The sequence below is a fragment of the Mchenga conophoros genome, linkage group LG11 (genome assembly GCF_057382185.1).
Source record: "Mchenga conophoros isolate Kocher_MC1m ecotype Shallow Benthic linkage group LG11, M_conophoros_male_GT1.1, whole genome shotgun sequence".
NCBI lineage: Eukaryota > Metazoa > Chordata > Actinopteri > Cichliformes > Cichlidae > Mchenga > Mchenga conophoros.
Window position 1 is genome coordinate 32,490,447 of NC_140536.1, and position 60,948 is coordinate 32,551,394.

The 60,948-nt window shown below is 41.4% G+C and overlaps 3 protein-coding genes across 3 annotated transcripts; all 3 read left to right on the forward strand.

Moving 5' to 3' along the window:
• The first annotated feature begins 25,273 nt into the window (after nucleotides 1-25,273).
• On the forward strand, nucleotides 25,274-31,071 carry LOC146564627 (lymphocyte antigen 75-like). The gene is made up of 5 exons (XM_085290399.1): nucleotides 25,274-25,315; nucleotides 28,864-29,235; nucleotides 30,084-30,428; nucleotides 30,588-30,685; nucleotides 30,844-31,071. Exons 1-5 carry the CDS (start codon nucleotides 25,282-25,284, stop codon nucleotides 30,937-30,939), a joined length of 945 nt encoding a protein of 314 aa, XP_085146525.1. The 5' UTR covers nucleotides 25,274-25,281; the 3' UTR covers nucleotides 30,940-31,071.
• A 7,093-nt stretch (nucleotides 31,072-38,164) lies between these two features.
• LOC146564628 (uncharacterized) lies at nucleotides 38,165-45,326 on the forward strand. The gene is made up of 6 exons (XM_085290221.1): nucleotides 38,165-38,326; nucleotides 40,331-40,724; nucleotides 41,902-42,273; nucleotides 44,234-44,578; nucleotides 44,739-44,836; nucleotides 44,999-45,326. The coding sequence occupies exons 1-6, from the start codon at nucleotides 38,165-38,167 to the stop codon at nucleotides 45,092-45,094; spliced, it is 1,467 nt and encodes a 488-aa protein (XP_085146347.1). The 3' UTR covers nucleotides 45,095-45,326.
• Nucleotides 45,327-51,802: 6,476 nt separating this feature from the next.
• LOC146564629 (uncharacterized) lies at nucleotides 51,803-57,590 on the forward strand. The gene is made up of 5 exons (XM_085290400.1): nucleotides 51,803-51,996; nucleotides 53,475-53,543; nucleotides 53,659-53,707; nucleotides 55,833-55,925; nucleotides 56,197-57,590. The coding sequence occupies exons 1-5, from the start codon at nucleotides 51,857-51,859 to the stop codon at nucleotides 56,506-56,508; spliced, it is 663 nt and encodes a 220-aa protein (XP_085146526.1). The 5' UTR covers nucleotides 51,803-51,856; the 3' UTR covers nucleotides 56,509-57,590.
• Nucleotides 57,591-60,948: the final 3,358 nt, after the last annotated feature.

Sequence of the window (60,948 nt, forward strand, 5' to 3'; positions counted from 1 at the left end):
GTTTTACATATGAGCACTGGGAAATGGCTCTACAGCGCCACCTATGCCTTGTTAAATGCAGCCCTACGACCACATCGTTTCAGCTACATGTATGAAATTTGGCACACATGTGTATCATGCCAAGACGAACAAAAAAGTCTGGGGGCCCATTGACGCAAACCCAACAGGAAGTCCGCCATTTGGAAGAGAAGGTGACATTTTGGCTCTAATTTTGCCATTTCCATGCCTCGAACTTTAACGAACTCCTCCTTGGGATTTGGTCCTATAAGCTTCAAATTTGGACAGTGTCAACTACCCCCTTGTGCCATGTTAAATTGCGGAGCTTTTGAGTTTTCACAATAGTATGAGGCCGTGGCGCCATGGCGAATTTTGATGACTCGCCATGAAAATCTTATTGCCTCTCATTCTGTCATACATGTTCCGATCTGGACCAAAGAGCACACATATGATAAGGCTCCACCCCTGAACATATTTCAACTGCCATATTTGACATCAAGGACAGCGCCACCTAGTGGGAACAGGAAATGTCATGTTTTACACTTTGGGGTACAGTATTGTGATGGGTGACATCTGCAGCCTCAAATTTCTCCAGGAAAGCCTTAAGGAGTTGGTCTTGGGTTACAGTGAAAACTGTGACTTTTCACGAAAGGGTGTGACCCCAGCAGCATGGCGAACTTTGATGTCACGCCATGAAGAAACAAATTAGTATAACTCAATGAAATCCAGTCTGATCAGTACCAGACTTTACAGGCATGATGTCAGACCCGCCCTGAACAGATTGATATGCCCATTGTCGGAAATACGGACAGCGCCACCTAGTGGCAACAGGAAATGTCATGGCTTTAACTTTGTTGTACTGATTTTCACAGGTTCATCGTGGCCACCTCAAAAGCGGTGAATATCACCATCAGTCCCTCGTGATGCTTCAGTGCAAAAATGGTGACTTTAAACTGAACGGCGCACCCTGGTGGCAACGCTGTTCATCATGAAAGATGAAGTGGCTTTTGAGGGGCTTGAAAAGTTTATAGAGGCTTGAAATTTGGCACACACCTCCAAATGGATGAAGGCATTGTTGTTATGTAACCATTTTCCTTGAATAGCGCAAAATGGCTCCACAGCGCCCCCTACAATATTTCAAAACATCAGCCCCTGCTCTGTGTTTCATCTATGAGTCTGACACTTGGTAAGCTTGTGTAAGATATCAAGATGTACAAAAAAGTCTCTTGGAGCAATATCCCAAATCCAACAGGAAGTCAGCCATTTTAAAATTAATGTGTAATTTTGATGACATTTTCCCCCCTTTTCAGGCCTCATACTTTGACGAACTCCTCCAAGGGATTTCATCATATTGAAGCATTCTTCAGTGTGTAGAATCTAAAGACCTTTGTGATGTTAAATTGCGAAGCTTTTTCCGTTCAGGGAAACGGGGTGGTCATGGCGGCACGTAGAGTTTCAATCACTCGCAAAAAGCAGTAATCTGCTGTCACTAAAAAACACAATGTCCAATCTCTCCCAAAGGTCGCAGGTGTGATGAGACTCGAGCTTGGAAATGTTTGTTATGCTATTTGTCAATAATGGTTAGAGCGCCACCTAGTGGCATGACTATAATCCTGGTTGAATAAGATGAAATGTTAGCTGGTGATTAAAAGCATGAAATCCATCAATGTGACATCACATCGGACGTGCCGGTTTGAGGTGTTGGCAGTAGCTCGACGTGCCGGGGGTGCGAGGGCCCTCATAACGCTGCTTGCAGCTTTAATTATTATTATTATTATTATTCACCCCAAACAAGGGCCTTTTTGAGGGCCTAAACATGCTCAAAAACTCATGAAATTTTGCACACATGCCAGGTCTGGTGAAAAATTTTGTATTTTAATGGTTTTACATATGAGCACTGGGAAATGGCTCTAGAGCGCCACCTATGCCTTGTTAAATGCAGCCCTACGACCACATGGTTTGAGCTACATGTATGAAATTTGGCACACATGTGTATCATGCCAAGACGAACAAAAAAGTCTGTGGGCCCATTGACGCAAACCCAACAGGAAGTCCGCCATTTGGAAGAGAAGGTGACATTTTGGCTCTAATTTTGCCATTTCCATGCCTCGAACTTTTGCGAACTCCTCCTTGGTGTTTCATTTCATAACCTTCAAATTTGGACAGTGTCAACTACACCCTTGTGCCATGTTAAATTGCGGAGCTTTTGAGTTTTCACAATACTATGAGGCCGTGGCGCCATGGCGAATTTCGATGACTCGCCATGAAAATCTTATTGCCTCTCATTTTGTCATACATTTTCTGACCTTGACCAAAGTGAACACATATGATAAGGCTCCACCCCTGAACATATTTCAACTGCCATATTTGACATCAAGGACAGCGCCACCTAGTGGGAACAGGAAATGTCATGTTTTACACTTTGGGGTACAGTATAGTGATGGGTGACATCTGCAGCCTCAAATTTCTCCAGGAAAGCCTTAAGGAGTTGGTCTTGGGTTACAGTGAAAACTGTGAGTTTTCGCGAAAGGGTGTGACCCCAGCAGCATGGCGAACTTTGATGTCACGCCATGAAGAAACAAATTAGTATAACTCAATGAAATCCAGTCTGATCAGTACCAGACTTTACAGGCATGATGTCAGACCCGCCCTGAACAGATTGAACTACCCATTGTCGGGAATACGGACAGCGCCACCTAGTGGGAACAGGAAATGTCATGGCTTTAATTTTGTTGTACTGATTTTCACAGGTTCATCTTGGCCACCTCAAAAGCGGTGAATATCACCATCAGTCCCTCGTGATGCTTCAGTGCAAAAATTGTGACTTTAAACTGAACGGCGCACCCTGGTGGCAACGCTGTTCACCATGAAAAATGAAGTGGCTTTTGAGGGGCTTGGAAAGTTTATAGAGGCTTGAAATTTGGCGCCCACCTCCATTGTGCTTAAGGCTTTGTTGTTATGTAATCATTTTCATTGAATAGCGCAAAATGGCTCCACAGCGCCCCCTACAAAATTTCAAAACATCAGCCCCAGCTCTGTGTTTTATGTATGAGTCTGAAACCTGGTAAGCTTATAGGAGATATCAAGATGTACAAAAACGTCTCTTGGAGCAATATCCCAAATCTAACAGGAAGTCAGCCATTTTAAAATTAATGTGTAATTTTTGTGACATTTTCCCCTCTTTCCAGGCACCGTTCTTTGACGAACTCCTCCAAGGGATTTCATCATATTGAACCAATCTCCAGTGTGTGGAATCTAAAGACCTTTGTGATGTTAAATTGCGAAGCTTTTTACGTCCAGGGAAACGGGGTGGTTATGGCGGCACTTAGAGTTTGAATCACTTGCCAAAAAGCAGTAATCTGCTGTCACTCAAAAACACCATGTCCAATCTCTCCCAAACGTCTCAGGTGTGATGAGACTCGAGCTTGGAAGTGTTTGTTATGCCATTTGTACATAATGGTTAGAGCGCCACCTAGTGGAACGACTAACTAATCATGAATGAATGAGTTGAAATGTTAGCTGGTGGTTAAATGCATGAATTCCATCAATGTGACATCAGATCGGACGTGCTGGTTTTAGGTGTTGGGCGTGGCTCGACGCGCCGGGGGTGCGAGGGCCCTCATAACGCTGCTTGCAGCTTTAATTAGGGCCCGAGCACTGAGAGTGCGAAGGCCCTATTGTATCTGCTCCGTTTCTTATTATTATTATTATTATTATTAGGGCCCGAGCACCGAGAGTGCGAAGGCCCTATTGTATCTGCTCCGTTTCTTATTATTATTATTATTATTATTATTATTATTATTCAGGCGAAACAAGGGCCTTTTTGAGGGCCTAAACATGCTCAAAAACTCATGAAATTTTGCACACCTGCCAGGTCTGGTGAAAAATTTTGTATTTTAATGGTTTTACATATGAGCACTGGGAAATGGCTCTACAGCGCCACCTATGCCTTGTTAAATGCAGCCCTACGACCACATCGTTTGAGCTACATGTATGAAATTTGGCACACATGTGTATCATGCCAAGACGAACAAAAAAGTCTGTGGGCCCATTGACGCAAACCCAACAGGAAGTCCGCCATTTGGAAGAGAAGGTGACATTTTGGCTCTAATTTTGCCATTTCCATGTCTCGAACTTTTGCGAACTCCTCCTTGGGGTTTCATTTCATAACCTTCAAATTTGGACAGTGTCAACTACACCCTTGTGCCATGTTAAATTGCGGAGCTTTTGAGTTTTCACAATACTATGAGGCCGTGGCGCCATGGCGAATTTCGATGACTCGCCATGAAAATCTTATTGCCTCTCATTTTGTCATACATTTTCTGACCTTGACCAAAGTGAACACATATGATAAGGCTCCACCCCTAAACATATTTCAACTGCCATATTTGACATCAAGGACAGCGCCACCTAGTGGGAACAGGAAATGTCATGTTTTACACTTTGGGGTACAGTATAGTGATGGGTGACATCTGCAGCCTCAAATTTCTCCAGAAAACCCTTAAGGAGTTGGTCTTGGGTTACAGTGAAAACTGTGACTTTTCGCAAAAGGGTGTGACCCCAGCAGCATGGCGAACTTTGATGTCACGCCATGAAGAAACAAATTAGTATAACTCAATGAAATCCAGTCTGATCAGTACCAGACTTTACAGGCATGAAGTCAGACCCGCCCTGAACAGATTGATGTGCCCATTGTCGGGAATACGGACAGCGCCACCTAGTGGGAACAGGAAATGTCATGGCTTTAATTTTGTTGTACTGATTTTCACAGGTTCATCGTGGCCACCTCAAAAGCGGTGAATATCACCATCAGTCCCTCGTGATGCTTCAGTGCAAAAATTGTGACTTTAAACTGAACGCCGCACCCTGGTGGCAACGCGGTTCACCATGAAAGATGAAGTGGCTTTTGAGGGGCTTGGAAAGTTTAAAAAGTCTTGAAATTTGGCGCACACCTCCAATGTGGTTAAGGCTTTGTTGTTATGTGATCATTTTCATTGAATATCCCAAAATGGCTCCACAGCGCCCCCTACAAAATTTCAAAACCACAGCCCCTGCTCTGTGTTTTATGTATGAGTCTGAAACCTGGTAAGCTTATAGGAGATATCAAGATGTACAAAAAAGTCTCTTGGAGCAATATCCCAAATCCAACAGGAAGTCAGCCATTTTAAAATTAATGTGCAATTTTGGCAACATTTTCCCCTCTTTTCAGGCATCGTTCTTTGCCGAACTCCTCCAAGGGATTTCATCAGATTGCACTATTCTTCAGTGTGTGGAATCCAAAGACCTTTGTGTTGTTAAATTGCGAAGCTTTTTACGTTCAGGGAAACGGGGTGGTTATGGCGGCACGTAGACTCTCAATCACTCGCCAAAACGCAGTAATCTGCTGTTACTCAAAAACACAATGTCCAATCTCACCCAAAGGTCGCAGGCATAATGAGACTCGAGTTCGGAAATGTTTGTTATGCCATTTGTACATAATGGTTAGAGTGCCACCTAGTGGAACGTCTAGCTAATCATGAATGAATGAGTTGAAATGTTAGCTGGTGGTTAAATGCATGAATTCCATCAATGTGACATCGATCGGAAGTGCTGGTTTTAGGTGTTGGGCGTGGCTCGACGCGCCGGGGGTGCGAGGGCCCTCATAACGCTGCTTGCAGCTTTAATTATTATTATTATTATTATTCACCCCAAACAAGGGCCTTTTTGAGGGCCTAAACATGCTCAAAAACTCATGAAATTTTGCACACATGCCAGGTCTGGTGAAAAATTTTGTATTTTAATGGTTTTACATATGAGCACTGGGAAATGGCTCTACAGCGCCACCTATGCCTTGTAAAATGCAGCCCTACGACCACATCGTTTGGGCTACATGTATGAAATTTGGCGCACATGTGTATCATGCCAAGACGAACAAAAAAGTCAGTGGGCCCATTGACGCAAACCCAACAGGAAGTCCGCCATTTGGAAGAGAAGGTGACATTTTGGCTCTAATTTTGCCGTTTCCATGCCTCGAACTTTTTCGAACTCCTCCTTGGGATTTGGTCGTATAAGCTTCATCTTTGGTCAGTGTCAACTACACACCTGGGCCATGTTAAATTGCGGAGCTTTTGAGTTTTCACAATACCATGAGGCCGTGGCGCCACGGCGAATTTCGATGACTCGCCATGAAAATCTTATTGCCTCTCATTTTGTCATACATTTTCTGACCTTGACCAAAGTGAACACATATGATAAGGCTCCACCCCTGAACATATTTCAACTGCCATATTTGACACCAGGGACAGCGCCACCTAGTGGGAACAGGAAATGTCATGTTTTACACTTTGGGGTACAGTATTGTGATGGGTGACATCTGCAGCCTCAAATTTCTCCAGGAAAGCCTTAAGGAGTTGGTCTTGGGTTACAGTGAAAACTGTGACTTTTCGCAAAAGGGTGTGACCCCAGCGGCATGGCGAACTTTGATGTCACGCCATGAAGAAACAAATTAGTATAACTCAATGAAATCCAGTCTGATCAGTACCAGACTTTACAGGCATGATGTCAGACCCACCCTGAACAGATTGATGTGCCCATTGTCAGGAATATGAAGAGCGCCACCTAGTGGCAACAGGAAATGTTATGTCTTACACTTTGTTGTACTGATTTTCACAGGTTCATTGTGGCCACCTCAAAAGCGATGAATATCACCATCAGTCCTTCTTGATGCTGCAGTGCGAAAATTGTGACTTTAAACTGAACGGCGCACCCTGGTGGCAACGCTGTTCACCATGAAAAATGAAGTGGCTTTTAAGGGGCTTGGAAAGTTTAAAAAGTCTTGAAATTTGGCGCACACCTCCAATGTGCATAAGGCTTTGTTGTTATGTGATCATTTTCATTGAATAGCGCAAAATGGCTCCACAGCGCCCCCTACAAAATTTCAAAACATCAGCCCCTTCTCTGTGTTTTATGTATGAGTCTGAAACCTGGTAAGCTTATAGGAGATATCAAGATGTACAAAAAAGTCTCCTGGAGCAATATCCCAAATCCAACAGGAAGTCAGCCATTTTAAAATTAATGTGTAATTTTGGCGACATTTTCCCCTCTTTCCAGGCATTGTTCTTTGACGAACTCCTCCAAGGGATTTCATCATATTGAACCAATCTCCAGTGTGTGGAATCTAAAGACCTTTGTGATGTTAAATTGCGAAGGTTTTTACGTTCAGGGAAACGGTCTGGTCATGGCGGCACGTGGAGTTTGAATCACTCTCCAAAAAGCAGTAATCTGCTGTCACTGAAAAACACAATGTCCAATCTCTCCCAAACGTCTCAGGTGTGATGAGACTCGAGCTCGGAAATGTTTGGTATGCCATTTGTCGGTAATAGTTAGAGCGCCACCTATTGGGACGACTATAATCATGGTTCAATGAGATGAAATGTTAGCTGGTGGTTAAATGCATGAATTCCATCAATGTGACATCACATCGGACGTGCTGGTTTTAGGTGTTGGGCGTGGCTCGACGCGCCGGGGGTGCGAGGGCCCTCATAACGCTGCTTGCAGCTTTAATTATTATTATTATTATTAGGGCCCGAGCACTGACAGTGCGAAGGCCCTATTGTAATTGCTCCGTTTATTAGGGCCCGAGCACCGAGAGTGCGAAGGCCCTATTGTATCTGCTCCGTTTCTTATTATTATTATTATTATTATTATTATTATTCAGGCGAAACAAGGGCCTTTTTGAGGGCCTAAACATGCTCAAAAACTCATGAAATTTTGCACACATGCCAGGTCTGGTGAAAAATTTTGTATTTTAATGGTTTTACATATGAGCACTGGGAAATGGCTCTAGAGCGCCACCTATGCCTTGTTAAATGCAGCCCTACGACCACATCGTTTGAGCTACATGTATGAAATTTGGCACACATGTGTATCATGCCAAGACGAACAAAAAAGTCTGTGGGCCCATTGACGCAAACCCAACAGGAAGTCCGCCATTTTGAAGAGAAGGTGACATTTTGGCTCTAATTTTGCCATTTCCATGCCTCGAACTTTTGCAAACTCCTCCTTGGGGTTTCATTTCATAACCTTCAAATTTGGACAGTGTCAACTACACCCTTGTGCCATGTTAAATTGCGGAGCTTTTGAGTTTTCACAATACTATGAGGCCGTGGCGCCATGGCGAATTTCGATGACTCGCCATGAAAATCTTATTGCCTCTCATTTTGTCATACATTTTCTGACCTTGACCAAAGTGAACACATATGATAAGGCTCCACCCCTGAACATATTTCAACTGCCATATTTGACACCAGGGACAGCGCCACCTAGTGGGAACAGGAAATGTCATGTTTTACACTTTGGGGTACAGTATAGTGATGGGTGACATCTGCAGCCTCAAATTTCTCCAGGAAAGCCTTAAGGAGTTGGTCTTGGGTTACAGTGAAAACTGTGACTTTTTGCAAAAGGGTGTGACCCCAGCAGCATGGCGAACTTTGATGTCACGCCATGAAGAAACAAATTAGTATAACTCAATGAAATCCAGTCTGATCAGTACCAGACTTTACAGGCATGATGTCAGACCCGCCCTGAACAGATTGACGTGCCCATTATCGGAAATACGGACAGCGCCACCTAGTGGCCACAGGAAATGTCATGGCTTTAATTTTGTTGTACTGATTTTCACAGGTTCATCGTGGCCACCTCAAAAGCGGTGAATATCACCATCAGTCCCTCGTGATGCTTCAGTGCAAAAATTGTGACTTTACACTGAACGGCGCACCCTGGTGGCAACGCGGTTCAACATGAAAGATGAAGTGGCTTTTGAGGGGCTTGGAAAGTTTATAGAGGCTTTAAATTTGGCACACACCCCCAAATGGATGAAGGCTTTGTTGTCATATGATCATTTTCATTGAATAGCGCGAAATTGCTCCACAGCGCCCCCTACAAAGTTTCAAAATATCAGCCCCTGCTCTGTGTTTTATCTATGAGTCTGAAACTTGGTAAGCTCATGGAAGATATTAAGATGTACAAAAAAGTCTCTTGGAGCAATATCCCAAATCCAACAGGAAGTCAGCCATTTTAAAATTCATGTGTAATTTTGGCGACATTTTCCCCTCTTTTCAGGCTTCATACTTTGACGAACTCCTCCAAGGGATTTCATCAGATTGGACCGATCTGAAGTTTGTGGAATCTAAAGACCTTTGTGATGTTAAATTGCGAAGCTTTTTACGTTCAGGGAAACGGGGTGGTCATGGCGGCACTTAGAGTTTCAATCACTCGCCAAAACGCAGTAATCTGCTGTCACTCAAAAACACAATATCCAATCTCTCCCAAACGTCGCAGGTGTGATGAGACTCGAGTTCGGAAATGTTTGTTATGCCATTTGTCAGTAATAGTTAGAGCGCCACCTAGTGGGACGACTATAATCATGGTTCAATGAGATGAAATGTTAGCTGGTGGTTAAATGCATGAATTCCATCAATGTGACATCACATTGGATGTGCTGGTTTTAGGTGTTGGGCGTGGCTCGACACGCCAGGGTGCGAGGGCCCTCATAACGCTGCTTGCAGCTTTAATTATTATTATTATTATTATTATTATTATTATTCCGGCAAATGAATCGGCCTTTTGAGGGCCTAAACATGCTCGAAAACTCATGAAATTTTGCACACGCGTCAGGTCTGGTGAAAATTTACGTATTTTAATGTTCCCAGACATGGCCAGGGAAAATTAGCTCAGTAGCGCCACCTAGAAAAATGAAAAACGCGAGCCCCCGGTATGGGTATCACCTACATGTTTGAAAGTCGGTACACCTATATAACGTTCAGAGTCGAACAAAAAAGTCTATTATGGCAATGTCCTAAACCCAACAGGAAGTCCGCCATTTTGGATTGAAGGTGACATTTTGGGTCTGATTTTACCGTTTCCATGCCTTGTACTTTAACGAACTCCTCCTTGGGATTTGGTCCTATAAACTTCAAATTTGGACAGTGTCAACTACACCCTTGTGCCATGTTAAATTGCGGAGCTTTTGAGTTTTCACAATAGTATGAGGCCGTGGCGCCATGGCGAATTATGATGACTCGCCATCAAAATCTTATTGCCTCTCATTCTGTCATACATGTTCCGATCTGGACCAAAGAGCACACATATGATAAGGCTCCACCCCTGAACATATTTCAACTGCCATATTTGACATCAAGGACAGCGCCACCTAGTGGGAACAGGAAATGTCATGTTTTACACTTTGGGGTACAGTATAGTGATGGGTGACATCTGCAGCCTCAAATTTCTCCAGGAAAGCCTTAAGGAGTTGGTCTTGGGTTACAGTGAAAACTGTGACTTTTCGCAAAAGGGTGTGACCCCAGCGGCGTGGCGAACTTTGATGTCACGCCATGAAGAAACAAATTAGTATAACTCAATGAAATCCAGTCTGATCAGTACCAGACTTTACAGGCATGATGTCAGACCCGCCCTGAACAGATGATGTGCCCATTGTCGGAAATACGGACAGCGCCACCTAGTGGCAACAGGAAATGTCATGGCTTTAATTTTGTTGTACTGATTTTCACAGGTTCATCTTGGCCACCTCAAAAGCGGTGAATATCACCATCAGTCCCTCGTGATGCTTCAGTGCAAAAATTGTGACTTTAAACTGAACGGCGCACCCTGGTGGCAACGCTGTTCAACATGAAAGATGAAGTGGCTTTTGAGGGTCTTGGCAAGTTTATAGAGGCTTGAAATTTGGCACACACCTCCAAATGGATGAAGGCTTTGTGGGCATGTGATCATTTTCATTGAATAGCGCGAAATTGCTCCACAGCGCCCCCTACAAAATTTCAAAACCACAGCCCCTGCTCTGTGTTCTATGTGTGATTCTGAAACCTGGTAAGCTTATAGGAGATATCAAGATGTACAAAAAAGTCTCTTGGTGCAATATCCCAAATCCAACAGGAAGTCAGCCATTTTAAAATTAATGTGTAATTTTGGCAACATTTTCCCCTCTTTCCAGGCACCGTTCTTTGACGAACTCCTCCAAGGGATTTCATCATATTGAACCAACCTCCAGTGTGTGGAATCTAAAGACCTTTGTGATGTTAAATTGCGAAGCTTTTTACGTTCAGTGAAACGGGGTGGTTATGGCGGCACTTAGAGTTTGAATCACTCGCCAAAAAGCAGTAATCTGCTGTCACTCAAAAACACAATGTCCAATCTCTCCCAAACGTCTCAGGTGTGATGAGACTCGAGCTTGGAAGTGTTTGTTATGCCATTTGTACATAATGGTTAGAGCGCCACCTAGTGGAACGACTTACTAATCATGAATGAATGAGTTGAAATGTTAGCTGGTGGTTAAATGCATGAATTCCATCAATGTGACATCAGATCGGACGTGCTGGTTTTAGGTGTTGGGCGTGGCTCGACGCGCCGGGGGTGCGAGGGCCCTCATAACGCTGCTTGCAGCTTTAATTATTATTATTATTATTATTCACCCCAAACAAGGGCCTTTTTGAGGGCCTAAACATGCTCAAAAACTCATGAAATTTTGCACACATGCCAGGTCTGGTGAAAAATTTTGTATTTTAATGGTTTTACATATGAGCACTGGGAAATGGCTCTACAGCGCCACCTATGCCTTGTTAAATGCAGCCCTACGACCACATCGTTTGAGCTACATGTATGAAATTTGGCACACATGTGTATCATGCCAAGACGAACAAAAAAGTCTGTGGGCCCATTGACGCAAACCCAACAGGAAGTCCGCCATTTGGAAGTGAAGCTGACATTTTGGCTCTAATTTTGCCATTTCCATGCCTCGAACTTTAACGAACTCCTCCTTGGGATTTGGTCGTATAAGCTTCATATTTGGTCAGTGCCAACTACACCCTTGTGCCATGTTAAATTGCGGAGCTTTTGAGTTTTCACAATACTATGAGGCCGTGGCGCCATGGCGAATTTCGATGACTCGCCATGAAAATCTTATTGCCTCTCATTTTGTCATACAATTTCTGACCTTGACCAAAGTGAACACATATGATAAGGCTCCAGCCCTGAACATATTTCAACTGCCATATTTGACATCAAGGACAGCGCCACCTAGTGGGAACAGGAAATGTCATGTTTTACACTTTGGGGTACAGTATAGTGATGGGTGACATCTGCAGCCTCAAATTTCTCCAGGAAAGCCTTAAGGAGTTGGTCTTGGGTTACAGTGAAAACTGTGAGTTTTCGCGAAAGGGTGTGACCCCAGCAGCATGGCGAACTTTGATGTCACGCCATGAAGAAACAAATTAGTATAACTCAATGAAATCCAGTCTGATCAGTACCAGACTTTACAGGCATGATGTCAGACGCGCCCTGAACAGATTGATGTGCCCATTGTCGGGAATACGGACAGCGCCACCTAGTGGCAACAGGAAATGTCATGGCTTTAATTTTGTTGTACTGATTTTCACAGGTTCATCGTGGCCACCTCAAAAGCGGAGAATATCACCATCAGTCCCTCATGATGCTTCAGTGCAAAAATTGTGACTTTAAACTGAACGGCGCACCCTGGTGGCAACGCGGTCCACCATGAAAGATGAAGTGGCTTTTGAGGGGCTTGGAAAGTTTATAGAGGCTTGAAATTTGGCACACACCTCCAATGTGATGAAGGCTTTGTTGTTATGTGATCATTTTCATTGAATAGCGCGAAATGGCTCCACAGCGCCCCCTACAATATTTCAAAATATCAGCCCCTGCTCTGTGTTTTATGTATGACTCTGAAACCTGGTAAGCTTATAGGAGATATCAAGATGTACAAAAAAGTCTCTTGGAGCAATATCCCAAATCCAACAGGAAGTCAGCCATTTTAAAATTAATGTGCAATTTTGGCAACATTTTCCCCTCTTTCCAGGCACCCTTCTTTGACGAACTCCTCCAAGGGATTTCATCAGATTGATCCGATCTCCTGTGTGTGGAATCTAAAGACCTTTGTGATGTTAAATTGCGAAGCTTTTTCCGTTCAGGGAAACGGGGTGGTCATGGCGGCACTTAGAGTTTGAATCACTCGCCAAAAAGCAGTAATCTGCTGTCACTCAAAGACACAATGTCCAATCTCTCCCAAAGCTCATAGGCGTGATGAGACTCGAGCTCGGAAATGTTTGTTATGCCATTTGTACATGATGGTTAGAGCGCCACCTAGTGGAACGACTAACTAATCATGAATGAATGAGTTGAAATGTTAGCTGGTGGTTAAATGCATGAATCCCATCAATGTGACATCAGATCGGACGTGCTGGTTTTAGGTGTTGGGCGTGGCTCGACGCGCCGGGGGTGCGAGGGCCCTCATAACGCTGCTTGCAGCTTTAATTAGGGCCCGAGCACTGATAGTGCGAAGGCCCTATTGTAATTGCTCTGTTTATTATTATTATTATTATTATTATTTCGGCAAATGAATTGGCCGTTTGAGGGCCTAAACATGCTCGAAAACTCATGAAATTTTGCACACGCGTCAGGTCTGGTGAAAATTTACGTATTTTAATGTTCTCAGACATGGCCAGGGAAAATTAGCTCAGTAGCGCCACCTAGAAAAATGAAAAACGCGAGCCCCCGGTATGGGTATGGCCTACAAGTTTGAAAGTCGGTACACCTATATAACGTTCAGAGTCGAACAAAAAAGTCTATTATGGCAATGTCCTAAACCCAACAGGAAGTCCGCCATTTTGGATTGAAGGTGACATTTTGGCTCTGATTTTACCGTTTCCATGCCTTGTACTTTAACGAACTCCTCCTTGGGATTTGGTCCTATGAACTTCAAATTTGGACAGTGTCAACTACACCCTTGTGCCATGTTAAATTGCGGAGCTTTTGAGTTTTCACAATACTATGAGGCCGTGGCGCCATGGCGAATTTCGATGACTCGCCATCAAAATCTTATTGCCTCTCATTTTTTCATACATTTTCTGACCTTGACCAAAGTGAACACATATGATAAGGCTCCACCCCTGAACATATTACAACTGCCATATTTTACATCAAGGACAGCGCCACCTAGTGGGAACAGGAAATGTCATGTTTTACACTTTGGGGTACAGTATAGTGATGGGTGACATCTGCAGCCTCAAATTTCTCCAGAAAAGCCTTAAGGAGTTGGTCTTGGGTTACAGTGAAAACTGTGACTTTTCGCAAAAGGGTGTGACCCCAGCAGCATGGTGAACTTTGATGTCACGCCATGAAGAAACAAATTAGTATAACTCAATGAAATCCAGTCTGATCAGTACCAGACTTTACAGGCATGATGTCAGACCCGCCCTGAACAGATTGATGTGCCCATTGTCGGAAATACGGACAGCGCCACCTAGTGGCAACAGGAAATGTCATGGCTTTAATTTTGTTGTACTGATTTTCACAGGTTCATCGTGGCCACCTCAAAAGCGGTGAATATCAACATCAGTCCCTCGTGATGCTTCAGTGCAAAAATTGTGACTTTAAACTGAACGGCGCACCCTGGTGGCAACGCGGTTCACCATGAAATATGAAGTGGCTTTTGAGGGGCTTGGAAAGTTTATAGAGGCTTGAAATTTGGCACACACCTCCAAATGGATGTAGGCTTTGTTGTCATGTGATCATTTTCATTGAATAGCGCGAAATTGCTCCACAGCGCCCCCTACAAAATTTCAAAACATCAGCCCCAGCTCTGTGTTTCATCTATGAGTCTGAAACCTGGTAAGCTTATGGAAAATATCAAGATGTACAAAAAAGTCTCTTGGAGCAATATCCCAAATCCAACAGGAAGTCAGCCATTTTAAAATTAATGTGTAATTTTGGCGGCATTTTCCCCTCTTTTCAGGCTTCATACTTTGACGAACTCCTCCAAGGGATTTTATCATATTGAACCATTCTCCAGTGTGTGGAATCTAAAGACCTTTGTGATGTTAAATTGCGAAGCTTTTTACGTTCAAGGAAACGGGGTGGTCATGGCGGCACGTGGAGTTTCAATCACTCGCCAAAAAGCAGTAATATGCTGTCACTCAAAGACACAAAGTCCAATCTCTCCCAAAGGTCGCAGGCGTGATGAGACTCGAGCTCGGAAATGTTTGTTATGCCATTTGTCTATAATGGTTAGAGCGCCACCTAGTGGGACGACTATACTCATGGTTGAACCAAATGAAATGTTAACTGGTGGTTAAATGCATGAATTCCATCAATGTGACATCAGATCGGACGTGCTGGTTTTAGGTGTTGGGCGTGGCTCGACGCGCCGGGGGTGCGAGGGCCCTCATAACGCTGCTTGCAGCTTTAATTAGGGCCCGAGCACTGACAGTGCGAAGGCCCTATTGTAATTGCTCTGTTTATTATTATTATTATTATTATTATTATTATTATTATTATTATTATTCCGGCAAATGAATTGGCCTTTTGAGGGCCTAAACATGCTCGAAAACTCATGAAATTTTGCACACGCGTCAGGTCTGGTGAAAATTTACGTATTTTAATGTTCTCAGACATGGCCAGGGAAAATTAGCTCAGTAGCGCCACCTAGAAAAATGAAAAATGCGAGCCCCCGGTATGGGTATGACCTACATATTTGAAAGTCGGTACACCTATATAACGTTGAGAGTCGAACAAAAAAGTCTATTATGGCAATGTCCTAAACCCAACAGGAAGTCCGCCATTTTGGATTGAAGGTGACATTTTGGGTCTGATTTTACCGTTTCCATGCCTTGTACTTTAACGAACTCCTCCTTGGGATTTGGTCCTATAAACTTCAAATTTGGACAGTGTCAACTACACCCTTGTGCCATGTTAAATTGCGGAGCTTTTGAGTTTTCACAATAGTATGAGGCCGTGGCGCCATGGCGAATTTTGATGACTCGCCATGAAAATCTTATTGCCTCTCATTCTGTCATACATGTTCCGATCTGGACCAAAGAGCACACATATGATAAGGCTCCACCCCTGAACATATTTCAACTGCCATATTTGACATCAAGGACAGCGCCACCTAGTGGGAACAGGAAATGTCATGTTTTACACTTTGGGGTACAGTATAGTGATGGGTGACATCTGCAGCCTCAAATTTCTCCAGGAAAGCCTTAAGGAGTTGGTCTTGGGTTACAGTGAAAACTGTGACTTTTCGCAAAAGGGTGTGACCCCAGCGGCGTGGCGAACTTTGATGTCACGCCATGAAGAAACAAATTAGTATAACTCAATGAAATCCAGTCTGATCAGTACCAGACTTTACAGGCATGATGTCAGACCCGCCCTGAACAGATTGATGTGCCCATTGTCGGAAATACGGACAGCGCCACCTAGTGGCAACAGAAAATGTCATGGCTTTAATTTTGTTGTACTGATTTTCACAGGTTCATCTTGGCCACCTCAAAAGCGGTGAATATCACCATCAGTCCCTCGTGATGCTTCAGTGCAAAAATTGTGACTTTAAACTGAACGGCGCACCCTGGTGGCAACGCTGTTCAACATGAAAGATGAAGTGGCTTTTGAGGGTCTTGGCAAGTTTATAGAGGCTTGAAATTTGGCACACACCTCCAAATGGATGAAGGCTTTGTTGGCATGTGATCATTTTCATTGAATAGCGCGAAATTGCTCCACAGCGCCCCCTACAAAATTTCAAAACCACAGCCCCTGCTCTGTGTTCTATGTATGATTCTGAAACCTGGTAAGCTTATAGGAGATATCAAGATGTACAAAAAAGTCTCTTGGTGCAATATCCCAAATCCAACAGGAAGTCAGCCATTTTAAAATTAATGTGTAATTTTGGCAACATTTTCCCCTCTTTCCAGGCACCGTTCTTTGACGAACTCCTCCAAGGGATTTCATCATATTGAACCAATCTCCAGTGTGTGGAATCTAAAGACCTTTGTGATGTTAAATTGCGAAGCTTTTTACGTTCAGTGAAACGGGGTGGTTATGGTGGCACTTAGAGTTTGAATCACTCGCCAAAAAGCAGTAATCTGCTGTCACTCAAAAACACAATGTCCAATCTCTCCCAAACGTCTCAGGTGTGATGAGACTCGAGCTCGGAAGTGTTTGTTATGCCATTTGTACATAATGGTTAGAGCGCCACCTAGTGGAACGACTAACTAATCATGAATGAATGAGTTGAAATGTTAGCTGGTGGTTAAATGCATGAATTCCATCAATGTGACATCAGATCGGAGGTGCTGGTTTTAGGTGTTGGGCTTGGCTCGACGCGCCGGGGGTGCTCGGGCCCTCATAACGCTGCTTGCAGCTTTAATTATTATTATTATTCACCCCAAACAAGGGCCTTTTTGAGGGCCTAAACATGCTCAAAAACTCATGAAATTTTGCACACATGCCAGGTCTGGTGAAAAATTTTGTATTTTAATGGTTTTACATATGAGCACTGGGAAATGGCTCTACAGCGCCACCTATGCCTTGTTAAATGCAGCCCTACGACCACATCGTTTCAGCTACATGTATGAAATTTGGCACACATGTGTATCATGCCGAGTCGAACAAAAAAGTCTGTGGGCCCATTGATGCAAACCCAACAGGAAGTCCGCCATTTGGAAGAGAAGGTGACATTTTGGCTCTAATTTTGCCATTTCCATGCCTCGAACTTTTGCGAACTCCTCCTTGGGATTTGGTTGTATAAGCTTCATCTTTGGTCAGTGTCAACTACACACCTGGGCCATGTTAAATTGCGGAGCTTTTGAGTTTTCACAATACTATGAGGCCGTGGCGCCATGGCGAATTTCGATGACTCGCCATGAAAATCTTATTGCCTCTCATTTTGTCATACATTTTCTGACCTTGACCAAAGTGAACACATATGATAAGGCTCCACCCCTGAACATATTTCAACTGCCATATTTGACACCAGGGACAGCGCCACCTAGTGGGAACAGGAAATGTCATGTTTTACACTTTGGGGTACAGTATAGTGATGGGTGACATCTGCAGCCTCAAATTTCTCCAGGAAAGCCTTAAGGAGTTGGTCTTGGGTTACAGTGAAAACTGTGAGTTTTCGCAAAAGGGTGTGACCCCAGCAGCATGGCGAACTTTGATGTCACGCCATGAAGAAACAAATTAGTATAACTCAATGAAATCCAGTCTGTTCAGTACCAGACTTTACAGGCATGATGTCAGACCCGCCCTGAACAGATTGATGTGCCCATTGTCGGGAATACGTACAGCGCCACCTAGTGGCAACAGGAAATGTCATGGCTTTAATTTTGTTGTACTGATTTTCACAGGTTCATCGTGGCCACCTCAAAAGCGGTGAATATCAACATCAGTCCCTCGTGATGCTTCAGTGCAAAAATTGTGACTTTAAACTGAACGGCGCACCCTGGTGGCAACGCGGTCCACCATGAAAGATGAAGTGGCTTTTGAGGGGCTTGGAAAGTATATAGAGGCTTGAAATTTAGCACACCCCTCCAAATGCATGAAGGCTTTGTTGTCATGTGATCATTTTTATTGAATAGCGCGAAATGGCTCCACAGCGCCCCCTACAAAATTTCAAAACCACAGCCCCAGCTCTGTGTTTTATGTATGAGTCTGAAACCTGGTAAGCTTATAGGAGATATCAAGATGTACAAAAAAGTCTCTTGGAGCAATATCCAAAATCCAACAGGAAGTCAGCCATTTTAAAATTAATGTGCAATTTTGGCAACATTTTCCCCTCTTTCCAGGCACCGTTCTTTGACGAACTCCTCAAAGGGATTTCATCAGATTGATGCGATCTCCTGTGTGTGGAATCTAAAGACCTTTGTGATGTTAAATTGCGAAGCTTTTTACATTCAGGGAAACGGGGTGGTCATGGCGGCACGTGGAGTTTCAATCACTCGCCAAAAAGCAGTAATCTGCTGTCACTCAAAAACACAATGTCCAATCTCTCCCAAAGCTCATAGGCGTGATGAGACTCGAGCTCGGAAATGTTTGTTATGCCATTTGTGCATAAGGGTTAGAGTGCCACCTAGTGGAACGACTAACTAATCATGAATGAATGAGTTGAAATGTTAGCTGGTGGTTAAATGCATGAATTCCATCAATGTGACATCAGATCGGACGTGCTGGTTTTAGGTGTTGGGCGTGGCTCGACGCGCCGGGGGTGCGAGGGCCCTCATAACGCTGCTTGCAGCTTTAATGTTTCATTGTTACTATGTTTAATGTTATTGAAAAGAAAAGTTAAAAGGGAGAAAAGTCGCACTGGTCACATTTTGCAAAAAATGTCCTTAATATATCCTTGAAAATTATGTCCTGAGCAGAGACATGACACTGATTTGGATTTGGCTAAAGAAACAAATGTCTTTAGTTCCTGAAAGATTTGAATTAATGAGATATGAAAAGGAGAGCAAGCGAGAGCCATTAGAAAAGTAATGATCCTTGAGAGATCATTTTCAAAACACATTAGGTAAATCTGTCACAGTACTAATTCCTTCTTGTTGAAGAGCTGAAATTGTTGGGTAGGGCATCACCCCATATCATAAATATTGGGACATCGACACAATTCTAACATTTCTGGCTCCATACACCACCACAATGGATTCCAAATGAAACGAACAAGATGTGCTTTAACTGCAGACTGTTGGCTTTTATTTGAGGGCATTTACATTGGGAAGATGGCCCCAACTGACCGAGTGCTCAGTGAATACCTCAGGCAGCAGAAACCCAAGAAAGAGGAGGTAGACGAGGAACCATCATGGAAGGACAGGGCCCTGCACGGTATGTACCACCGGCAGATAGAGGAGGTGGCTGATATCCAGAAATCCTACCAGTGGCTGGACAAAGCTGGACTGAAAGACAGCACAGAGGCACTAATCATGGCAGCACAAGAACAAGCTCTGAGTACAAGATCCATAGAGGCTGGGGTCTATCACACCAGGCAAGACCCCAGGTGCAGGCTGTGTAAAGATGCCCCAGAGACAATCCAGCACATAACAGCAGGGTGCAAGATGCTAGCAGGCAAGGCATACATGGAACGCCATAACCAAGTGGCCGGCATAGTGTACAGGAACATCTGTGCCGAGTATAACCTGGAAGTCCCGAGGTCAAAATGGGAGATGCCCCCAAGGGTGGTGGAGAATGACCGAGCTAAGATCCTGTGGGACTTCCAGATACAGACGGACAAAATGGTGGTGGCTAACCAACCGGACATAGTGGTGGTAGACAAACAGAAGAAGACGGCCGTAGTGATCGATGTAGCGGTTCCGAATGACAGCAATATCAGGAAGAAGGAACACAAGAAGCTGGAGAAATACCAAGGGCTCAGAGAAGAGCTCGAGAGGATGTGGAGGGTGAAGGTAACGGTGGTCCCCGTGGTAATCAGAGCACTAGGTGCGGTGACTCCCAAGCTAGGCGAGTGGCTCCAGCAGATCCCGGGAATAACATCGGAGATCTCTGTCCAGAAGAGCGCAGTCCTGGGAACAGCTAAGATACTGCGCAGGACCCTCAAGCTCCCAGGCCTCTGGTAGAGGACCCGAACTTGAAGGATAAACCGCCCGCAGGGGCGTGCTGGGTGTTTTTGGTTTTTTTATATATATATACACACACACATATTGTATGTAGGAAGTAAGACAAAGCACAAAGCAAAAATGAAAACCAGCTCAAAGAGTTTTCAAAGTTATCTCCACTTTATAAACATGAACAGGGTTGTATTATTGTACATTAAGGGTCTTTACCTTACCATATAAAGCACTTTGAGACAGCTGTTGTTGTGATTTGGTGCTATATAAAAATATAAATAATATTACAAAAAAACAGGTAGAAACAGGGCTGCAGCCTGACTGCTCAGCCGCTTGTTACCTAATGAAGTCCAGTGGCAGCTGGCTTCACTGCAGCTCACAAATGATGGCCTAATTTGACTGCAGTTCTGGGCTGGGATCTGCATTCATTCAGCTTCAATGTCACTCTGGGTTCTTGGATAATGGAGCAGGTGATGCAAAGAACTGAAATTGTGTTAGCAGCACAACGCAGCTCTTTCTGTCATAAATGCAGTTTGCACTTCCCCATTGAACTCTTGTTTTTGTGCAATATAAATAAAAAAACTAAAATTAGCTAATTGAAGTGCAAGTGCAAGAAGCAGGATCGATAGGCAAGCAGACTAACAATTTCAAGGAATTCTCGAATTCTACACAGATGAGTGTATACCGATCTTTCTTATTGGCACATAAGCTTCATTATATATAGGCAGATGACAGTTAAACTTCAATGTCACCAGTAGAATTCACTTTTTAGTTGATTTGCCAGAGTTGAGTCACACACTTGCATTTTTTGTTTCAAATTTGTTGTAATATGCCTGGCCGGTCGACTGGATATTACAGTGAAGGGATGTAAAAATAAAAAACAATAAGTAAAACTTGATGAAATGTGAATTGTATCTGTGTATCTGACTAGATAAATACAAATAAAATATTTTTGTTTTCTGATGTCTACCCCTTAGTCAAAGCCATGCTGTATATATAAATGGCTGTTTTTAAAATAGAACTGGTGTCACGAGTTATCAAGAGTTTAACATAAGACTTGCATATCATAAGAGTTGCTTTAAAACAGACCTTCCCAAAGTGTGTGTGTGTGTGTGTGGGGGGGGGGGGGGGGCATGAAAAGGGGGAAAAAAAACAAAACAATGCTTGGACACTGCTAGCACAGGGCGCCCACACAAACGCAAAGCAGGAGATGAAGCATCTCTGTATATGTTTCCAAACCAACTTCATTCTAAGCCAAAGACTAGAAAATACGGTGAAGCATATCTTCCCTTTGGTTTCACCTGCACAAGTGCCGAGGTAGGTCTCCCCTGCTTAATTGGTTTTCCCTTTGTCGGGAGCAGCGCTGGGCTCTCCAGATCACGGACAAACAGTATCCCACATTCTTGATTTTTAGTTCACAAACTAAATATTTTTCTTGTAAAACAAAGGGGGGCCCAGCAAAAAAAGTTTGGGAACCACTGCTTTAAGCAGTCTTTATCTAGGCTAGTTTAAGTTTCACATTGTTACATATTGTTTCATTGTTACTATGTTTAATGTTATTGAAAAGAAAAGTTAAAAGGGGGAAAAGTCGCACTGGTCACATTTTGCAAAAAATGTCCTTAATATATCCTTGAAAATTATGTCCTGAGCAGAGACATGACACTGATTTGGATTTGGCTAAAGAAACAAATGTCTTTAGTTCCTGAAAGATTTGAATTAATGAGATATGAAAAGGAGAGCAAGCGAGAGCCATTAGAAAAGTAATGATCCTTGAGAGATCATTTTCAAAACACATTAGGTAAATCTGTCACAGTACTAATTCCTTCTTGTTGAAGAGCTGAAATTGTTGGGTAGGGCATCACCCCATATCTCACTTAAAAAGAAAATAGTTTAATATTTGAAGATTTCTTTCTCTTTTCCTTTCCTTTTTTTTTTTTTTTACTATTTTAATTATTTATGCTAATTTGATTATAATTGTTTAATTTGCTATTTTGTATTCATTATACATAAAATAAATATCTCAGGCCTTTTCTGGCTTTGAATTATTTGATTTACAAATAGTTCGTTTTTAATGGTATGGACTAATTCTGTCTGAAATAAATAAAGTGATAAATCTTTTTTTTAGTACATTTGTAAATAATTAAACAGTCATAATCTGCATAGTGTGATCACAACAGGCTAAAGACTGAAAAGAAGCCAGCATCACTAAGAGAACAAGCTTTTCGGCCTAAGTGCCCAGGTCCCCTGGGTGTGCAGCTGCTCTGAGCGGAGGTTTTCCCCTCATAGCGGAAAGATTTCTTTGAAAAGGACCCAAGGCAAAATAGTCAGTGACGAGTGGGATCTGGAAGTGTTATTATTAATAACACTCAATTGTAGGTGAAATCTTAAGCGTGTGGGGTGAAGGTACAGACGACACAGGAGCTCTAGCTTTTTTCTCCGACTTTATTCACCACCAGACATGAACCCAACATCGTCATTGAACACGCGTCAGTGGTCAATGCGTACTCCGCTGACGGAAATGGGTGGGCCAGCAGGGCAGCATTGGCCAGCACCTACTTCGCCACGGTCCCATTCCTCAATGAACGTAACAGTTCCGCAACAACAAGGAGAACCAAAACTCTCTCATTCCTCCTTTCATTTAACCTCACTCTCTGCTGCTCTTCAACCAAGCCAACCCATCTCATCTTGTTCCGCAACATCAAAAACATTGATATGGGCATTCTCACTATCAGATTGGATAATAGTCAGATTCCAGACTTCTATTCTCCTCCTGATGATTTAGTATTATATTATAATAATTGTCTACTCTATTTCCTAGATTCTCTGGCTCCTGTATAAACCCACTGTTTCCTTCGCTCGTTCTGCTCCATGGTGTACCTCTGATCTCCCAGCATTGAGGGCAAAAGCTTGGCAACTAGAGCGTAAATATAAATGCAGAAATCTATAAATGTCATGTTCTACAGTATAAAGATCCCATCAATTAGGCCAAACAAAACTTTTACTCAGGTATTTTCGGTTTTTATGAGGGTAACACCAGGATCCTGTTTTTGCCTCTCAACAAACTTCTTCAACCCTTTGACACTTTACCACCACACTAATCACAGTACAGAAAATTCTTTAGTGTAGGTCACAAATAATGGCTTATTATAATAATAGATTAATTATGGCCTCTGGCAGTGGACTCATCTCTTTGCTTGTTGTTTTAGACCTAGGACTTCCAGATACAGACTGGTAATGGCTACCAGACATAGTAGTGGTGGAGAAGCAGAGGAAGACGGCGATAGTGATAGAAGTGGCTATACCGAGTGATAGGAAGAAGGACCACGAGAAGCTTGAGAAGTACCAGCTTGAGAAGGATGCTGTCTCATGGTGATGATGAAAAACTAGTTCAATTTATTAAATCTAGACTGGACTACTACAATATATTCACACAATATCTCCGTTCGTTAAGTTGACAACTGAAGCCTATATTATAGCCTATATTTTGTCTGCTTTGGCTTCAAATTGCACTGTAAATAAAGTTATTTTGGCTGTATTACTAATTTGAGTTGGTTAGTTTGTATCAGCCTTAATAAACTGCTTGCTTATGTTAACTAGTTCCTGCCCTCCTGCGTCCTTTGCATTTGGGTCCTCTTTCTGCTTCAAGTTATCTGCGGTCTGCAAATGCTGACACTTTTCAAATGACTAAAGTTATTAATTGATGTCATTATGCATCCAGAAATTAAGTGTGTACCTGGTTTTATAGTATGCCATTCTGCCAGACAAACACCATCTAGGAATCATACTTTTGTACTGACAATGTAAAATTATTTACTAAATTAACATATTTCCACATAGTATGTTATTAGTATTATCATTTAATATAGTAGTATATAGTCTTCATAAAATTCTCCAGTGAGGGAAGGAAATTAGATGAATGCTAAACGATAATTTTTTGTGAACTGGTAGCATCAGTGACAAAAGCTCCGCCCTTTGTCACTGATGGGGACACTGCAATTACCTTGACATAAACAAAGAAAACAAGGTTGTTTTACATTCTGTATGAGTAACATTTACATGATCAGGATCTGGAAAGCAAAAGCGCGTAACTAATATAGTATCTAGTGCAGAGAAAATGACAGAAACCTCAGCAGAATACTTTTCAGGAGAATGGCAACTATGGCAACTCCTCCATCTAATGTACACAGTGCAATAGTTAGACCCTTCTGCACATGCTCTACAGTGCAAATAACAAAGTTTCATATTTTACAGTTTAGAGTAAAATGCACCATATATATCTCTGTAATATTCAATTATACTTTATAATTGAGTTGTTTATATATATTAGAGCAATTTCTTATATTTTGTAAACTTTGTATTATGTTGTATTATTTAATTAAACTCAGTCTGTTACTATTTCTATTGTCTTGAAGCAACTATAACCACATAATTTCCTTAGGGAAGAATAAATTATCCTTATTCTGATTTTGTAGTATGAACCTATGTACTATAAGTCCTGCTGCATTAACACCATCTGGGAATCCTAGTTATGTACTGAAAATTAAAAAGTTTAATGAATTAGCATGTTAGCATGTAATACAGTATTAGTATAGTAATGTATGGTATTTAAATAAAATCCTCCAATGAGAGAAAGAAAAATATATTCTTGGTGAACTAGGAGCATTGCCATCAGTAACAAAGTCTCCACCCTGTATAATGCTGTAATTACCTTGACATTAAATTAACCAAAGAACAGGGTTGTTTTGCATTCTAGATGAGAAACATTTACATGATCAGGATCAGAAATGCAAACCAGCACAAAGAATGTAGTATCTGGTGGAAACATATATATACATATAACAGGAACCTTCAGCAGAACTTTGTCAGAAGAATAGCAACTATGGCGGGGATCATGCATCTTCTGCTGCTGTCAGGTTAGTGTTGTAAAATAATGTTAAAAGTTTTGTCAACCTTTCAAACATCTTTAGCTTAGTGTATAGTGCATTTCAGTAAAAGTAGCTTTTTTTTTTCTTTTTTTTTTTAGCATTTTCTATTAAAGCTCAGTAATGAAGTGGTAATAGTAGGGTAACACGGCAGAAACAAGACCGTACAAACAAACGTACCACGTAATAACCTGTTAATATCCAAGAAATATCATGGTAGCAGCAGTGGTTACACTGTGAAGAGGTTGCTGTGAAACTGACAGGAGCTACTTGTAACGTAGTGCCAGTAACGTAATGTAAATACAAATTTCAGTAATCTTACTGTATATTTTATTTACAGTATTGTTTTACTTTCCTTTACAGTATCTTCACTGTTTTTCCATTTACAGCATTACTGTAGTTCCTTTTACAGTAGTTCTACTGTGATCTCATTCACTTAATTTTTACTGGAATGTCTTGCGCCGCACTTTTTCTGTATTATCCATTTACAGTATTACTGTAACATCCTTTGTGGTATTTCTACTGTTATTGTTTATGGTACTTAGATTGTAGTCTTGCTTAAAGTGCTTTTGTTGTATATTCATTTACAGTACAGTATTTTCATTAAATACTGTAAAACTGTGACACACTGTGAACAGTACTGTAAACCTACAACGTAACTGTAAAAGTGAGATACTCAATTAAGTTTGGCCTTTAAAAATGCCTTAAATTGATTGTAGAACATTAAAATGAAAACTTTTTTGGAAATTCAGTCTTCAACTTGTGGGTCTCAATAGTCTATTATATTAAAGCACTTTAAAAAGAAAACTATTACAAATTTTATAATATACCAAACTGACTCTGGAAATCACAACATCTGACATTAACCTCTGTGAAAATCTTGCCTTGTGAAAGCTAAAAAAAACCTGGGCATCAAGAAAAATAAAAATACAATTTTGGCAAAAATATAATTTAATATTTAATAAATATAATTAAATATAATTAATTCAGCCTGCTGGTCTTCCTCTGGACCCTCTTTACAGACTTTTGGCTGATCTGTGACTTTGACGGGCATTTGGTTCCATCAGTATTCGTATGATTTGTAGAAGATACAGACAGAATGATAGAATGAACCTGCTATCATCTCTCTTCTTCTCCCCCCTTCCTCTCCTGTTGCTACTTCAATCATGAAACTGATCAATGATCAGCTGATCGGCTTTTCTCTCTTGTTTGTTTATCAGCGGATGTCGCGCTAAACAACAGCAGCACGTTTAAGCTTGATCAGCTGTTGTTAGAATTTATTTAATATTAATTTCTAGTATCAGCTGATGTTTGCTGGAGCCACAGCCGTAAAAGCTGCTGGTCATGATATCGGTTTGGATATGTTGTGAGAGGGAAACATGCAGATGAAACCAGGAGATGTCCTTACTGGATCATCAGAGCTGAACAGGTGATGGAGAAACAGGTTTACCTTTTAGGTGACATGAATGAATTGAAGGGAAGTTATCAACTGTTTCTGAGAGACAAATAACACCAGGATCCTTTTCTAAGTAGCTGACAGCTGGTAACAAAGTTTTGCCAGGGGGGCAGGTAGGGCATTAACAGGGAAAGGGGGGCACAAGGAAATACCTTTCTTTCTTATTCTCATTTAAAATATTTAGCTTTTATTAAATAACTTTCTGAATCTTGCGAACAAAGTTTTTATCTGACGTAAAATGAATAGAAATCATACATATACCAAAAAGACTGTACATCACTGTCACAACAGCGTTTGTTTTCATTCAAAGGCTTTATGGCTTTAATACCTGGTGGGCTGGTCTGTAGTCAAAATGCCCAATTTTTTGTCCCAGTCCAGCCCTGCAGGTTAGTACTGGCAGTGTCACCATGCCAGCTGACTGTATTTCATCATCAGCCAGTGTTGTTCTTTATACATCAATATTACCAAAGTTTATCATAACGCAGCATAGAAAGTATTTACTTGCTTTCAGGTTTCATTCAAATGACTTTTTTCCTGTTTCAAAATTAAAAAACGGTTTGTAAGAAGATTATCTTCTTTTTTAACAGGCAGATAAAGTTTTGCATTGGCATTGGCTAATTTGCCAATTGTATGTTAAAAATGTTCGTATTTTAATATTCAAAAATGTTTTTGCCCAAAACATATGTGCACTATATGTCAGTAAAAATACTATGCAAATATTGATGTCCTCGAATGCTGAATAAACATTGACAAGCACTGATTGTATCTCTTGTACTTTATCAACACAGTATCTAAATACTTTGCACCATAGTGGTTAAAACCTCATTCTAATAAGAGTTAAAAGCGTTTTCGGTTATTAGGTTTATAGGATTATTGAATTATGGTTAACAGTTGGTAGAATTTTTTTCTTTTTAACATTATCTGCCAATTACATCTGCCACCCTTCTCCAAATCTGTGCCCCTACCTGGCCCCCCAACAAAAATTTTCTAGACCCGCCACTGCATCTGTGAGGCGTGAGCGGTGTTTGTTTTTAACATAGTTCACGGAGGAGAATAGCTGCTGACATAATGTGGATCCGAAAATCCCTAATTGGCCTACCTGGGGTTGAAAGTCTCGATAAATGCACGGCATTTCGGCGGGTACATCGGCTTCCGCGAGTGTGACGCTTATTCTGTGCAATGAAAAATAATAAAATATAATTTTATTTTTGTATTTCAATATCACAATAATCTTCCAATTTAGAACTACAAGTTAAAAATAAAAGAACTAAACACAAATAAAATACACTTCAGCTAAATACTTCTAATTTATTTTCCCAAACCACCTGGAGCTGCAGTATAAGTAAAAAGAGCCGCATGCGGCTCCGGAGCCGCAGGTTGCCGACCCCTGCCCTAGGCCATCTGACCTCAGGAAATCACATGATAGGGTGGGGCTAGGTTTCACAATGAGCTCACCCAAAACTCTTTGGGGGGAATGCTCCTACAGGGTCTTTCAGTCAGTAGTTCCCCTATTCACTCCCATTCCACTGCTGTGAAAAAAAAGAAGCACACCATTTATTTAGGTTTAATATGGATTTAGATGAAATTAAAAATAGTTAGGACAATTGTAATATGTTTTTCCTACACTTGTGGAAAACATAGTGTGCATTACTTTAAATTGTCCCCTTTAACACAAGGCACTGCTGGAAAGAGCCAACTGCCACAATTGATATTACCTGGATAATAACATAATATCTAATGATGTAAATATATTGCGACTATCTGACAAATTCTGATAATTAAGCTCATGGTTTTTCTATTGTTTTTAGGTTTAACATATTGTTTGAATCTTCTACCTTAAAGTGTTTGTTAAGCAGATCTGCAGTGTTCATAAACCCACTTTATTTTTGTTCTAGACTTAATTTTCAGTGGTACACATGTTGCTGAAATGTTGACAAATTTTACAGTAAACATCTTTAATTACATTCTAAGTAAAGTTTTGAAATATCAGTTTTTGTGTGTGATTTTTAAAGATCTGACTACTGACAGTAGTGGGTTTTATAATGGCTTGTCATTAAGTATTTCATATATTTCTGTTCCACAGGCCTGTCTTTTCAATTTTCACATGGCCTCCAGCCCCAGTTTGTCTTCTTTCAAACACCAAAGACCTGGTCTGAAGCCCAGAGCATCTGTAGGGAGCAATGTTTCGACCTGGCCACCATTAATGACATGAGAGAGATGGAAATTGTACTTGAAGCTGTCAAAGATAAATATGCTGATGCTGTGTGGACTGGCCTTTCAAAAGGCACGACCTTCAGGTGGCACTGGTCTCTGGCAGACGACGACTTCTACAAAGAGGGAGAAAGAAACTACTTGTTGTGGAGCTCAGTAACGAATAACAACTGTGCAGTTTCCAGCAACGGGAAACTGAATATTTTGTCCTGTACCAACCAAAAATATTCAGTTTGCTTTGATGGTGAGTCATTTTAAATAGTTGTTTTTGCCATACTCTCATCATGTGTGCATTATGTTCTGTTTTGCTTCCTCTGTCTCTTTGTCCTCTTGTTATCGTGTGTGTGTGTGTGTGTGTGTGTGTGCGTGCGTGCGTGTGTGTGTGTGTGTATTTAAGTCCTCAGTTTTCCCTTTTCCTTGTCACATCGTTGTTGTTTACCTGACTGTGTGTGCGCTCTTCTAGAGTCTTAGTGTTGCCTAGTGTTTCCTGGTCGCTGAGTATCAGAAATAAAGCGACTGTTTCAGTTGAGCCTCATATATGAGTCCTGCATTTGTGTCCTTCCCTTGCCTGCAACCCAGCAAATCCTGGCAAATTCATGGTTACCTGTTAGAATGTGTCTCTGATATTTAATGGAAATCCATCAAATAGGTAAATTTTCAGAGGGAGGAAGGAGACAAGACAAGACAAAAGACAGGCTGTGGAAAAGAGTTAGTGTTTAATAATAAGTAATAATTAAATGAAAAGTGGTGTATACAGTGATTGCATCAAGCTCGTGCCAAACACTCAAACTGGTTTTCACTAAATGTAATGGCACTTTTTTATTTTCAAATCTTATTTATCCTTCTTTGATTAGTACTGTAATATTTGTAAATAGGTTTAAAGTTAAATTAAAAAAAAACCTGTCTCTTTATTTTGATCAGTAGTTTGTCAGTACATAAAAACTGTCTTGCTTTGATTCTCTGGAATACTACAGAACACACTGCACACTCTCTTGGCTGAAACCTGAGGACCATTGCTACATAGTAAATGTTTTAACTGTGAATTTTGTGGAAATGAAAAGTCAGTGAAGCTCATTTTATTTTACTTTGCAGCAACAAAACAAGGTGCAGATCAATACATCCTTAACACACAAAACATGGTTTGGACTGCTGCTCGGGATTATTGCAGAACACACTACACAGACCTGACCAGTCTAAGGAATGATGCTGAGTACCAGATAGTCCAGCAAGTAGCCAATGGCAGTGAAGTGTATGTTGGCCTTTTCAGAGACCCCTGGGAGTGGTCAGACCAGACTGACTCCTCATTTAGATACTGGAACCCAGACATGCTTGTCCGGACTGATAGCACTCAAACCTGTGTTGCTATGTTGAAGGTAAACTCTGGTAAATGGGGAGACAGGGCATGCACAGAAACACATCCATTCGTTTGTAACTGCAGTGAGTAAAACTCTTTACTAACACATTTAGTTTTACTTTTTTTTTTTCAAATAGCAAAAACTATTGTTATCTTCATTTTTCTCAGTGACAGAAATGTGTAAAATGAAGGAGAGTGTTGCAAATACGATTCAGACTAACTCTGTTCACATCTGTTTATAGTAGTCAAAAAACTGAGTTTCATTAAACTGAGGATCAGCCCACAGGACTCAATGCTGGATCTAAGTAATCCTTCGGTGCAAGCAGACATCCTGGAGCAAGTAAGTGATGCAGATCTTTGTTAATGATGAGCAGTTAAATTTGAGTATATCATATATATGTTTATTTAGATTGCGACATGAAATAACTACTTCATCGCATTAGGACCTTCATGGTTTTGCTATAGTAAATGGAAACATGAATATTCTCTGTTTAATAGATGAACCAGAAGCTAAGGAGTTATAACACGACTGCTGTTTTTCATCTAACGTGGAGAAAACAATCTGATGGAAGAGTTTTTACCAAGGAGCCTTGAAGAAGTGGCTGACGAGAGAAAAATCAGGGGAAGTGATTAATATGGATGATAAATGTACTTTAACAGACTAGCACAGAGCAATGTGAACATAGAATAGACACAGTTTTACAGATTAGAATATTTTGGCGCGTAACAGCAAAGCCAGATTACAGACATTTGCCAACGAAACTATGTGTAAGAAAAAGTACACTATGATAATGAAAAGTTATACACCGTCTCTCTCTCTCTCTACATATATATATATATATATATATATATATATATATATATATATATATATATATATGAATATATATTTGTGTATCTTTTTTCTGTCCTTACGTGTGCATTTATGACTGTTTTGCATTGGAAAGTTTTTAAATTTGTTTTTGAGAAAACAACATCTAGCACTTGCTTGGATTAACTCGTTGCAATTCAAGGCAGTACGACTCGGCTCAACAATTTTTCAGTCGAGTTCCACCTAAGGCTGTTTTTATGCTCGCCACGTGGCTTGTGTCATGGGTGTCTCACGTATCACATAACATCCTGTGTTGTGCGACACAGTTTTTATTGTGTGTTGCCCAGTCATGCACCTCTTGATTTTTTTTTAACTTGTGTCAGATCATGCCTGTTTATACCTCCATCACTGAAACTCAGGGACATACAGACACACAGAGTGAGATGTTGCAACTGTTGTGGAAAGAAAGGATGCAAAAAAAAAAAGCTTCCAGTTGTGACTTCTTCTTGTTCATATCAGCGAGTATGACATGCATTTCATTGCCTTGTACATATGGCGTGTGCAGTGACAATAAAGATGAATTCTATTCTATTCTATTCTATTCTTCTATATTGTCTTAGTAGTGACACCTATTTTTTTGGTGAATACTGCAACAGCTTCTTACGTCTTAACAGCAGGTATGAATGGTTGGATCTGTGTGATGATGGCATGGCAGTGAGTAAAATATGATCACCCTATGTTTGCTGAATGATAGGTACCACAGGCCTTCAAGCTTGCAGTATTTACACCGTTATTTACAAAGCCATCACTTGACAAAGCTGTCTTAGGTGGGTCCTCTGTAGAGGAATGATTTCAGTCGGGCTTCAGAGTTAATCACATCACAAATACAGCTTTAGTGAAGGTTATAAATGATCTTCTTATGGCCTCTGACAGAGGACTAATCACTGTTCTTGTCCTGTTAGTGCAGGTACTGGTCAATACTACTGAAAATAACATTTTGTTACAGTGATTAGAGCTTGCTGTAGGTATTATAGGTACAGCACTACTGGAGTTTGAATAATATCAATCTAATAGACTCAAATGAGTTCATGTAAATGAAGAGTACTCTTTACACTAAGGTTAATTATGGAGGTCCACAGGGTTCCATAAGACCCTGTGGACCTCCATAAATGTAGACCTTATAAATGTAGAAACTTAAAATAATCTGCAAAGCTCTCTCAAAGAGACTAGAGAAAATAACCCCCCTCTTAATTCATCCTGACCAAACTGGTTTCATAAAAGGTAGGCACTCATCAACAAATACATGTAGATTACTTAATTTGATAGACTACTCATACAGTAAAAACCTTGAAACTCCAATATTTTCTTTAGATGCAGAAAAAGCATTTGACAGAGTTAACTGGAAATTTCTATTTGCAACTTTACACAAATTTGGTTTTGGATCCTCTTTCATTAACTGGGTAAAAATATTATACAATTCCCCAACAGCTTGTGTCAAACCATATGACCAAACATCCTCCAGCTTCTGTCTCTTGAGGGGCACCAGGCAGGGATGCCCACTCTCCCCTTCACTGTTTGTAATTTTTATTGAACCACTAGCAGCAGCAATTAGACAGAATTAAGTAATTAAGGGCATAAAATGCAAGAACGTGGAACATAAAATCAGCCTTTATGCGGATGATGTGTTACTTTTTCTCCAAAACTCACAAACCAATATCTCTGGGGTGATTGAATTGATAAACTCTTTTGCAAGAATATCAGATTACTCAATTAACTGGTCAAAATCTACAGTCCTCCTGATTAATGGCTCCTTCCATAATTCTTCTACACAACTGCAATCGGGAAATATAAAATATTTAGGTATTAATGTTTCTACCAAGCTTGCAGATCTAACTAAATTAAACCATATCCCACTTTTAAAGAAAGTAGAAGGTGATCTGGCTACATGGAAATGTCTACCCATATCACTCATGGGAAGGGTTGCCGCTATAAAAATGATGGTCTTACCAAAAATAAATTATTTATTCTCAATGATCCCAACTAAACCGCCACAAGATTGGTTCAGATCTCTAGATTCATGTATGTCCAAATTCCTTTGGAAAAATAAACCCCCACGTATAAGCTTAAAAACACTACAAAAGACCAAGGATAAAGGAGGACTAGAACTGCCTAACTTTCAGCACTACTTCTTAGCCAACAGGCTTCAGTTTATCTCAGGATGGCTAAAACATACCCTCTTAGATGAACCTTGGCTAGATGTAGAACAAGCACTTTGCAATAATCTATAGATTTCAGACCTACCATTTATCAGCTCAAACATCCAACGATATGAATGCTTCAAAAGCGTCCCACCATGCTGCTCTGGTGGGACGCTTGGTGGGAGTTTCTAAAATTGACGGCGTCTTCATTAATCCCATGCAAACGTACACCTATCTGGAACAACCCTGACATATTACAAAACAATAATATGATAAACTTTCCAGGTTGGAGTGGTAAAGGAATCAAATATTTAGAACATATATTAGAAGGAACAGAATTTATTTCATTTGACAGACTAGTTACACAATATGGGATCAACAAGAAAAGATTTTTAGAATATCGACAAATTAAATCCATAGTAAAAAAAAGAAATTTAAACCGGGTCAAGTTGAACTACAAACACCACCAAGTGTGGTACAATTTCTTACTCTTAAAACCCCAAAATTACTTTCCAAAATATACAGAATGCTTTCTAAAACAGATGAATCAATATCACTTCCTATTGCAAAATGGGAAGCGGACTTATCAGTTAACTTAGACCAAAACTTCTGGTCTCAGATTTGCTTAAAAACCTTTCATCTAATTAGAAATCCCAGTCTTCAATTAATTCAATACAAAATATTACATAGAGTGCACTATACCTGTCATTGGATGTTCAAGATGGGCTTTACGTCTACCAACAACTGCTCACACTGCCAAACCAATACACCGGACAATTATATCCACGCTCTTTGGTTCTGTCCACCAGTTCAGAAGTTTTGGCGCGAGATATGTGAAGACTTATCAAAGTGTCTGAAATTTAACATTCCAACTTCCCCCTTAGTGTGTTTGTTGGGCAGCTTAGATAATGTCACTACAGAAAAGAATATAGCCCATATGATTTTCACTGCCCTATGCATAGCCAAGAAAACAGTCCTCATGAACTGGAAAAATAAAAATAATCTTAATTCTAACCAATATAGAAATTATCTATATTGGTCTTAGTCTTGATACAGCCTCTGCCACCACATCAGATCAATTGCTCTGGGCTCCTTTGATCAGCTCCATCACCTAGTGGAGGAGGGGGGGGGTCATAGTTTGGTCCCACCTTCGCTGTTGTGATTGGTGTAGGGGTAGGGACAGGCTTGGGGCGTCGGGGGATTCCCCAGGAGCATCTTCCTTGGAGGGCTCCTTCTCTGGGCTGGAGCCTTGGCTGGGCCTTGGGGGCTTGGGTCCTGGTTGTTGTGTCGCTGGGGTTGCAGGCGGGTGGGTGTATGGGGGCCCAGCCCTGGCGCAGGGTACCGCCAGTGCATCGAGCCATCTGGGGGGCTCTTCAACTGGTGGGGGAGGCTGTTACATCTTGCAAGAGGTCTCCTCTCTTCAGGAACTCACTCTGCAGAAGGGAGAGATATAGGAGAGGTGGAGGAAGATCTCAGCCTGGGCGTCTATTGTCTTGTGTAGTCTGGAAGATGAGTGGATGACAGGGTGGGTGCAGTTTTCTCTGTGAGCTGTCCCAGGCTCTGTGGGGCCGGGCACGGGCACGTCACTGCAACTCCCCCTGGCTTCTGCTCCGCGGCTGCTGAGTGACCCCTCATCTGGGGCTCTCCTCAGCTCTTTCTGGAATAGTGGCGCAGCTGCCCCTCTGTTGGTCTTCCTTGGTCTCTTGTGTGCTGAGGGCCTCTGGATGTCTGGAGTCTTGATCTCCTCCATACCTGCTTCAAGCCCTGGAGGACGGGGCTGTGGCTCCCCACATCCTCTAGCAGATCATTACATGAAGGAACCTTTTAAATACAAGCGCGTTCATGCTCACAGGTGTACACACGGGTGCTCACACACACAAACTACACCCTTTTTGGCTTCTACCTCAAAGCACACTGTGCGCTGTCGATCTTACGTGCTGCACAATAATGTTTAATATTTACTGTTATATTCCCATAGATCATCGTAATGATGTTGTTTATTATATTTGCTCTTTTTTTCTGCTTGTTTTCTCTTTTTTCTTTCTCAACAGGTGATCCAGGTGACCGATATATGTATTCTCTGTCTGCTTATTTTGTTGGTTTTTGGTTTTTTGCCCTTTATCACCATTCCTCTTCCCCGCTGTTTTTCTTTCCCTCTTTCTTTCTCCCCTTTCTTTTCCCCAGTCAAGTCTGTCCCATATTTAGCAGGTTAAAATAAAATAAACAATAAAATTGGTCTTAGGTCATGTCTCTTGTTTAGTATAGGTTCAGTTTAGTGCCTGGTCTATGCCTGTTTCTTGTTTTATTGTGAAATGTTGTGCCTCATGTCAGTGTGTCTAACTTTGCTCCCCATGTCTCGTTAGCCCAAACCCTCCCCGTTGTGTCTCCCTCCTATTTTCCATTCCCTGATTACTCCCCTGTGTAAGCCCTGTGTTTTCCTCTGTTCCCTGTCGCGTCGTATCTTCAACTTGCTGTGTGTTCGTGATTTCCAGTCCTCCAGCACCTCAGTTTGCATCGAGCCCGGGAGGCAATACAAGTTCGGGACCGAGCCGGCTTCGCCGCTGCTGTATCGCAGTGGCCTCGGCTCATTCTAAGACATGTAGTGACAATATTGTCGAGGCTGAGAAATCATTAACTCAACCACAAGTTGCAACTTCACCACAAACGTTGTTGCAGCCAGCCACTCCGGCTCTTTTTCAATCACCCACTCAGCCCTTAGCTGCACCCCTTTTAGCTGCCCAGCCAGAGGCCCGTTTAGCTGCTCATTCACTCAATCATCAACTCCACCTTCACCACAACTGCCACTACAAACTGCAGCTCAGGCATCAGCTCTCCCACCAGTTCATACTTCAGTACAACATCCAGTAGCTCAGCTCCCAGTGTCCCCTGTAGCTCAGCTCCCGGTGTCACCTGTAGCGATTTAGTCCCCTAGTCAGCTGGTACTCTACACACTCACTCACCTGGTCATCTACACATTCAGCCAGGGGTCCCTATACCCTCTGGCTCTACATCAGCTCCTGCTGGAAGCTCGGATGAGTCCATCCAGCCCTCCGCGGCTCCCACCCCGCCACCTGCCTCATCCGCTGGGGTTTCTGGAGAGCCCGGCCAGCACATCCTCATCTCCGCTGGAGGGTCCGAGGGGCCGCTTCAGCCTCCTGTATCCGCTGGAATGCCTGAGGAGCCCGTCCAGCCTCCTGTCTCCGCTGGAGGGGCCGAGGAGCCCGTCCAGCCTCCTGCCTCGTCAGCTGGAGGGCCCGAGGAGCCCGTCCAGTCTCTTGCCTCATCAGCTGGGGATCCGGGAGGACCCAGCCAGCACGTCCTCATGTCTGCTGACGGTTCTGGCGAGACCGTTCAGCCACCACCGGCTCCACCACCTGCAACCTACACTCCACCACCTGCGACCTCCACACCACCACCTGCAGCAGCAGCTTCATCCACGCCGCCTGCAGCAGCAGCAGCTTCATCCACGCCTGGTCCAACCTCCGCTTCAGCTTCTGCCTCGCCTGGTCCAGCTTCTGTGTCTTCGTCAGCCTCGCCAGTGACTGCCACTTCACCGCTGTCCGACCCAGCTTGGCCTGAAATACCTCGCTTTTGCCGGCCACTTTACAGGCCTTTGGTTGGACGTCTTCGCCGTTGAGGGCGGCCCCGAGACCGAGGTCGTTGCCGCCGCTGGCTTCGCGGCCGGCCTCCAGACCTGCTTTATTGCCGCCACTGCCTTCCGCGTGGCCGGCCTCCTGATGTGTCTCGTCTGCGTTGCCACCATTGCCGTCTGCGCGGTCGGCCCCCTGAACTGTTCCCACGTCGCTGCCGCTGCCTTTCATGCGGCCGGCCCCCTGAGTACCTTGTGTTTGACTTTTGTGCTGTCAGCCTCCGGGTTGGCTTCCTGAACTTTTTGCTTAGTGGACTCATGGTTGACCCAGTGGGATTTGTTTTGAGTTATTCCGGTATCTCGGTTCTTGGGCTCCTTATGTTTTGTTTTGTTTGTGACAAGAAACGGGGAGATGGAGGACTTAAATACACAGGCAGGATGACAAAAGGATGGGGAACAGGTGGACACACAGCTGCAACTAATCAGACATAACAAGCCAAAGGGGAAGCCAAACTGAAAACGCTCAACACAGGACATGAGACAATCAAAGTAAAACAGAAAACCAGAGACATTAACAAAGACGCGGACCTGACACTGAGACATAAAGACATGACTGACTTAGGAACCGAGACAGGGGAAGACTAAGAAAAATACAAAGGAAGGAAAAACTAAAATCACTAAGCACAAAGGAAAGATAGCCAAAACCAGAAATAACAATAGCCAAAGTATATGAAATCAAGATCTGAAACATAAATACTGGGTTGCAGACCCAGTACCGTAACACTATGTTTGTGCTCTGTCTGTTTTGCATGTCTTTGTTAATTTGTTCAAGCGCCTGGTTAGTTTAGGTTCTGTGGATTCTTGCAAAGTTCTGTAATAAAGTTGCTTTGCGTTCAAACCTGCTTCTGAGTTCTGCATTTTATGTCCCAAAACCCCCAGGAAATCAAAAAGGGCCACAGTCCAACACAAAACGCGGCCTGACCGCAATTCAAACAGCAACAGCAAAACAGTTCTGGAGGCCAACTTGGTGGGCGGTGACAAAGGCAGGACCACTCAGCTGACCAACCTCGGGTAAAGCAGAGGCAAAGAAACAGTTTGGGCGGCCTGCCACGGGTCCGGCGTCGGCAGGGAAATGGTTCTGGTGGCCGACCCGGCGGTGGCGACAAAATAGCTTAAGTGGATGGCGACACAGCACAGCAGGCGATCTGGGACGTGCTGGACATGGACGTGCAGGCCATACTAGATGTGCTGGACACGGACGTGCCAGAAAACTCACAGGAAGCTTGGCAGACAGCCGGCGTGCAAGGTCAGACAAAGCAGGACAAGGTGGCGCGACGACCTCAAGGGCAGGTGTGGCAGGTCCGGGCGGCTCACAGACCCTTGGTGCGGACTGAGCGGGTCCCCCAGGCATGCTGACGTCTGGCATGGGTAGAGTGAGTCCAAATGGTACAGGGACCTCTGGCTCGGGTAGGACAGTGGTTGGGCCTGCTGGTGATGTAAAAGGTAGTGCAGATGGTAGAGCTGAGGGCGGCGTACCTGCCACAGACGATGGTGATTGTGGAGAAGGTGGTAGCGTGGCAGCTGTGAGCTGTTGAGCAAGTGTGGAGACAACTAGCAGAGGCAAAGCAGGTCCAGCCGATGTGATGACCTCTGGCTTAGATGAGGCTAACTGTAGCTGCGCAGGGCAAACAGCCGGCTCAGAATGCAGCGGCTGGGGCTGCACAGTGCAGTCAGTCTGTTCAGGCAGTGCCCGCGAAATAAGGTCCATAAATGGCTGAGTGAACTCACCTGAGCACTCAGCCGATGACGGAGAAGGCTTTATCAACCTGAATAGGTGATAAAGTGATAGGTCTTTCAGCCCAATTCTACTTTTTCTACATAATCCATCATACAAAATGTAATCAAATGGAAAAGTCCCTTTTTAAAACTTGTTTTATTAGTTTTAATCTTTTAACTTTATGCATCATGCATTCTCTGACTGGAAGAAATTTGTTTAATATTTAAACCTATTTTCTGCACATTCCAGCACATAAAATAATTTTTTTTGTGTGTGTTTACACTCACTCTTTCAAATAGATGCAAGTAAAACACAGTAGAAAATAAATAAAGTCAAAGACTAGCGGTCCTGTTGCTCTATTTTCACCTGTAAAGCAGGAGTGGGGTAGGCGGAGGTTTACCCTGGTGAAGGTGTGCCGCAGCGGTCAGTGGAAGAATCCGCGAGTTTCTCTGTGAATTTCCCATTATGTCGTAGCACACTCGGTGCTTGCTCGGAAGTTTAGGGGGTTTTTTCGCTGTAAAAAGAAGTTTTCTTCCCACGCACTAATGTTTTTGTCACTTTTTATGGAATCAAACTCAAAGTAAGGTCAGTACTTCCACGCTTTAAACGCTGCACGCTCATACTCTCTCCCGTACTCGATATATTATCCATTGTTGATCTGCACACAGCTGTTGTCACGAACGTCGCACTTGTTTACGTCACTGTCATTAGACATTCTCGCAAAAAAAATCACGGTTTTAGTAACGCAGTAACGCAGCGTTCCTACGGGAAAGTAAAGGTAATCTAATTACCGTTTTTGCAATAGTAATCCCTTACTTTACTCGTTACTTGAAAAAAGTAATCGGATTACCCATCTCTGGCAACATCACAACTAATCTTGATCTAAAAAGATCAGACCAACTTTCAGAGAGGTGAGAACATGACCAGAGGGGACCACACCGTTTCTGCAAGATTGCTTTGAATGCACAGACTGGGATATGTTAGAGAAGCTGCTACAGTACACAACCTTAGTGACCAACTACATCAGAAAAAGAATTGAGGATGTCACTGTCTCCAAGACCATCATCACCTATGCAAACCATAAACCCTGGTTCTCTGCAAAGCTATGAAAATCACAGACTCTGAATTTAATTCCAACAATAGAGAAGCTTACACTACAGCCAGAGCAGACCTGTCACAGGCCATTAGAGGCAAAGTGGGAGTATGCAGAAAAGATCAATACACACTTCACAAGTTCAAAGGACAGATGGTGCATGTGGCAGGGCAAACAATCACAGGCTACAATACAACACCTCTGGCATGCAGCAGTGATCCCTCCCTGCCTGACAAACTAAAGGACTTATTTGCACATTTTGAGGCAGAGAGCCAGCAAGAAAATGCCCCCCTCCCCCACAGACCAAGTACTCTGCCTGTCCACAGCAGATGTTAGGATAACAATTCGCAGAGCAAACCCATGAAGGGTTGCAGGACCTGACAACATATCTGGCCAGGTGCTTCGGGAGTGTGCTGACCAGCTCGCAGGCATCTTCTCGGACATCTTAAATACACCACTTAGCTCAGCTGTGGTACCTGCATGTCTCAAACCCACAAAAATCATCCCTGTGCCAAAGTCCACTGTGTCCTGCCTCAATGACTACTGGCTGGTGGCACTTACGCCCATCATCACAAAGTGCTTTGAGAGGCTGGTGTTGAGGCACATAATAACTCAGCTTCCACAGAATCTGGACCCGTTACAGTTTGCTTACTGCTCAAACTGCTCCACAAATGATGCCATCTTGTCTGCTCTTCACCTTTCTCTCTCCCATCTCGACAAAAAGGACACTTATGTCAGAATGCGGTTTATTGACTTCAGCTCAGCATTCAACACAGTCATTCCCCAGAAGCTGGTGAAGAAGTTGGACCTACTAGGAATAAACACCACTCTCTGCAATTGGATCTTTGACTTCCTAACTGACAGACCCCAGGTCTTTCTTCATAGGAAATACCACCTCCAAAGTCCTCAGAGTGAGTACAGGATCGTGGCAGGGCTGTGTGCTTGGTCCACTGCTGTTCACCCTGCTAACATGTGACTGTACTGCAGAGTACAGCTCAGCAGTCGGGACTCAGCACTCAGGAGCTGTGGGAGGCACCTTGGCAGCAGAAAATGATGGAACTCTGCAAATATGAAATAATTTTGTCTGTAATGTTTGGAAATATAATTACAAGGGTAAAGGATTACAACGTGATCATTTTAAAAAAGAATTACTATAAAGTGTTTTCCTTATAATGCTGTGACTAACTCCAGTAAACACGGACTAATGCTGTTTTGCATTCTGAGTGGGAAGCATTTGCATGACCGGCATATGGGAATCACAGTTCATATTTTAAAAAAAAGTAGAAAGGAGCAAGTGATATCACTCTGGCACATCCATCCTAGACAGACACTGAGGGCTCTCCAGCTCTCCCATATTTGCCACAAATTGACAAGTACGGCAAGGATCATGCATCTAATTCTGCTCCTGTCAGGTCAGTGTTGCTAACTGTCAAAACAGTGATCCTTTTTTACTCTTTAGCTGGGCATACCTGTGCATTTTAAAAGACAAAAACAAAATAATAAATAAATAAATAAAACTTTAATAATACTGTTTGCTTAAAGAAAGCCTAAAGGTTAGGGTTTAGGGTTTATATTTAAATGATGCTTTCTCTTTGTGGTTAATGAATGGTGAAATAATATAGGCTTTTATAACTCAACAAGTGCAAAAAAAAAAAAGATGTTTGGTCGCCCTATCTAAAAAAGCCTGAGCTTTAAAGCTCATAAGTTGTCCTATTTTGTCCCTTTGTTTGTATATTTTTAAAATATTATTTTGAACCTTGTACTTCGTTTTGCAAATTAATTATTTATATTTCAGCTGTTTTTTCTTATTCGTAATAGTTGTTTCAATGACCTTAAATTGTTTGTTAGGCAACCCTGCTGTGCTAAACTGTTTTATACAAATGAACTCACTTTATTTTTGTCCTAGATTTCTTTTTGACTGGTACATATGCTGCTAAAATTTCAACAAATCTAACAGTGAACACTTTTAATTAAATTTTAAGTAAAATATTAACACATCATTTTTTGGTTATCAAAGACTTACTTACAGATTGCAGATCTTACAATGGCGATTGACTATTTAATTTGTGGATTATATTTATTCCACAGGCTTGTCTTTTCAATTTTCACATGGTCTCCAGCCACAGTTTGTCTTCTTTCAAACACCAAAGACCTGGTCTGAAGCCCAGAACATCTGCAGGGAGCAATGTTTTGACCTGGCCACCACTCATGACATGAGAGAGATGGAAACTCTCCTTGAAGTTGTCAAAGATAAATATGATGATGCTGTGTGGATTGGCCTTTCAAAAGGCAAGACACGCAGGTGGCGCTGGTCTCTGGCAGATGATGATTTCTACAAAGAGGGAGAAAGAAGTTATTTGTTGTGGCGCTCAATAACTGATGACAACTGTGCAGTTTTCAGCAACGGGAAACTGAATATGTATTCCTGTGAGACCAATAAATATTCGGTTTGCTTTGATGGTGAGTCTTTCTTTTACATACTGTATGACCAGTGTTGGGAAGGTTACTTTTAAAATGTATTCCGTTACAGAATACAGAATACATGCCCCAAAATGTATTCTGTAACTTATTCCGTTACGTTACTCAATGAGAGTAACGTATTCTGAATACTTTGGATTACTTAATATATTATCGTGCTTTTTACAACAACGTGAATGTACTATTGCTGTGTGATTTATTACTATTACTGAAGGTCCGCGACTCCGAACTGTAGTAAAGGGACCTCTGACTAATACGGCGGGGTCCCTGTCGGCTCATAGCCGAAAAATAGCTTTACTTTGTTGTGTGGGTCAATTTTTCTTGCGAGAGACAGAGAGAGGCGTTGAAAGACTGCTCCAACGGAACTTATTGTTTTCGGAGGAAAACACGAACACGGTGTACAGTCGAGTCTTAATAGCTTACTTACAACTGGGCTCGTCAGGCACTCTTCTTGGCTGCAGTGGTTATTATTATATTTACATGCTTCCAGCTCCCGTTTTTCCTCGACGGCAGCTCGTATCTTTCCACTCGCCTTTTTCTCCCTCCTCGCGCTCACAGACACATAACGTGTATGGCAGTGCATTCTCCCTGCAACACGGACTATACTGCCCATGATGCTACATTCTTTAGAGCTATGCTTGTAGCATTCTGCCTGTTAGCTTAGCACAACAACGAAAAGGCGCTCTCTCACCCAGGAAACACACAGTCGCAGAGAGAGAGAGAGCGTCGCCCTGTAACCATGGCAACCGTAACGCTGCCGCCTGGAACGAAAGAACGTAGCTGTCAAACAAAACCCAAACAGTCCTGACCCGCGACAAAATGAAACAGGAAAGTACCGCAGTGTAATCCATTTATTTCAACAAAGTAACTGTATTCTGAATACCACCTTTTTAAACGGTAACTGTAACGGAATACAGTTACTCATATTTTGTATTCTAAATACGTAACGGCGGTACATGTATTCCGTTACTCCCCAACACTGTGTATGACACAAGCATACTAATACTCATTAGACAAATTGGATGTGTTATGTCGTGAGGCATTCATTCAGAAAGTTTATTCTGTTCATTAGTGATGTGCGGATCGATCCTAAAATATCGATTCCTTCGATACCAGTCATTTATGTTCTAGAATCGATCCAAGTTACATGGTTTATTAAAATAATCAAATTACAGCATTTACATTTATGTTAGACTACTTTTAATTAACTGCTTGTTAACACAATGTTACAGTGTCTATCAAATAGACACTGTAACATTTCGGACTCGAACATAGTCAACTTTGAACTGTTCACCACTCTTCTAACAATTCAGTTTAAATGAATTGAATTCAATTTCATTCAGCACCAGATCACACCAACAGTCATCTTGAGGTGCTTTATATTGTATGGTAAAGATCCTACTAATCTACAGAGAAAACCTAACAAACAGATGATGCCCTGTAAGCAAGAACTTTATGATGAATTGAAGGAAAAACTCTCTTTAAACAAGAGGAAACCTCCAGCAGAACCAGGTTCATGGAGGAGCCGCCCTCTACTGCAACCACATGAAGGTGAAAGAAAGGAAATAAGACAAAAGTCAATGTTTAATAATAAAATGTAAAGTGGTGTTTACAGTGACTGTATCAAGCTCATGTCAAACAAATTAGTCTTTTAGTAAATGTAATGCTACTAAAATTCTCAAATCTTGATTATCCTTCTTTGTTTTGTACTGTAATCTCTCTGAAATTTTTTAAAATTGTCTCTTTATTTTGAGAATAAAAGATGCAGATCAGTAGTTTGCCAATACATAAAAAATGTCTTACTTGGATTCTCAGGAATACTACAGCAGCAGTCCTCAACCTTTTTTGCACCACGGACCGGTTTATGTCTGACAATATTTAAAAAACTGTAAATTTTGTGGAAATGAAAATTCAGTGAAGCTAATTTTACTTTACTTTGCAGCAACAAAACAAGGTGCAGATCAATACATCCTTAACACACAACGCATGGTTTGGACTGCTGCTCGGGATTTCTGCAGAGCACACTACACAGACCTGACCAGTCTAAGGAATGATGCTGAGTACCAGATAGTCCAGCAAGTAGCCAATGGCAGTGAAGTGTATGTTGGCCTTTTCAGAGACCCCTGGGAGTGGTCAGACCAGACTGACTCCTCATTTAGATACTGGAACCCAGACATGCTTGTCCGGACTGATAGCACTCAAACCTGTGTTGCTATGTTGAAGGTAAACTCTGGTAAATGGGGAGACAGGGCATGCACAGAAACACATCCATTCGTTTGTAACTGCAGTGAGTAAAACTCTTTACTAACACATTTAGTTTTACTTTTTTTTTTTTCAAATAGCAAAAACTATTGTTATCTTCATTTTTCTCAGTGACAGAAATGTGTAAAATGAAGGAGAGTGTTGCAAATACGATTCAGACTAACTCTGTTCACATCTGTTTATAGTAGTCAAAAAACTGAGTTTCATTAAACTGAGGATCAGCCCACAGGACTCAATGCTGGATCTAAGTAATCCTTCGGTGCAAGCAGACATCCTGGAGCAAGTAAGTGATGCAGATCTTTGTTAATGATGAGCAGTTAAATTTGAGTATATTATATATATATATGTTAATTTAGATTGTGACATGAAATAAGTATTTAATCACATTAGGACCTTCATGGTTTTGCAATGATAAATGGAAACATGGGTATTTTCTGTCTAATAGATGAGCCAGAAGCTACGGAGTTATAACAAGACTGCTGGTTTCCATCTAAAGTGGAGAAAACAATCTGATGGAAGAGTTTTTACCAAGGAGCCTTGAAGAAGTGGCTGAAGAGAAAAGAATCAGCGGAACAAGTTAATATGGATGATAAATGTACTTTAACAGAGTAGCATAGAGCAATGTGAACATAGTATAGACACAGTGTGTGTGTATCAGCCTTAACCTTCGTATATATTTCCCCAGCCCAAGTGTACTCGTGTAGTGTTCGTGCGTAGTTAACATAACCACAGTTTTCACTTAGCCACTACTGCACCCCACCTGTATATAGCCACTAAACTCCACTGTGTATTCACATTTTGCCACTTGCTGTAATAAATTCTTGTCACGCTCATACGGTGTCTGTGTTGAATCTGTCCAATCCGCCCTATATGACCCACGCCGTGACAGTTACATGCTTAAATATAAAGTTGAAAAAATGTAAGTGCAACCAGGCTATGGATCAAGTAATTGCGATTAATTACAGAAAACTGTGAGATGAATAGGTTAATTTTTTTAAAATCTATTCACAGCACTAATCTCTCTCTCTCTCTCTCTCTATATATATATATATATATATATATATATATATATATATATATATATATATATATATATATATATATAAACACCCAGCACGCCCCTGCGGGCGGTTTATCCTTCAAGCTCGGGTCCTCTACCAGAGGCCTGGGAGCTTGAGGGTCCTGCGCAGTATCTTAGCTGTTCCCAGGACTGCGCTCTTCTGGACAGAGATCTCCGATGTTATTCCCGGGATCTGCTGGAGCCACTCGCCTAGCTTGGGAGTCACCGCACCTAGTGCTCCGATTACCACGGGGACCACCCTTACCTTCACCCTCCACATCCTCTCGAGCTCTTGTCTGAGCCCTTGGTATTTCTCCAGCTTCTCGTGTTCCTTCTTCCTGATATTGCTGTCATTCGGAACCGCTACATCGATCACTACGGCCGTCTTCTTCTGTTTGTCTACCACCACTATGTCCGGTTGGTTAGCCACCACCATTTTGTCCGTCTGTATCTGGAAGTCCCACAGGATCTTAGCTCGGTCATTCTCCACCACCCTTGGGGGCATCTCCCATTTTGACCTCGGGACTTCCAGGTTATACTCGGCACAGATGTTCCTGTACACTATGCCGGCCACTTGGTTATGGCGTTCCATGTATGCCTTGCCTGCTAGCATCTTGCACCCTGCTGTTATGTGCTGGATTGTCTCTGGGGCATCTTTACACAGCCTGCACCTGGGGTCTTGCCTGGTGTGATAGACCCCAGCCTCTATGGATCTTGTACTCAGAGCTTGTTCTTGTGCTGCCATGATTAGTGCCTCTGTGCTGTCTTTCAGTCCAGCTTTGTCCAGCCACTGGTAGGATTTCTGGATATCAGCCACCTCCTCTATCTGCCGGTGGTACATACCGTGCAGGGGCCTGTCCTTCCATGATGGTTCCTCGTCTCCCTCCTCTTTCTTGGGTTTCTGCTGCCTGAGGTATTCACTGAGCACTCGGTCAGTTGGGGCCATCTTCCCAATGTATTCTTGGATGTTCCTTGTCTCATCCTGGACCGTGGTGCTGACACTCACCAGTCCCCGGCCCCCTTCCTTCCGCTTAGCGTACAGCCTCAGGGTGCTGGACTTGGGGTGAAACCCTCCATGCATGGTAAGGAGCTTTCTTGTCTTTATGTCAGTGGCTTCTATCTCCTCCTTTGGCCAGCCTATTACCCCAGCAGGGTACCTGATCACGGGCAGGGCGTACGTGTTGATGGCCCGGATCTTGTTCTTTCCATTCAGCTGACTCCTCAGGACTTGCCTGACCCTCTGCAGGTACTTGGTGGTTGCAGCCTTTCTAGCGGCCTCTTCATGGTTCCCATTTGCCTGCGGGATCCCCAGGTACTTGTAACTGTCCTCTATGTCTGCAATGTTGCCTTCTGGTAGTTCAATCCCCTCAGTTCTGACTACCTTCCCTCTCTTTGATACCATCCGACTACACTTCTCCAGTCCGAACGACATTCCAATGTCATTGCTGTATAGCCTGGTAGTGTGGATCAGTGAATCGATGTCTCGTTCACTCTTGGCATACAGCTTGATGTCATCCATGTACAGGAGGTGGCTGACAACTGCTCCGTTCCGTAGTCGGTATCCTCCACAAAGTGCTGCCATGTGTCTGGCCAGAGAGAGAGGACCAGTTTGTTTATTTGGTAGTTCAACGAAAGGCTTCAGTTAGTTAAGAGTGAGAAAAATACAGTTTGGAGTTTTGTCTTGTTATACAATATTTGAAATTTAAAAACAAACAAAGAAAACACTACATTTTTGGAAATATTTGCGGGTGCTTTCTTGTTTGCTTGTTTTGTACTACTTGACCACTAAAGTGGCCCTCCAATGAGATGCCAGTGCCAGCAGTGGCCCACAGCTCATTTAAGTTTGAGACCCTGGCTAGAGGCAAACATTCCAAACCACACAAGGTTGTTGGAAAATGTCTGTAATCTGATCTCCAAAAGTTGATTCTGTTCATCTGGACATACCGTTTTCAGTGTGAAAAACCCTTCTCACATCACTTAGTAATGACAACAACATTATTATCCTTCCGGCAGATAAGGGTAGGTGCACATTATTGCTAAACCAGAAAGACTATCATGAGAAATTTTTGTCACTGCACAGTGACCAAAATACTTTGAGCCCCTGAAACAAAATCCAGGAAGTGGTTACAGGAAGAGGGTGATAGACTGTCTGAAGCAGTTAGAACAAGACAAGGCTATTGACCGGACCTCATACCACAGGCTGTACCCGGGGAGTCTACACCAAGTCTGTATAGTTTACCGAAGATACATAAACAGGGTGCACCTTTAAGACCGATTGTCTGCATGATCAACTCTGTCACCTATAACATCTCAAAGTTTCTGGCTTCAATCCTCAACCTGCTGGTGGGCAGCTCTGAACACCACATCCAGAACACGTTGGATTTTGTTGAGAAGGTGAGAGATGTCATTATGGAGGCAGATGAAACTATGATCTCGTACGATGTTAGATCTCTCTTCACTTGCATCCCAGTCATGGAAGCGTTGGAGGTAGTTCGTAAGATATTACAGGATGACCCCAACCTCAGCAACAGGACCACTCTTAGCATCGACCAAGTGTGTTTGCTTTTGGAACTGTGTCTTCATTCCACCTACTTCACATACAAGGGTCAGTTCTACAGGCAGAAACATGGGTGTGCCATGTGCTCCCCAGTTTCACCCATCGTGGCCAATTTGTACATGGAAGAAGTGGAAAAGAGGGCTTTGCTATCCTACCTTGGAACACAGCCAAGTCATTGGTTCAGGTACGTGGATGACACCTGGGTGAAAATCAAATCTCAGGACGTACTACACACTGCCCTGTCACACCTGGAGAAGAGAGACACGTATGTGAGGATGCTGTTTGTAGATTACAGCTCAGCATTCAATACCATCGTTCCCTCGAAGCTGGACAGGAAACTGCAGGATCTAGGACTGAGCAGCTCCCTCTGCAGCTGGATCCTTAGCTTCCTGTCTGACAGACGCCAGGTGGTCAGACTGGGCAGCATCACCTCATCCCCCATCACACTGAACACTGGTGCTCCACAGGGGTGTGTACTGAGCCCTCTCCTGTACTCACTCTACACCTACGACTGCACAGCCACTAACAGCTCCAACATCATTGTGAAGTTTGCGGACGACACTACAGTGGTGGGTCTTATCACCAACGGTGATGAGACGGCTTACAGGGAGGAGGTCAGCGCCCTGACCCACTGGTGTCAAGACAACCATCTCACCATCAACGGCGCTGCTGTGGAGAGAGTGAGCAGCTTCCGGTTCCTTGGTGTACATCTGGCTGAGGATCTTACGTGGTCAGTACACACAAACAAAACAGTGAAGAAGGCGCAGCAGCGCCTCTTCTTTCTCAGGAGACTGAAAAGATTCGGCATGAGCCCCCGCATCCTCAGGACCTTCTATCACTGTGCCATTGAGAGCATCCTCACTGGATGCATCACCACCTGGTATGGCAACAGCACCGCCTACAACTGCAAAGCTCTCCAGCGAGTAGTGCTGGATATATCAGATATATATATATATCAGATATACATATATATATCATATATATATATATATATATATATCAGATATATATATATATATATATATATATATATATATATATATATCAGATATGTTATTAATAATAATAATAATAATAATAATAATAATAATTATATTATTATTTATTTTTTTATTTTTGTGTTTTATTTGATTTAATTTTCATATTTTTTTCCTGTCCTAATATTAAGCATTTAGGTGAGCACTTGCTGTTTTTAAAGCACTTTATCCAATTTCCCATTTTTCAGTTTCATTGTACTATTATAATATGTATGATTGTGCGACGACTATAAAGAGTTATCTTATCTAAAAATAAACTTTGCTTGGCCTATATAGCACTACATAACACCTACAGTCAACTTAAGACATTCATATTGTATGACCCAACAATAACACAGAGAAAAGACCAACATACAGATGAACCACTATGCGAAAAGCATTTGGCAAAAGTTGGAAGGAAAAACTCCCTTTAAACAAGAAGAAACCTCCAGACAACTTTTTTTTTATTGTCAAAGCTTAATTATCCTTTTTAGTCAGCTCCCTGTAGATAGGCTTAAAATTTAATCTAAAAATAATTATTTTTATCAATATAAGCTGTAGTTCAGTACCTTGCCAGTACATAAAAACTGTCTTGCTTTGATTCTCGGGAATACTACAGGACACACTGCACACTCTCTTGGCTGAAACCCGAGGACCATTGCTACATAGCAAATGTTTTAACTGTTTTGTGGAAATCAAAAGTCAATTAAGCTAATTTTACTTTACTTTGCAGCGAGACAACAAGGTGCAGATCGGTACATCCTTAACACACGACGCATGGTTTGGACTGCTACCCGTGATTTCTGCAGAGCACACTACACAGACCTGACCAGTCTAAGGAATGATGCTGAGTACCAGATAGTCCAGCAAGTAGCCAATGGCAGTGAAGTGTATGTTGGCCTCTTCAGAGACCCCTGGGAGTGGTCAGACCAGACTGACTCCTCATTTAGATACTGGAACCCAGACGAGCCTGTCTGGACTGATGGCACTCAAACCTGTGTTGCTATGTTGAAGGTAAACTCTGGTAAATGGGGAGACAGGGCATGTACAGAAACACATCCTTTCGTCTGTGATTGCAGTGAGTAAAACTCTTTACTAGAAAATTTATAAAACATTTATATTTCAAATAGAAAAAAAAATATCTGTCTTTCTCCATGACAGAAATGTGTAAAATGAAGGATCCAGACTAACTCTGTTTACATGTGTTTATATTAGGGAACAAGCTGAGTTTCATTAAACTGAGGATCAGCCCACCTTTCTTAGACTGCTCTTGATGGCTTGGTCCTGGTGTTGTCTCTTCTTCCAAGAGTGACATCTGGGAGTGCGTGATCTGCCAATGTCACAATCTGAACGATATCCTTCATATTCATCACAGAGATGTTTACGTCCCCTGATAAGCTGAGTGGGCCGTGGAATGGGGTCTTCACACCCACTTCTGTCCTCCTCACTGCTGCTTAGCCCCTGTCGTGGGGGTTGATATTCAGCATCCCCCACGGGATCGTCAATGTCTAACAAGTTGTCCACCACAGTAACTCCATTGCTCTTGTGAGAGAATAACACTCTGGGAAAAAAAACTATGGAGATTTTATTTATAAAGCATGCTATATCTGCTTGAACTGTAGTAACCTGTTGTTTTCTACCTAAATCAACCAAAAATACAATTTCATTATCACATGTTGTTAGCAACATAACTCCCTCTGTCCACACAACAAAGCTAACAAGACTAAGTCCCTCTGTCCACATACGCGTACCACATGTTTAGCAACTTTAGTAACGTTTGTAAAATTTGACTTCCATAACACACATTAAACACTTTTGTACATATCTGAACAAGAATCAGCCAAGAAATGTGATTGGATTTTTTTACCTGGTTGAAGTGTGGCTCAGGAGTTGCCATCTGAACTTCTGGGTGTGTTGTTGGCCATCTTGAATCTAACGTGTAATGAGAAATACTCTTCTGCCATCACCAGGTGGCAGTATAATGTCCTCATAAGTGGATATCAGGCCCTTATAGAATAAAATTTAGTATTGTGGTCTAAACAACACAAAATGTGACGTCGGCATACGTGGACATCAGGTCCTAGAAGGTTAAAAAAGCATTTTCTAATAACTATAAACATCCCAAATATTGACAGGTCACAGCAAAGTCACGCTACAGACATTTGCCAACTACCTTGCATGACTTGGAATTAAAGCTTTTTAACTTTCGTCTTATTCAGCAGTATATTCTGTGGCTTACATTTGGTGTTTTGATTTTTTTGTTTTGGTGCTGGGTTTTTTGTCAGAAACTGTGTGTTAGAAAAAGTGCATTATGATGATGAAAGTTATACAACAGCTCTCTCTCATTATCTTTTTTTCTGTCCGTGTGTGCATTCACAAGTGTTTTACAATGAAAGGTTTTAAGAGTGTCAGAGATATAGGTGCACTTATTCTTTGTTGTGGTACTTTAGTGTTCCAATGAAAAGAGCCCAAATGAGCTCATTTTAACGTACATTTTTTGCCATCCTGCACTCAAAAAAATCAACTAGGGCATGTGTTTGATTAACAAAGTAGTAATATGTTTACATCACATGAAGAAATCATTTTTATGCTCATTAAATGATTCATTCTTTTTTGTTGAATATAAATCAAAGAAAACTTTGATGAGTTAAATTCGTTCATGGCAATCCAATGAGAATGAGGTCCATCAAACCAACGGCTCTGATAGCGTCATGTATTGCGCATGCTCCACGCCCACCGGATGCGGAAAGGTCCGTTGAGAAGTTAACGAACGCACGTGGAGTTACTTCTTTGGCATACCTGATAGTGAGGTGAGTAATATTTCTTGATATATTTATTTAGGTTAGTGGAGTGAGAGATAAATACTATTAGTTAAAAAATTTTACCTGTGTAGTGTGGAGATTTAGAGGAGTTTTATATATAGCAGGGAGGTTGTAGACCCAAACATTTTTCAAATGTAAGTCGGTGAATTTAATGTTTTTTTAAAAACTTAACCGGAGTCGCTAATTGTTGCAACAGAGCAAAAACTGATGAGGTTATTTTGGTAAGTTCGTTTTTTTTTTGTTTCTGTCGACTTTGAATGAGGTTTGTTTCATGGTTATCTGCGTTGGTAGGACTGTTTTTCTTCTCTGGAGTTAGCTAACTTTGAAGAGCGGGAAAGCCGCGTAGAGCCGTTACGTCTTCGCATATAGCTCCGTGAATGACAGGTTACTTTCTGCTTAACCGGAGTTGGTGATTGTTGGTAGTAGTGGTAAGACTGACCGACATGGTTTTGGTGATTTTATGAGTGTTTTATGATGCTCTATCTAAAATTCCTGTTTTTGTCAGTGGAGTTTAGTCGCGGGCAACCGCATTAACTGGATTGATGAAAGGTTTAATTCAACTAAACCAGCGTTTAGGGGAGTTAATAACAAGGAGTAAGATAAAATCTGTCACAATAATTGCATGTGCATTTTCTTTTTTTGTAATATATTCACTTAGTTTTCGAATTCAGAATGATTTAGGTGGATAATTGTTCGGGTTATAGTTTCTCTGGTGCTCTGCATTAGGCTGACTAACGGTGCGTTCACACCGAACGCGATAGACGCCCCTAGCTGATCGCGTGCACATTTGCACCTCGAAGCGCGTCCAGCATGAACTGGTCGAGCTTTATATGCAATTTTCACGCGTATGAAGAAGAGATCTGGGAGGAAGTAGTGCCAGACGGTATGTTATTAAAATGGCAGCTGTCAATCTAGCGTTTGAAGAAAGAGTCTCCCTTCTCTATTTGCTGTGGAGAGCAGAGCAGTGCCTAAAGGACGTCCTCACCGTACCTGGGTCCATCAGGTCTTCCACAAGCATGAGCAGTTTGGTGAGTTTCACCACTTGCTCCAGAAGCTCCGTCTGGATGACGGCCGCTTTCAGCTGTACCACCTTCTGTCCCTTGCCGAGTTTGAGGAGCTGCTGTCCCGCAGATTTTACCAACTCGAGCGGTAGACGTGATAAGCGCGAATGCACAAAATGCACCACACAAACTGCAGCGCGTATTTTACTTCGCGCTTCAAAGGCGTCAGTCGTGTGAAGTAGGCAGAAAAGCGTTTTCTCAATGCAAATCTGCTTCCGAAGTTTAGCTGGACCCCCAGTCGCGCTTCATCGTGCTCCTCCATTGACTTTACATGTAAACCTGAAGCTCTGGTCGCGTCTATCGCGTTCGGTGCACACCGTAACAGTCTTCACATTTCACAGTATGTAGATATTAACACAAATTTGTCAGAGTAATAACTTTGTTTTAATTAATTTCTCTCCCCAGAAATACATCACAAAATAAAGCCACATTCCCATGCTCTGAGATTCTTATGCACCTCCTCAACAATACATGGTAAGTTCATGTTTGCCTTATTATTATTATTATTATTATGTTATTTATTTTTTTTGGATGATGCAGAAGTTTAATCTCCTTGACGTTTTCTAATGCATATTTCATTTTTTATCAGTGACGTGTATGTGGCAGTGCAAGCATTGTGTTACCAGAGAGAGCAGCAGGTACAAATTACTTCAACATTATAAACTACATCATCATTACGGAATAGGTCAACATTATCTGTGCATATATGTTAATTGTCCGTGCACATTTAAGACTTGGAGTGGACTGAACACTCATGTCTATAAAGCTCATTCATCTCAGTTTACACTAGGGCTGCTCGATTATGGCAAAAATGATAATCACGATTATTTTCACTGAAATTGAGATCACGATTATTTGACGATATTTATTTAACCCTTTAAGACCTACTATAGAACCAAGTCCACCAGAGCTTATATTATTTTTTTTACATGCTGTAGTGCCATTTGTGGGAGCATTTCAAGTTGCTATACATCAATACAACTGTTATAGCCCATATTTTAATAATATGTATGCATTAAGTCCATAGTAATTACATAAATTGCAAAAAAGTGCAATAAACTACAAAAAAAATTGAAAATCGCTTTTGTTTTGTTTACATATATTTCTACTTGGAGAAATTTAAGAGGCTTATCCCTCAAAACTTTAAATACAATAAAGTTGCAAAAAATAGTTTACAACAGCAGGAAATTTATTTTGAGTGTCTTCATAGTTTTATTTTGGAGATACAGCAATTTTTATATACTGCAGGAAAAACAAAAAACAATCCTATGATGCAAATTTGCAAAGAAAACAGCATGTGCATCATTTCACTGTGGGAAGTGTTACGAACAGCTGATGGATCGGCAAAGCGTGTTTCTGGAATATTATGTTTTTGTTCCTGCAAGCGCTTTTTATGCAATTTTTGCAAAGCTATATGTGGAACGAAACCGTGACCGAGGACAAGCTGATGGCATCAGATGTAAGTACAACTCCTCCGGTTTCATATGCAAAACAAATTATTGCGCTAGCTTACACGGTTCAGGTTCTACAGGGATTTAACAATAGTTACGCAAAACGGAGCGTGCTGCTCTGACTGGCTTTAAAGGGTTAACAATGACTTTAAAAAAATAATATAAAATAGTGTGCAACCCCACTGAAGTTTTTTTTTTTTAAACTCTCTTTTCAACCAACGGCAGTCACTCTCCAAATAACTTCTGCTTAGCTTTCCGAGCTTCCCTCGGGTCCTCTTACCAACCTTTTTTGCGCCACGGACCAGTTTATGCCCGACAATATTTTCACGGACCGGCCTTTAAGGTGTCGCGGATAAATTAGGGAGGGGCTAATAATCGGCTCAGTCATTTTTAATGATCGTTGAAAGCCCAGATCGTAATCGTGATTAAAATTCGATTAATTGAGCAGCCCTAGTTTACACAGACAGCTTCAAGTTCAGTAACTTTTAAATGTGAGTTATGTGACTGCAGTGACGTCTTCTCTGAGAGAGATTTTTTTGTCCATATTGGAACACATCTGCGAAGTAACGAGACAGTTAGTTGTGTGTTTCTTGGTTGCCCTTTCAAGACAAATATTTACAATACATTTTATACACACAAAAAGAGGAAGCATCATCCACACACACTTAAAGATTTTAAAGACAGGGTAGTTACACGTGTGGACCCAGTTCAAGTGATAGTCCTCTGATAATGTAAGGGCTAGCTGTTCTGAAGATGTATCCTATGGTGAATTTGAAAGTGAGTCAGTGACAGAATGTGATAATAGTGCTGTTGAAAATCAGCCCGAACTAATTGAACGGAAATTAGCAGTAATATTGTTGAAATTGGAACACATATTTCATGTTCCAGCAAAAGGATTAGATGAGTTCTTAGAGGAGTTAGTTTTTCTGTTGAGTTCAGCTAGTGTACCTCTGACAAAGCGTACAATTAGAGAAATTTTTAAGAGCCTTAACCTCCATATTAGTCAGGCTGTTATTGAAGAGCTTGCAAATTCTGTATGTGTTTCTAACCCTGTGGCTAAAATATTGGGAAAGTGTGGCCCTCTTGCCACTCCTTATAAAAGAAAACTATACTACATACAAAATTTTAGGGTTGTAGAGCCTGTTGAGTATTTTTTATCGATAGACCAAAGGAAGTCATTTCAGTACAAACGCTATATAAGAACCAGTCTATTTACCATGTGGCCTTTTGGACTCTTCCAAACTAAGTATTCCTTTTTCAAACTGCTGCCTAAAAGCTAAATATTGTCATTATGGATTCCCTTTTTTCTTAGGATGACACAATACATGCAAGACGAGCATGCATCCTGAAGTCCTTGTGTGTCTACCTGAATGAAGACCATGAGAAACTTGTGAAGGAATATACGGTCAGTTACATTCACAAGTTGTTCTGTGTTATGTAATTTGCTCCAGGAGTTATGGGTAATTTCGATATATGAAATGGTAAAATGTGACACCACGTGTGAATAAAAGATATTGCAATTGGTCCTTGTTTTGTTTCATGTCAAATTTCTGAGGTGTGAAACCAGAGACATAGAATTTAGTAAATATATCAGCATATTCACGCTGATTGCTGAATTCCTTTATTTTTTTCATATGTAGACTCAAACAAATGTATTATTGTATTTTACGTCACAGAACACTGAGGCCAACACTGAAGCCATGGAACAAACTGTGATGGGAGTGTATGTCATACATCAGGAGGGTGCGGAGCCTGGAGATGACCCAGAGAACATCGGTGTCCTGATTGAAGGCGTGGAGGTTCTCACTGGTTTGAGGAGCATTGCAATTGCTTGTGCTCTGTTATTTGGACTGATATACTGTCTGAACCTAAGCTACCCACCGGAGCTCAAATGCACTTTTGAAGTCTTGCAAAAGATTATCATGAAGCTGGATGGACAGAGGTTGTCATCCAAGGCACAGTTTCTAAAAAACAAGCTAATGGGGTGAATGAGCTTGAAACAGACTCATGCAAGCCAGATATTTTTTTTTCAAGGTTTTTGCAATGCAAATATGTGTTTACTGTTTTAAAGTTTAAAATTGTAAGTTATAAAATGTTCATATAAACTATGTGGTTTGCTCTGCGGCTATTATACAAAGATTGTTTGTTCATAACTTAAAGTCTTATACAGTTTAAGTGTAAACACTGATTTTTGCCAGATGGCAATTGTTACAAAGGCAAATGCACACTGGTTTTCACAAATTGTTTGAGTGGAGCAGTTATACTCAAAATTGAATGTTTTCTCCACACGTTAAATAGCATAAAGTCACTATTAATGGATACAGCCTGATTAAATGGAGGACTAATGTATGCAAGCAACATAGTAATGTTGAATGTTATGTCTGAGCTTTAAATTGTGTTAAAATTCATATTGTTGTTTGCAATGCATATTTTACTACATTTTACGAAAGTTGCTTTGGGGATAATATTTTTTGTCTGCAAACTATTCAACAGACTTATTTCATTTTTATTATTAGGGTTATGGTTATTTTATTGTATTTTTTCTTTCAGTCAGCATGTCTTGATCTGGAAGTTCTGTGGTCTTAGTATGAGATGGTTAAAGGGGAGAAAGCTAGGCTGAACTGGGATCCTGCCAACTGTTTTAAGAATGTTCAAGCAAAATAAAAGAGATGGTTTTGCAAGTTATCATTTATGTATGTTTCATTAATTTAATTAAAAGTAATGTTTACATAAGCAATACAAACACTAACTGAAACATGATTGGTGTAAGTACTACAGACATAAATTACATTTGTTCATTCAACAAGATTAACATTGGTGTAACAAACAAATATTTTACTAGTTCATGTAACAAGACTGACTTTTGATGTGCCAAAGTGTTTAAACAATATAACATGAATTTAAATTAATTAGACTAACTTGGTACAAACATGTTAACTGAATAAAAATCAAATTAACTGAATGTTAATGTTTAAATTATGTTACACTTACAAACATATTTAGTGTTGAAACAACACAATCAAGATGGATTGATATAACATGATTTGTTTAGATGGAATATAGGTGGCAAGATGAAATTAAGTTCATCCAATGAATTATTTTTTTGAGTGTGTGATCTCATGTGACATATTCTCTTAATATCTAAGAGCTATTTCCAGGGGGAGAATGTTTATGTTAGATCCTGTTTCAAATCAGGTTGTGATCGTAAAGTCACGTACATAGCACTGATTTTAGAGTAATGTACAACAATTGTAATCTCATTTAAATTTCCAAACTGCCTTTCGCCATTAAGGGTTATGGTGAAATGTCATTATTTGTGTGTCATTGCACACTGTACATGAGAGGACCCCTTATCAGGTTTATATGTATAGTGCCAAATTACAGAGTCACCTGAAAGTGAGTCTGTTAATCACTGTTAAACAGTGTCATCTACGCCAGGCCTGGCCCATATATGGATGACATACCATTTACCATGCCAGAAGTCAGCCAGCGGTGCCGGCTTGACACCAGATCCAGCCCAGACCTGTCTGCTATGTGGGTAATTATTCTTTTGTAGTCTGTGCCCTAATCTCTGTTGATAGATTTTAAAATCAATTTAAAAATAATTTTATTTTTAACAATAAGCTGTAGTCAAATAGCTCGTCAATACATAAAAATTGTCTTGCGTTGATTCTGGGGAATACTACAGGACATACTCTTGGCTGAAACCCGAGGACCACTGCTACATAGCAAATGTTTTAACTGTTAATATTGTGGAAATGCAGTGAAGCTAATTTTACTTTACTTTGCAGCAACAAAACAAGGGGCAGATCAGTACATCCTTAAAACACAAAGCATGTTTTGGGCTGCTGCTCGGGATCACTGCTGTGGAATAAAATGAGGCGCAGGTAGCCAGGATGGGACAGAACAGTTTTTTCATATAATTTACATTCTCAGGAAAAGTTATTTACATAGTTGCAACAAACACACACCCAAGCTGCCTGAACTTTTTTGGAATTAGAAACCTAGACTAAAAGCGAAAGAATAAAGCAAACCATCCTTCCAGAGTTGTTTAATGGTTTCATTGCTTGAAGAGAAAACATAGCAAATTCGGTAGTTCACAGACACCAATTTAAAAGACACCAACATGTTAAGTAGGTTTTTAACCTTGTACACTTTCTTTGTTATTGCTTTGATCGTGGCTGTGTATTGTTATTCCAGTTCTACTGAAGGGCTGATTGTTAAATGAATAAATGTAAAAATATATGAAGTTTGTCTTGTTTCTTTAGCCTTCAGTCATCAATCAACCAAAGTTTTTAATTGGTGCCACTCACATACTCAACTCTGCTGCTCAACCCAGCAAACCTTGTTTACAGAAACCTGGAAAAGCAGGATGATTATGTTAGTTTAAATGAGTCACAATCTCAGATTCACAATAACTGTCACAATCCCCAAAGCACAGGCTGAGGAGGGGCCATTGCAGCATCTTTCACTCCAACATATTAATCAATCATAGACCCAGACAGTTTTAATTAATTTAAAAGCCTGACTCTTAGCCTTTTTCACCATAATCAGCAAACTGAGAAAACAGTTTTGTTATTTATCACCTCTTACTTAGAGACTCTCTCAGATTTCAGTTTTTACATTTTGTTTTTTATCTGATTTAGTGCTCAGCTCAGATAAAATAAATTGGGGTGATTTTAACATCCATATAGATGCTGAAAGTAAAATTACAGACCAGTTGGGAATGCATTTCATTACAGTAGTGTCACGGGGATGGAATGGACTCAGACACAGACCAATGCGTTCAGAATAAAAAGTCAATAGTTTATTTTAGAGATGGCACGATACCACTTTTTTATGTCCGATACCGATACCGATATCATAAATTTGGATATCTGCCGATACCGATATGAATCCGATATAGTGTTTTTTAATCAACAAAACTGTTTTTTTAAATATCTTGCTGCATTTTGTATAAGTTCATACTCAAGTTTAAAACAACAACTACACTAAAGCTATTCTGTTATACCTGTATGCAAAAAAAAAATTTCATAGTTCAGCAATACTGATCAATCTAATAAACTTAAACCTACACCATCCTCCCTATTCTGGTATTTTAAAGAGTACTTAGCATAAATATTAAGCAACCTAACTAATAGGGTTCCAACTCCCAGCAACAACAAAAATAAATAAATAAAAAATAGGGAACCACCCCTCACGCTCCACCTCATGATGCTCCTGAAGAAATTCTATGACTCTGTTGTGGCTTCTGCTATCTTTTATGGCGTGGTCTGCTGGGGCGGCAGCATCTCTGCTGGGGACAGGAAGAGACTGAACAGGGTGATCCGAAGGGCCAGCTAGGATGCCCTCTGGACCCAGTGGAGGTGGTGAGTGACAGGAGAACGGCGTCCTTAAAACACAAAGCATGTTTTGGGCTGCTGCTCGGGATCACTGCTGTGGAATAAAATGAGGCGCAGGTAGCCAGGATGGGACAGAACAGTTTTTTCATATAATTTACATTCTCAGGAAAAGTTATTTACATAGTTGCAACAAACACACACCCAAGCTGCCTGAACTTTTTTGGAATTAGAAACCTAGACTAAAAGCGAAAGAATAAAGCAAACCATCCTTCCAGAGTTGTTTAATGGTTTCATTGCTTGAAGAGAAAACATAGCAAATTCGGTAGTTCACAGACACCAATTTAAAAGACACCAACATGTTAAGTAGGTTTTTAACCTTGTACACTCTCTTTGTTATTGCTTTGATCGTGGCTGTGTATTGTTATTCCAGTTCTACTGAAGGGCTGATTGTTAAATGAATAAATGTAAAAATATATGAAGTTTGTCTTGTTTCTTTAGCCTTCAGTCATCAATCAACCAAAGTTTTTAATTGGTGCCACTCACATACTCAACTCTGCTGCTCAACCCAGCAAACCTTGTTTACAGAAACCTGGAAAAGCAGGATGATTATGTTAGTTTAAATGAGTCACAATCTCAGATTCACAATAACTGTCACAATCCCCAAAGCACAGGCTGAGGAGGGGCCATTGCAGCATCTTTCACTCCAACATATTAATCAATCATAGACCCAGACAGTTTTAATTAATTTAAAAGCCTGACTCTTAGCCTTTTTCACCATAATCAGCAAACTGAGAAAACAGTTTTGTTATTTATCACCTCTTACTTAGAGACTCTCTCAGATTTCAGTTTTTACATTTTGTTTTTTATCTGATTTAGTGCTCAGCTCAGATAAAATAAATTGGGGTGATTTTAACATCCATATAGATGCTGAAAGTAAAATTACAGACCAGTTGGGAATGCATTTCATTACAGTAGTGTCACGGGGATGGAATGGACTCAGACACAGACCAATGCGTTCAGAATAAAAAGTCAATAGTTTATTTTAGAGATGGCACGATACCACTTTTTTATGTCCGATACCGATAC

Excerpts from the sequence above, each read along its gene's own strand:
- LOC146564628 (XM_085290221.1), top strand. The coding sequence starts at position 38,165 with ATGGACGTGCAGGCCATACTAGATGTGCTGGACACGGACGTGCCAGAA. Across the intron at positions 44,579-44,738 it reads TCCATTCGTTTGTAACTGCA|TAGTCAAAAAACTGAGTTTC; the intron begins GTGAGTAAAACT and ends ATCTGTTTATAG. Across the intron at positions 44,837-44,998 it reads AAGCAGACATCCTGGAGCAA|ATGAGCCAGAAGCTACGGAG; the intron begins GTAAGTGATGCA and ends TCTGTCTAATAG.
- LOC146564627 (XM_085290399.1), top strand. The coding sequence starts at position 25,282 with ATGGCGGGGATCATGCATCTTCTGCTGCTGTCAG. Across the intron at positions 25,316-28,863 it reads GCATCTTCTGCTGCTGTCAG|GCCTGTCTTTTCAATTTTCA; the intron begins GTTAGTGTTGTA and ends TCTGTTCCACAG. Across the intron at positions 30,686-30,843 it reads AAGCAGACATCCTGGAGCAA|ATGAACCAGAAGCTAAGGAG; the intron begins GTAAGTGATGCA and ends TCTGTTTAATAG.
- LOC146564629 (XM_085290400.1), top strand. The coding sequence starts at position 51,857 with ATGAGAATGAGGTCCATCAAACCAACGGCTCTGATAGCGTCATGTATT. Across the intron at positions 53,544-53,658 it reads CACCTCCTCAACAATACATG|TGACGTGTATGTGGCAGTGC; the intron begins GTAAGTTCATGT and ends ATTTTTTATCAG. Across the intron at positions 55,926-56,196 it reads AACTTGTGAAGGAATATACG|AACACTGAGGCCAACACTGA; the intron begins GTCAGTTACATT and ends TTTACGTCACAG.